The 71,106-nt window shown below is 46.0% G+C and overlaps 2 protein-coding genes across 2 annotated transcripts in view; one reads left to right on the top strand and one right to left on the bottom strand.

Moving 5' to 3' along the window:
- The first annotated feature begins 29,067 nt into the window (after positions 1-29,067).
- OTUD3 (OTU deubiquitinase 3) lies at positions 29,068-58,017 on the top strand. Its single transcript, XM_068969381.1, has 8 exons — positions 29,068-29,288; positions 37,430-37,578; positions 42,760-42,872; positions 48,938-49,060; positions 53,744-53,875; positions 54,555-54,651; positions 56,648-56,832; positions 57,704-58,017. Exons 1-8 carry the CDS (start codon positions 29,068-29,070, stop codon positions 57,875-57,877), a joined length of 1,194 nt encoding a protein of 397 aa, XP_068825482.1. The 3' UTR covers positions 57,878-58,017.
- Positions 58,018-68,758: 10,741 nt separating this feature from the next.
- PLA2G2E (phospholipase A2 group IIE) overlaps positions 68,759-71,106 on the bottom strand; it is a 3,280-nt gene continuing 932 nt past the window's right edge. Inside the window, exons 2-4 of the mRNA XM_068969433.1 lie at positions 70,992-71,106; positions 70,691-70,797; positions 68,759-68,901 (exon numbers count right to left, since the gene is read on the bottom strand). The exon at positions 70,992-71,106 is cut by the window's right edge and continues 24 nt beyond it. Coding sequence (XP_068825534.1) covers positions 68,759-68,901; positions 70,691-70,797; positions 70,992-71,106 — 365 coding nt within the window. The remainder of the gene's footprint in view (positions 68,902-70,690; positions 70,798-70,991) is intronic.

The raw sequence follows: 71,106 nt of genomic DNA, 5'->3' as shown, positions 1-71,106 counted from the left end.
TGGTGAATAAGGGGAATATTGTTTCATTTGCTGAAGCCTAGGAAGAAAGCTGATTCATAATCGGGTCCTTTGTGGGTCTTTCTGATGCCCTGTGAGACATGCGCTGGGTCCCATGATGGTCCACTCAGCCTTGAGCTCTTTCTGTCCTCTATCAGTACTCCTTGCCTGGCTGTTATCCCCATCAGTTCCAATCTTCTTAAAAAGGGCACACTTCTGTTTTTGCCTCAACAAGTGACTCCAATCTAACAGGCATAAAGAGCACCTCCCCTGTGTCAGGCATGCTGGTAGCATTCCCCAGTGGCACTTCATTTGGGAGGTATACCTGTGTCTGATTTTCAGAGGTGGGATCTAAGATTCAGAGAGGTCAAGAACTGTGTCCAAGGTCACACAACAGAAGTCAGAGAACGGGATTCATACCTTCCGTTTCCAGGTCTGAGTCTCTATTCTCTGCCTAACCCTATTTGGTTGCCTTACACAGTTCCCAGGCTCTCCATCCATTTCTAAGGAGAAAGTGAGATAAATGTTAAAAGGAAATCTATGTTGTATACCTGTGAATCCCAACTCGAGTATCAGTACCTACTCACGGGTAGGCTCAGGCAGTAAAGAATCTGCCTGTAATGAAGAAGACCTGGGTTCAGTCCCTGGTTTGGGGAGATTCCCTGGAGAAGGGAATGGCTACCCACTCCAGTATTCTTGCCTGGAGAATCCCATGAACAGAGGAGTCTGTCAGGCTGCAGCCCACGGCTTCAAAAAGAGCTGGACACAAATGAGTAAATAACATTCACAGCAGCAGAAACGCAGTTTTGACCTTGATCTTAGACATATCGTTATGACAGCAAGTTTAGCTCTTGCAGCTCTGTGTCCCAAAGTGAGCCCCATGGAATAGCTATTGCATAGGATTTTTTTGTAGATAGTGTTGGGGAAATCAGCTCACTCTATTAAATAAAAAGTTGAATCTCTATTTCTTACAATATGAAAAAAAGAAATCCTCCAGTGAACATAATACCTACTAGTAAAAGATAAAAACTATAAACTAATAGCAGAAAAGTACCATTGTTTATTTTTGGACACATTGGTATAGGTAGGGATTTCAAAAACAAGCTGAAGCACAAATTTTAGGAGGAAAAATGGACTTAGCTGTATATAAATTAGGCTTCCCTTGTGGGTCAGTGTAAAGAATCCATCTGCCAATGCAGGAGACATGAGCTTGATCCCTGGATCAGGAAGATCCCCTGGAGAAGGAGACGGCACCGGACTCCAGAATTCTTGCCTGGAAAATCCGATGGACAGAAGAGCCTGGTGGGCTACAGTCCATGGGATTTCAAGAGTCAGACACAACTTAGCGACTAAACATCATGTATAAGTTAACATGCTTTCTAAACAGAAGATACCATAAACAAAGCTAACAGGTGGATGAAGCAGAAAAAGGTATTTTCAGTCTTAAACCAACAAGGAACTATTATGTGGAGTCTAGGTTCTAGATCTGCACTGTTCAATATACCACTAATCACATATAGCTGTTAAGCACTTTATATGTAACTAATATGAACGGACGCGAGTTTGGATAAACTCCAGGAGCTGGTGATGGACAGGGAGGCCTGGCTGCAGTCCATGAGGTCGCAAAGAGTTGGACACGACTGAGTGACTGAACTGAACTGAACTGACTACGAATGAAGATGTGCTCTAACTGTAAAATACACACCAGATTTCAAAGATTGAGCATACACAAAGGAATGTAATGTGTCTCAACCATCCTCGTATTGATTACATGTTGGAATGATAGTATTTTAGACGGGGCTTCCATGGTGGCTCAGACGGTAAAGAATCTGCCCGCAATGTGGGACACCAGGGTTCAATCCCAGGGTTGGGAAGATCCCCTGGAGAATGGAAGAGCTACCCACCCCAGCATTCTGGCTTGGAGAATTCCATGGACAGAGGAGCCTGGCAGACTACAGTCCATATTTTAGATATATTATAATAAATATGGAGAAGGAAATGGCAACCCACTCCAGTACTCTTGCCTAGAAAATTCCATGGATGGAGTAATAAATTCCATGGATGGATGGCAATAATAAATATATTGCCCCAATTAATTTCATCTGCTTATTTTTATTTTTTAAATGTGGCTATTAGAAAAAATTTTAATTGCATCACACTATATTTCTATTGGACAGAGCTATTCTAGCATATATAAGAAACTCCTATATAGCTGGAGAAAAAAAGAGTGGAAATCCAAGAGAAAAATGGGTAGAAGGTATGAACAGGCAATTTACAATAGAAAACTCCTACGGCTAAAAGGTATGTGAAGAAATGTTCAACCTCACTAACAACCCAAGAAATACAAGTATAGGCATGAGAGAACTTGATACCTATCAAATCGGCAAAAGTCAAAAGTTAGATGGTTTTAAATGGGGATGACATGCGGAAAAGGGTTTTCATGAGTCGTTGGTGGGTGTGGAGGCTGGCAGAGCTGTTTCTGAATAACTAGTTGCCTGGGCTTTCCTGGCGGCTCAGATGGTAAAGAACCTGCCTGTAATGAGGAACACCCAGGTTAGATCCCTGGACTGGGATCCCCTGAAGGAGAGAACGGCAACCCTCTCCAGTATTCTTGCCTGGGAAAATCCATGGACAGAGGGCCCTGGCGGGCTACAGTCTGTGGGGCAGCCAAGAGTGGGACACGACTGAGCAACTAAGCACAGCTAGCTGCCTGGTGAAAGTGTTAGTGGACGTTCAAGGCAGAGATTGGGTTTAGGAGCATTGATACATGGCTCACGGAGAGTGTCCCTTCTGGGTGGTCAGTGTCTGCATTTTTTTTTTTTTTATTGCATAGTGACCAGGGGTTGAACCCAGGCCCTCAGCATCGAAGGTGTGAAGTCCTAACCACTGAACACCAAGGAATTCCCAGTGTCTGCATCTCAGTGATTGTTAAGTATTTTGAATATCACACATGTGTTTGACCCCCAGAGGAGGAAATGGCAACTCATTCCAGTATTCTTGCCTGGAGAATCCCATGGACAGAGGAGCCTGGAGGGCTACAGTCCATGGGGTTGCAAAGAGTCAGACATGACTTAGCTACTAAGCACACACATACTCTGTGAACTAGCTTTCTCACGCTTAATAATGCTCCTCAGAAACTCTCTCATGCACGTCTGTAAGATAACCAGAGAAATGCAAATAAATACTACATGATTGACTTGACACACAATAAATGTGCACACAGTGTGACCCAGTGATGCTTGTGAAATCAGGAGATGGAGGTCACCAAGGCGGCCCCCACCAGGGGACTGTTAGGTAAAACTTGGTTTATGCATTCAATGAAATACTACGTAAAATGCAGAACTAACGATCCAGATGTATACATGGCAACATGGGTAGATCTCAAGAAGAAAGTGTTAAGGAAACAAGTAGGAACAGAATGAGATTTATAAACATTTCCATTTGTGTGGATTTAACACATTAATAGGATACAGCTTCAAATTTACGTATATATCAAAATAAAACAAATGGAAGGTAAATTATATGGACTTCTTAAATAAAATCAACGTAGGTGCTTATAGTGGGAAGACTAGAAAAGGAAATAGAAGATGAAGGAGAAAAGAAAAAATAAACTTTGAAAGAAGAACTTTCATTAGTGTTGCCATATTTCACAAATAAAAATACAGAACATCCAGTTTAGGGACTTCCCTGGTGGCCTAGTGGCTGGGAATTTGCCTTCCAATGCAGGGGACGTGGGCTCGATCTCTGGTCAGAGAACTAAGATCCCACATGTTCCAGGGCAACTAAGCCCACATGTTGCAACTACTGAGCCCTCGGGCTCTGAAGCCTGCAAGCCACAATTAGAAAGACGCTGCAACTAGAGAAACCCCTGAACCGCAGTGAAAGGTCTCACGTGCCATGACTAAGACCTGATGCACCCAAATAAATAAATATTAAAAAAAGAGCATCCAGTTTAATTTGAATTTCAGACACATAATAATTTTCAGCGTAAGTATGTTTCAAATATGCCCAGTTAAAACTCAATTTCAGATAAAGAATAGAAAATATTTTAACATAAGCATATCTCCATAATTAAATATATGAATATGTCTATAGTGCTGACAGCGGTTAAATAGATGGCTAAATTCGAGCTCAACAGAACATTCCTCGATTTCATCTGTCAATTCTAGATTCAGGACATCAGAAGGGTCTCTCCTGTACCTGGCTGAACTGTCCCCGCAGTCATGAAAGTACGTTGATGAGATTAGAGCTCTTGGAATCGTGGTCTCTGCTTCCCACAGTGGAAACACTGGATGGGCCCTGGCGCTACCCATAACTTGCTGGTTGGATCACTGGATATCACGAGGCTATCTCTTTGGCAGAAAGCTGGTATGAGTCAAGGGTCTGTTGAGCCATTTACGACAATAAACACAGCTTTCCCGTGTTTAGCCCTTATGCTATGTTGATAGCCTGCCTTAAGACCTCCTGGGGACATTCAGGTCACCACTCCCCAGTCACATCTTACAGTAAAGAAAGAGGGACAGAAACAGACAGAGAGAAAACAAATGATGGATGATGTCATCGGCATTACTGCCAGCCCAACCTTGGTTCAAATCCTGGGCCTGACGTTTACCAGCCCTGTGATCTAAGGTAACGCACTTCTTAACCCTCAGTGATTCCATCTGTAAAATGGGAGGAAAAAAACAGGTTATCTCACAAGTTTGCTGTGAGGATTGAAATAATAGTGGAAGGAATGATCATAAGAAAACATATACAAAGAGCTTAGCACAACTGTTGGAAATACTTATGTTATCATGCGCAGAAAAAACCGTAGGAACTTCCCTGGTGATCCAGTTGTCAAGAATCTGCCTAACAGTGCAGGAAACATGGGTTCATTCCTGGTTGGGGAACTAACATCCCATATGCTGTGGGGCAACTAAGCACCACACTGCAACTGCTGAACCCATGCACAACTCGAGGGACTGTGCACTGCAACGAAAAATCCTGCATACCACGAGTCAGACCCGGCACGGCCAAATGAATATTAAATATCTTAAGAAAGAAAAAAATGGAAGGAAATTGGACATGTGCACAGTGGTTAAGTAAATTACTAGATGAGGAAGATCCTGAAAGATGCTAATCACATAATAGTCACTCAGAGAAATATAGGTATCATTTTCTATTAGTATTTCTTGGTGATGGTCTCATGAATGATGTTCATTTTTTCCTTTATACTCTTTGGTCTTTTCTCCCATATTTTATAAAGTGAAAGCATAATAATATTTGAGACAACAATTCCTTCTGGGGCACCCACCAGATCCTGGGACTGTGTTGGTTGCTTGGCATGAATTCAGAACAGACGAGGTCTTTGTGGAAAATTCAGGCCGAGACGACAGTTTGGTATTTTTCCTGCTTCGGTGTGTTGTGCTATCTGTAGACTAGATACCACGCATGGGATATGCAGTCGTCATGTATGGATGTGAGAGCGGGACCACAAAGGAGGCTGAGCACCAAAGAATTGATGCTTTTGAACTGTGGTGTTGGAGAAGAATCTTGAGAGTCCCTTGGACAGCAAGGAGATCAAACCAGTCGATCCTAAGGGAAATCAACTCTGAATACCATTAGAAGGACTGATGCTAAAGCTCCGCTACTTTGGCCACCTGCTGTGAAGAGCTGACTCCTTTGAAAAGACCCTGATGCTGGGAAAGATTGAAGGCAAAAGGAGAAGGGGGCATCAGAGGATGAGATGCTTAGATAGCATCACTGACTCAATGGACATGAATTTGAGCAAACTCAGGAGACAGTGGAGGACACGGGAGCCTGGCATGCCGCAATCCATGAGGTCACAAAGAGGTGGACATGACTTAGCGACTGAACCGTGGGATAAGCAACATAGCCCTCAAGGGCTCAGCACTTTCTTTCAGGCTTTTGGATCATCCTTCACCATCACATTCCCTCTTTCTGCTTCCCTCACCCTTTCTTCACTACTTTCCCATCATAAAGTACTAGAAAGGGCCATTAAAACTCGTCCACAGCGTCCATCAACTTTACAGATGGAGCATCGACCTGCGGTTTCTCTCTTCTCCCACCACGTTTTCCATTTGTTCTGTTCTGTTTTCTTGTCTTCCCCTGACACCCCATGCTGCTTCTCTCCTAGTTGTCCACAGTCTTGATGAACCGGCGGTGGTAGGAGAAGTTTCTGGTTGATGCTTTTTCTCCTGCTGGCCTGCCGTGTGCCCTGTGTCCTCAGGCTGCAGGGAACATTTATACCCCTCCATCGGTGCAGGTGTTTACTCCCTCTCTGTCAGTGTTCTTGACCTTTAAGAGACAGAGTTGGGTAATATTAAAATACTCTAGACTGGATGTTAAGAGTCTCTGAGTTCAAGTCCCCAAATACCAGTGATACCAGTTGTAATATAGTCTCGGCTTACTGTATCCCAGGCTCTGTACTGAGCCCTTTGGACAGCTTTTCTTGCTGATGCTGAGATACCCAGAAAGATGATTGATGAAAGACAGCTCCACAGGGTAGTGTATTCTAAAGAATGGATGAATGCTAGCAAGGCCAGTCAGCTGAATCCAGTGGTTTTAAAAATTTCTCAGGTGCTGAGAATCCCCTGATGACCCAGTAATTAGGATTTGGGGCTTTCGCTGCTGTGGCTTGGCTACAATACCTGTTTGGGGAACTGAGATCCTAGAAGTCCCATGATGCAGCCAAAAAAAAAAAAAAAAAAACTTAAAAAAAGAAAAATGGTTCAGTTGAATGTAAAGCATCTTTGGTTACAGTGGGCTTCCTAGGTGGTGCTGGTGGTAAAGAACCTGCCTGTCAATGCAGGAGATGCAGGGATGTGGGTTCAGCCCCTGGGTTGGGAAGATCCCCCAGAGGAGGGCATGGCAACCCACTCCAGTATTCTTGCCTGGAGAATCCCATGGACAGAGGAGCCTGGTGGGCTATGGTCTGTAGGGTAGCAAAGAGTTGGGCACAACTGAAGCAACTTGGCACACACACGCATGCACTTTGTGCTCTTTGTGGAACATTATAAAACTTATATAGCTGTATCTCTATCTCTATCTCTATCTCTATCTTTATCTTTATATACTTCCCTCAAAGAACAAATTAATACAACTAAGCTATATGATCACTTCATTAAAAAAAAAAAAAGAGAGAGAGTGGTTGAAACATGGCTTCCCTTGAGTTTTCTCTCTAACTTTAGACTGTGACTTCTTTATTTGAGTACTAATTTTTGATCACATCGGATCATAAACAAATACTATACTTATCGGGGGAGCCTTTATGGGTCAGATTCTCAGCAGATGAAAGTTTGGAGGGGAAAACATTTTTATGTGAGAAAAAATTAAAGTTGGCAAAATTTAGAACCCTCCTGGCCATGCTTACATTTTGAAAGAAGTTTCCCTTCTTTTTTACCCAAAAAGGACAGATTTAATTGTGGAATTTAAGCTAGTGGTGGTCCCAGTGGTTAAGAATCGCCTTCCAGTGCTGGGTACATGGGTTCAATCCCTGGTCAGGGAACTAAGATCCAATACGCTGAGGGGAACCTGCTCAGCCCAAGCACTCTAAAGCCAGCATACTGCAACTACAGAAGCCTGCGGGCCACCGTGAAGAACCACCGCAGCCAATTTAAAAAAAAAGTTAATTAATTAATTAAAAAAACACTAAGCTAGTGTAACATGTCAGTACAGAAGGTCTTCTCTGGAGGCACAAACTCCCTTCCAAAGTCATGCAGTTGAGGTGGCACTTACCTTGTCCTGGAGAAGCCTTTCTAGTGCGTGGGCCTCAGTGGCTAAACATTCTCCAAGCTTCTTGCTCAGATAAGGTGGGAATAGGCATCCTCAGGAGCCCCCCCTCATGGGACGTGACCTTTGTACCACTCTGAAGAAATGAGAACACAATAACAGTTGAAAGAGCCTGACCCAAGTGGCATTGGCCCCATCTGGGTGGTGGAACAGGCGTGTCCAGGTGTGTCCAGGTTGCCACTTGGACAAGCACACACCACCTGCTACTTTCAGGGACACCCTCTCCCCTTTCCAGTGCTGTTTGCTCTGGGTTTTTGCTTCCTCAGATAAGTGAGGGAGCCTGGGCCCCAGGGAAGCCGTCTGTCCCACTCTGTCTTTTAATATCTAGGAACACATCTGTACGTGGGGAGGGAAAGGCAATGGAAAATCACTGACTTCAGAGTGTTGGACCAAAGTCCTGCTGCTTCCTAACTAGATGGCTATGGCGAGGGTCTTAACCTCCCCAGGCCTCAGTTTTCCAATCTGAAAGTGAGGGTCATGATAGAATCCTCATTACAAGGTTATGTGAGAATTAAAGAAATAATACATGAAGGGGTTTTTAACACAGTGGGGAATGCTCAGTTAATAGTAACTTGGAGAGTCATTAATGCCCTGAAAATTCAAGATGCGGGATCACCCAATCCTTAGGGAGACTCATGGGCCTGGCGTGCATCTGTCTCCCATCACCCTCTTCCTGGCAGTCCAGTGTCTACTCTGCATATTTCTTAGAAGACAAGTGGCTTTCTCTCCACTGGGGTAAAGTCCCCCCACTGCTGTAGGGAATTTGGGGGTGAGAGGAATGGAATGGGCGTTGGATTCTGATCTCTGTGGATGACTCACCTGCTTTGGCTTGAAACCTGCCTTTGCAAAATGGGGACAATAAAACATTTTCCCATTCACTGCCCCGCCCATGTCTCCCAATTTATGAGGCTGGCAGAGCACTGATTAGCCTGTAAACTGTCCCGGTCTCCCTTGGAGAACAGCATCTAACAGAAGCGATGAGGATGGTTGCAGCTTAAGAACTGAAGGTTTGTTTTCAGAGCAACACTTCCTGTTCCCTGCAACTGAAGACTCTGTTCTGTACAGACTCGGGCAGGTATAGGTGGAAATAGCATGGCGCTCCATCTTGGAGAACCAAGAGTCCTTGGATTGACATTTGTGCCTGAATCTTTGTGGTAAGATAAGTGACTCTGAGACCCTTGACGACACAAAAGTTCTGTTTAAAACTTCCTGTTTAGGAGCACAGACTCTGGAGTGGACTCTCAGGTTTGAATCCTCACAGCTCAACTCTTGCTGCTTGTGTGGCTTTGGGCTAATTTATTAATATCTCTGTGCCTGAATTTCCTCATCTGTAAAACAGGAATAATGCTAGTCCTTAACTTACAGGATTGTTGTGAAAATTGAATGAGTTAAAAAATCTAGTTTTTAGAACAGAGTGCCTGACGTAGCAGGATCTTGATACATGTTAAGTTTCTATCCATCTGTATCTATCGGTCTATCCATCTATTCATCTATCTTTATCTAACTATCTTTTATCTATCAGTCTTCTGTTAATTGATATCGTTATCTAGACTGAGCAGTGCAATGTAGAAGACAGAATCTAGGGTTTGAAACAGATGTATCTCTTACCCCAATCCCGCCTGTACTATTTAAAACTTTTGTGATCTCTGAGTGCAACTATTCTTAAGTTTTTGTATCCAGTAATAGCTAGAAGCTGGAGATGTTACCTGAGTCCAAGCTTGCTCTACTCATCATGTGACAGGCCAATAAATCCAAGAGACAACACATTGAGGGAAGGCATACAACTTTATTTGGAAAGCTGGCCCCAAGAAGATGGCAGACTAATGTCTCAAAATAACCATCTTGTCTGGGTCTGGAAGCCAGGTTCTTTCATAGCACAGGGGTGAGAAACGGGAGGTGAGGAAGCAAAGTAAAAAGGCCATTAATCTTGCCAATACACCCTAGAATGGCAAGCTTCTGCGAGGGGTGGGGGTGTGTGTGTTAATTTCTTCCTTCCTGTAGCCATCCACAGGTGGACAGGGTCCTGAGCAAAGGAGCCTTAATATTCAGGCAGAGGGGTAGGGTTCCCCAAGGCAGGACATTATGTATAAACAGTGTCCTTTCAGCGAACAAGGCAACAGGAAGCAAAGGTTAATGCAAAAGAAACAGATCCAGAATGGAGTCAGTTCTCCCTTGTAACAGAGATACTTAGCTGAGCTGTATAACATGCAAAAACACCCTAAAAGTGTCAAATAGCTAACAAGATAGTGAGCAGTATTGGTTGAGATCTGAGAAAAGACAGGACCCAAAAAAGCTGAGCCCTACACGCAGGGTCACTTGGATTGTTCCACACATTTGCTGATATCAATAAGTAGCTCTCTCAGAGCTAGTGGAACTAAGGTAGAATTTTGAACCCCATCAAGGGTAAGGATCCTGGCAAACCATTCCCACTTTTAGCTGAGACTCAAAAGGGCTATACTCTAGGAGATGGGGCAAGATAGAAATAAGCAAGCTTTAGCTCAGACTGTGGCCAGCCTTTGAGCCATCAGGGTGGCCCTGATGGAAAATGCGTACAATAATACCAATATCATGCATTCTGTATAGGGTTGTAAAAATTAAATTTAGATAAAACATATACCAGGCCTTTAGTGATACAATAATGCTATATATTTGAGCTCTTTGAGCCTCTGTTTTCACATTAGTCCAGTGGGGAAAATCACTCCAGTAGAGCTGTTTTTAGTTTTGGCTGAGACGACGATACGTCATTGCTGAATTCCTACCCTGTGCCATTTGCTGCGCTAGGAGCATGATATTAATTACCTCGTTTTCAGGTGGATGGAAACATGAAACATATAGTTGTCTTCTTCCCTCTTAGATGTCTGAGAACCAAAAGCCTTGCAGGGGTCTCATCACAGACGTGTCCTGAAGGAGAAGGAGGAGGAGGAAGAGAGAAGAGACGTTTTAGATCTTGGGAGATGCTCTTGATCTACTGCTAATTCTGAGCTCAAGGAAGAAAGAGATTACTTGGTTGAGCAAGATTCCCTCCTCCTGTACCCCAAGAAATTTTAAAAAATTGACAACACAAGTCAGAAAGGGTCCCAGTATTTCTCACCCTATAGTCACTAACCTTTTAAGAAATAAGTATCTATTATAGTAAAATCCGTTTCCTTTGGGTAAGCTCAAGGGGGTTCAGTTCAGTTCAGTTCAGTTCAGTCGCTCAGTCGTGTCTGACTCTTTTCGACCCCATGAATCGCAGCACACCAGGCCTCCCTGTCCATCACCAACTCCTGGAGTTAGGGGGTCAAAAATCTCATGAGGCTGATTTCAGAGGATTCAAAGCCCTGTATTTATTTATTTAATTTTTATTTACTGGGGGTATAGTTGCTTTATAATGTTGTATTAGTTTCTGCTTTACAACAAAGACAATCAGCTTTACAACAAAGACAATCAGCTATATGGATCCATACATCTCCTCCCTGTCGAGTCTCCCTTCCTACTCTCCCACCCCTCCGGGCCATCCCGGAACACTGCTCTGGGCGCCCAGTGCTATACGGCAGGTTCAACTCACGCGGTGTGTGCATATCAATCCCAGTCTCCCGACTCACCCTACCCCCAGCCCCAAGTGCACACAGCCGCTCTCCACGTCTGTGTCTCTCTTCTTGTCTGGCAAATAGCTTCATCTGCACCATTTTTCTAGATTCCACATATATGCATTAATATACAATATTTGTTTTTCTCTCTCTGACTTACTTCACTCTGTATGACGGACTCTAGATCCATTCACTTCTCTATAAATGACTCAACTCGTTCCTTTTTATGGCAAACCGCTGTATTTAGTTATGGCCATCCAGCAAGCACTTTGAGTAGGCACTGCATGACATACTCATTCAATTTTCACAGCTCTTTTAAGGTTGTATTAGTTAGTGTTATAATACTGGATGCTATATAACAAATACAACCTAACATTTCAGAGGTTTAGCACAATCACCTTTAACAGTCCACTGCGGGTGTTCCTGCTCACTGGGTGCTATTCCTCTTTGCGGCGGCTCAGGGACCCTGGTCTGGAAGTGACACATTTCTCAGTGGTAAAAATTTGTCTTTGCATCTGGATACAAAAGGGGCTGGAAAACAGAGACCATGGTTGGGCAGTTCACACTATGGAAGAGGAAGCATGGGCTTTTGGTGGACAGCTAGTTATCTATTTGTAAATATCATCATCACCATCATCATCCCCATTTCTGGATGGGGAAACGGAGGCTCCTGTACTTAAATAACTTACCTAAGGTCCATAGCTGATAAGTGATAGAGCCTGGCCTTGGACCTGGGTAGTCCATTTTCAAATCCCATGTGCTTGCCATTGTAGCTGCTATGTCACAGTGATGAATAGCATGCAGTACCCATTGTGAAGAAAAAGAAAATATCAGACATGCTCTTGAAATTTTATTTTCACAAATAAAGCTTTTGGGACTTCCCTGACAATGCAGTGGTTAAGACTGCATTTCCACACCAGGGGGTGAGGGTTTGATCCATGATTGGGGAACTAAGATCCCGCATGCCCTGCAGCACTGCCAAAAAGCAAGAAGAAAGCTTTTGAAATGAGCTGAACAAGCACTTGAGAACAAGTGCCACACAGTCATCCAGAGCTCAAACGCCACCTTCTCGGAGAGGCCTTCCCCGCTCCCCTTACCTTCCAACACCTCTGCTCCCCCAGATACTGTCTCCTGTAAAACTGTGTATTTTCTCCATAGCACTCTCGTTATCTGAAATCAGGGACGTATTTGTTTCTTGTGGATGGACTATTTCCCCGATTAGAATAGAAGCTTCCTGTAAGCAGGGAGCTGGTCTGTCTTGCTCTCTTTGTACCCCAGCGCCCGTCATGGAGCCCGGCGCACAGGAAACCCTCCACAGATGTTTGTAAAATGGGCAGGTCTATCTGCGAGGTACAGACGCACTCACTTATTCGTTCTCACATTCCCACCATATATCAGTCATTCATTCATTCACTCATTCACCTTTTCTCAAATGCCTGGGCCTAATTTGAGGATTAGAATCTGATGCATAGAGCCTACTCGTTGGAAAAGACCTTGCTGTTGGGAAATATTGAAGGCAAAAGGAGGAGAAGGCAGCAGAGGATGAGATGGTTAGATATCATCGCTGACTCAGTTGACGTGAATTTTAACAAACTCCGGGAAGCAGTGGAGGATAGAGAAGCCTGGTGGGCTACAGTTCACGGAGTCACAAACAGTCAGACATGACTTATTGACTGAACAACAGCCACAATAATCTGAGGATAGAGAGATGGTAGTCCTTGGTCTACGGGTAACTTGTGAAACCTTGGAAGGCTTCCTGTAGGAGGTGATATTAGAGCTGGAAGGAATATTTAATTGTGAATCAGAGAAAGGGCTGTGTCATATTAGATACTTTTACATCTTCACTTGGTCTGTAACCAAATACACTGCTCCCCTGGGCTTTGTAAATTACCACTGTTCAGCACGGAGACCAGCCTGGCTACCACTTTATGATGGCAAAGCTCCTGAACCCCTTCTACAATATAAAGGATAGAAAATGGACTCACAATGGGGCAAGGTGGGCTTGTCCTTTCTGTGCCTCGTAGAGGGGACGGGGCAGGTTCTAGGTTGACAGCAAAGGGTGGGTAGCTTTCTTTAGCTTATAAATAAAAACGATCCAGTCATCCTTATGATGGCCTGCTGCTGCTGCTGCTAAGTTGCTTCAGTCGTGTCCGACTCTGTGCGACCCCACAGACAGCAGCCCACCTTATGATGGCCAGCCCACCTCAAATCCCTGACGTCACGGCAATGCCAATGTCACAGCTGTAAGCAGGTGTCCCTAAGGAGAGGTCTTGTTTAGTCACTTCAATCTGCGACTCCACGGATTATGGCGCACCAGGCTCCTCTGTCCACAGGATTTCCCAGGGATGAATACTGGAGCGGGTTGCCATTTCCTTCTCCAGGGGATCTTTCTTATTCAGGTATCAAAGCCATGTTTCTTGTGTCTTCTGCACTGGGATGCTGATTCTTTACCCCTGAGCCACCAGGGAAACCCAAGGACAGATACTCAATGCTTTTCTTAGAAATCCGGGTGGCTACTCTCCAATTTTCTTTTTGGGTAAATCAAGGCAGTGGATAAGACAGCTACTCATTATCTGATAAAATGAATATGGCTAGATAATGTCACAGGGGACACGCCTGCAGGAATCAAAGGGTCAGGGTCAGCTGCTGGAGAATGAACCATTTGACCTTTCCCAGTAAGAGGCTGCTCCATTGTGAGTTCTGAAGCTAGCAGGAAGCTTTAGAACAGGATAAGAGCAAGGAACCAGGTGTCCTAAAGACATGTTTTGGGGAATGTTTTTCTTATTACCGTTGTAATAAAGTTTCAATGTCTGAAACTCGGAAAGATATAATCATGCAGCAAGGCAAACAAAAGAAAAGTGAAAATCACCCCCATTTTCAAGAGCCCAGAGATAATCAGTTTAGCATTTTGGTATTTACTGTTTCATTCTTTGCGCACGTATATGTATGTGTGTCTTCTTTTATAAACAGAGATGGGATCTTTGCGTGTGCTTAGTCGCTCAGTCCTGTCCGACTCTTTGCAACCCCATGGACTGTGGCCCACCAGGCTCCTCCTTCTGCCCATGGGGATTCTCCAGGGAAGAATACTGGTGTGGGTTGCCATGCCCTCCTCCAGGGGATCTTCCCAACCCAGGGACTGAACCCAGATCTCCCGCATTGCAGGCAGATTCTTTACTGTCTGAGCTACCAGGGGAGCTTTCTCTCTTTGCAAACTGCCTTTTTCATGTAATAACACACTACATATACACCATCCCATTCCATTTCATTTGACTGGTCGTCTTTGATGAGACTCTTTGGAACGTCTACAGATACTCTGTGGTCTGACAACATTACAGTTCATTTGACAGATCTACTCTTGGTGGACATGTAGGTTGTTTATCATTTTTTTCCCATGATAACAAAGGCTGTAATGATTATTTTCGAAGCTCAGCATCCGGTCAAGTGGTGTGCATATTTTAAAAGCATAACTTGTTCTTTACCAGCAAAGTGAAGTCCTAGCGGCTCTAGCTGAACAAATTAAAATAAAGGCTAATTTAAATGAAGTGTGTGTCTGTATATAATGGTAAATACAAAGATTAAATGCTCATTTCTTTGAATAGATCTACTCCAGAGGGATCATTTTGACCCCGATTCCTTTTTCATCTAACTGGAAAAAAGGAGATGTTTGCCTGGGGAAGAGTAGGTAGGTGGAACCACCAGATTTTACCTCCTTTTGATATTGACTAGGGTTTTTGGCCTCCTTAATCAAGAGAAATTGACCAAAGGCGAGACAAGAAATTCAGGCAAGGCTTTATTGGGGCCCCTCCTGCAGCAGGGTGGACCGAGAACAGTTTCCCTTGCTGGCCCGCTCCCCAGGGAGGCGCAAGCTGGTTCCTTATGCGCGGCGTCCAGGGGTGGAGCCAGAGGCGGGGCTCGGGTGGTGTGCCCACCCCTTTGGTGACGTGTGTGCAGGGGGTGTGCTCAGCACCCTGCTGTTGTTCCCAGATTTTCAGGAGTGGCTGTTGGACTTTTTCGTCTCTTTGTTGTTTGAATTTGCCCCATCTGTGCCTGCACCTAGTTATTTTCAGTCGCTTATAGTTTCTTTCTATTTCGAGTTCCAGGTAGAGACGTTTGTCCAGGTGCAAAGCATTGCAGGACTGCAGCAAAAGGTCGAAGGCCCCAACAAGTCTCATTTTCAGGAGGCTTTTGCACCTGGAGATTTCACATAGGATTCTTAGGTGAGCTTGGGCACATTCTTTTTTTCTTTTTTTTTTTTTAAGATTCGCTGATACACACCCTTTCCCCCTTCCATCTTCTCTAAGAAGAGAAAGGGACGCAGACCAAAAGGCATCTTCCTGGGATGTCAGAGATGTACCTTCCTCAAGGGACAGACACGTTCTAGGAAAGGGTTGATGACAGCCGTTTCCAGGGCCAGCAGCTGGCAGCAGCTGGCATCATGAGATCTGGGTTTCTGTAACTGTGAGGAGTTTTCTTTCTCTCTCAGTGAGCAGGTCCAGCTTCAAGTGTCAGAAATAGTTTCTTGCCAAACCAGCCTGCCCATAAAAGCTGCTCCCTTTTATCGGATAATCAGTATCGATTAGGCAGTTTACATCCATCAGCTTGCAAAGTGGGCATCGGTATTTATTTTGCAGATGAAGAGACAGAAATTAAACGGTTAGCTAACTTACCCAGCATCACATGTTCAAGAAGTGGAAAGTTCAGGATTCTAACTCTACTCTGATTCCAGAGCCCCTAAACTTTTGTCTCTATGCCTCGTTGCTACTCTGGTTTATTGTCATCCTTGCGTTTTTCAGTTCATTTTACAGATAATATAAGCTCCTTGGAGTTAAGAAGACTTTAGCTACTAAAGGAATTGAGTTTTTTTTTTTTTTTTTGGTTGGTTGTGTTTGAAGGTTCCAGCAATGCCATTTCCTACCAATCATATATTTTAATTGTCAATAAAACTGGAGATAAATTCTCAGAGAATTCTGAGACATGTTGACATATTCTCAATGCCTTTATCTAAAAATGTGGGCTTTTGCTTGCCATGGTGAAAGGGACCCACCACCTTTCAGGAATGGCCTCAGGATCCTCTGGGAGCTTTTCCTGATGTTCCTGCTCTGCCCTTCGCTTCTGGATGACAGGTTCCAGCACCCTAAGTCTGGCACTAGAGATGTGACGTCACCATGAAATGTGCAGTCTTGATGTATACCTCTCCCAGACACGAGAGCCTTCTTATCACCAGTGCGCTCTGCCTTGGGTACCCAGCAGAGGAATCCAGGCTTAATTTTCTAGAACAGCGGTCCTTACTCATTCACTTCCTGCATTTGTCCATTCCGCTCAACACCCATTAATGGGGCCTCTAAGGCCACAGATGGTTAATACAGAGTTCCAGCATGGAAGAGCCCAGTCTAGTGGAGAGCAGCTGATAGCAACCCTGAATATTTAATAGCAAAAATTTGAGAATGAATCAACAAAAGTGACATGTATCAACATGGATAAAGTTAATAAAATATAATGTTCATACAGATAACAAATAGGCACATGAAAAGATGCTCACTATTGCTGTTAGAGAAATGCAAATCAGAACTATCAGGAGGTACCACCTCACACTGGTCAGAATGGCCATCATTAAAAAGTCTGCAAGTAACAAATGCTGGAGAGGGTGTGGAGAAAAGGGGCCTCTCCTACCCTGTTGGTGGGAGTATAAATTGGTGTAGCCAATACGGAAAACATTAGAGTAGTTCCTTAAAAAACTGAAAATAGAGCTGCCGTGTGACCCAACGAACCCATTCCTGAGCGTGTCTATGGTGAGAACTGTAATTTGAAAAGAAACATGCGCTGCAGTGTTCGGTGCAGCACTGTTTACAGCAGTGAAGACGTGGAGACGGCCTAGCGTCCACTGACAGACGGACGGGCACAGATGCGGTGTGTGTGCACACGGATGCATATAACGAAATGCTACTCAGCCAAAAAAGAACGAAATAGTGCTGTTTGCAGAACATGGATCAACCTAGAGTTTATCACACCGAGTTAAGTAAGTCAGAAAGAGAAAGCCAAATACCATACGATACCACTTATATGCGGAATCTAAAAATGGCACAAATGAACTTATTTACAAAACAGAAACAGACTCTCAACGCAGAAAAGAAGCTTACGGTTACCAAAAGGAGAAGGAGACGGGGAGGGATAAACTGGGAGTTTGGGATTGGCAGATACAAACTAACAGATAAATAGATACATATTATATAAAATATATTAAAGTACATATAAATCATTATATATAAACAAGGTCTTACTGCATAACACAGGAAACTATATTCAGCATCCTGTAATAAACCATAATAAAAAATAATGTGAAAAAGAATAAATATATGTATAACTGAATCACTTTGCTATACACTGGAAGCACCATGTTGTAAATCAACTACTTCAATAAAAATGATATATTGAAAGCATAACGTTCAGTAAGCAAGTCATAGAACAATGCATTCACTTTGGTATCATTTATGTAAAGTTAAAAATGCTAAACCATACTGCATATTGTGTAGTGACATAAACTTATGTATGATACACAACAAATTTATGAGTGTGGTTACCCCAAGGAACTGGGGAGGGAGCAGGTTTGGGGGAGCAGTGGGTGTGGGCTTCAGTTGTATGTGACATTTTATTTCCCAAAAGAGGAGGGTCAGGCACGTTAGTGTACATTCTTAATCCATGTTTGTAATCGTCAATATTTCATTTTAAAAGGCAGTTTTTAAAAATGCACACACATGCACATACAGTCTCATCTCAATTTTGTATTTAAAAACGCATTTTGTTCATCATAGAGAAAAGATGGGAGGAAATGTTAGGTTAAACCACATGAAACTTTTTTTTGCAGGTTATAAAATGGTCAATTGTCAGCGATTTCATATGAGTCAACCTAATACACTGAAACTGCAACAATCACTATCTCTGAGAGCGGGATTATGGATGAGTAAAAAAAATTCTTTAACGTCTTTTCAGGTTTTCTCCCATTATAGGTTATATTTTTCCTATCAGAAAAACTTCCCTGCGGATTGTCTGGAAAGAGAGAGAAAGATGTCTCTCTGCTGCCCCCTTGTGGGCTCTGCAGCACAGGGCTCCTCTGCCCAGCGCCTGCCAGCGAGTTAATCCGCGCCGCAGGGTGAGGTCCTGGCACAGGCGGGGATGAGGTGGCTTCAGGTGGTTTGCCAAGGTGTCTGATGATAACCATGGACACTGCGGGCAATTAGGATCATTGGCACAGGGACACCAAACAGAGAAATTGTTCTGGAGCTGTACAGATAAGTCCTGCAGCTCAAGGGCTTAGCAGAGTCATTTTGAAGGAGTATGAGCATCTCCTCCAGGAAAGGGGGCTCCCATTCCCACACCCGTCACCTTTCATCACCTTCAAGGGGCACTGATAAAATGGAGAAGTCAAGTGAGGGGCGCGTGGAAATAAAAACTTTTCTCTGTTAAAATTCTTTATTTTTAGAATATCACTTTATTATTAAGGGAATGTTCTTTTCAAAGAAATTGGGACAATTTGGTCTACATTATAATAGTGAAATACTGTTTAAGAGTCAGTATTACTTCCTCTAAAATTTTTTTAATTTTATATCAGAGTACAGCTGATTAACGGGCTTCCCTGGTGACTCAGACGGTAAAGAGTGCGGGAAACCCGGGTTCGATGCCTGGGTTGGGAAGATCCCCTGGAGAAAGGGATGGCAACCCACTTCAGTATTCGTGCCTGGAGGATTCCATGGACGGAGGAGCCTGGTGGGATACAGTCCATGGGGTCGCAAAGAGTCGGACATGACTGAGTGACTGACATACACATAGCCAGTTAACAATGTGATAGTTTCAGGCGGACAGCAAAGGCATTCAGTCATACGTATACATGTATCCGTTCTCAACCCAATTCCCCTCCCATTCAGGCTGAAAAACCTGTGCCCTTTAATCCCCTCAAGGGCCAGGCAAAATATTCTGTTTAGTTGCCAGAAAAATTAACAATGTAGGATACTGAACTATTTACTTTACATGTAAATGTAATTTGGTATTGCAGCCACGAAATTAAAAGACGCTTATTCCTTGGAAGGAAAGTTATGACCGAACTAGACAGCATATTAAAAAGCAGAGACATTACTTTGTCAACAAACGTCTGTCTGGTCAAGGCTATGGTTTTTCCAGTAGTCATGTATGGATGTGAGAGCTGGACTGTGAAGAAAGCTGAGCACCAAAGAATTGATGCTTTTGAACTGTGGTGTTGGAGAAGATGCTTGAGAGTCCCTTGGACTGCAAGGAGATCCAACCAGTCCACCCTAAAGGAGATCAGTCCTGGGTGTTCACTGGAAGGACTGATGCTGAAGCTGAAACTCCAATACTTTGGCCACCTGATGCGAAGAGCTGACTCATTGGAAAAGACCCTGATGCTGGGAAAGATTGAGGGCAGGAGGAGAAGGGGACGACAGAGGGTGCGATGGTTGATGGCATCACCGACTCAATGGACATAGGTTTGGGTGTACTCCGGCAGTTGGTGATGGACAGGGAGGCCTGGTGTGTTGCGGTTTATGGGGTGACAAAGAGTTGGACACGACTGAGCGATTGAACTGAACTGAATATATTTGTATATAAAAATTTATATATATAATTTATATATGTATTTATATATTTATATCAGTTTTATAGCCATTTAAGGGAAAGTGGAGAGAGTCAGCAGTGGTGAGGTGGAAAAAAAGGAGAAGTAAGGGAGAGAGGAGGCAGGAAGCTAATATTTAATTGATCGGGAACTTTCTTAGGGTTGTGATATTACCATCTCAGACAAACTCAGAGAAGGAGCCAGCGCTGCCTTCATTTCTGGGATGAGGAAACCGCAGCTTGGGAAGATGACGGAAAGCAGGGCTGGTCACACAGGAGGCTGGCAGCAGACATGGGATCGGGACTTAATTCAGCCTGACCACTCCGAAAGTCTTTTCTTTTTCCTCTACCCTGTGCTGAGGGAGTGAGACAAAGGAGGCGCTGGAGATTCAGAGAAAGATGACGAGAGAGGAAAACAGGAAGGACCGGAGGCACCCAAGGGGAGCAGCCAGCACCAAGAACAGGGGCCACAATGGAAAAGAGGCAGAGGGGTGACAAGGCTTCACGCATGTGTGCACACATGCACACCACCACCACCACCACCAGGCACAGAGGACGCCCCAAAGAGACAGAGAGCAAAAAAGAAAAAACATTAATTGGACTGTATCATGCAGGCTCTTGGTTGTGACGTGTGGGATCCAGTTCCCTGACCAGAGATCGAACCCAGGCCCCCTGCATTGGGAGCGCAGAGTCTTAGCCATGAGACTGTTGATGCTGCTGCTAAGTCGCTTCAGTCGTGTCCGACTCTGCGCAACCCATAGACAGCAGCCCGCCAGGCTCCCGTGTCCCTGGGATTCTCCAGGCAAGAACACTGGAGTGGGACGGTTAGGGACGTTCTAAGACTTTTGCTGAATAACATTCTTCCCTGTGGCCTGCTAAGAGACGGAACAGAAGGCAGTCAAACCGTGCTGCATTGCGACATCAAGCACAAAGGATGAAATGAAAGACCTGGCCTTGGTGCTCTCTTCCCTGAACTTGTCCTCTGAGACTCTGCCAACCAGCCAACTGCACAGAGCAGCCACCTTGCCCAGGTGAACATGCAGAGTGGTTCCGGGGGGTGGGGCGAAGGGACGTTCTTTATCTTGGGTATTCGATGTCTACATATCCGCTGCATGCCCATCAAATGGAATGACGTGTCATTACATTTAATACTAAAAAAAATCTGTTAGTTTGGACATGGCTGAGTTGACACTTGATTTTGCTTAGAAAGCCATGTCCTGGGACTTCCGTGGTGGTCCTGTGGTCAAGACTCTGCCCTTCCTACACAAGGGGCATGGCTTCTATCCCTGGTTGGGGAAGTAAGATGCTGCACGCTATTGAGAGGCCAAAAATTAAAAACAAACAAACAAAAAAGCCAGGTCCTCACAGGAAGAGCAAATTAACAATACAATGAGATTGATCTGAGGGTGGTACAATGGGAAAGGCAAGAAAGCAAGATGCTGAGAATGCTTAAAAGACTTAGGGAAACGCAATATGCTTATCACCAATTCATCTTACCTGATAGAGCAGGTCCCCCAAAACTCTACTGAACTTCAGTGTGAAGGAAAGAATATTAGTTCAGTAAAAACAATTTTGTTATATACAAAATATACATCCATATTGCACTCATTAAAAAAATAACCTATCAAGATAAGTACACTACCACTCTTTCCTCCCTCCTCATTCCTGTCAATGTGGTCTTTATCTTTCCAGACCTTTTGTTCACATATTTAAGAATAGCCAGCATGGACTTCCCTGGCGGTGCAGTGGTTAAGAATCCTCCTGAAATGCAGGGACATGGGTTCCATCCCTGGTCGAGGAGCTAAGATCCCACACATGTCATGCGGCGACTAAGCCTGTGCGCCTCCCTCCCGAGCCCATGCTCTCGGGGCTGCGTGCAGTACCTACTGAAGCCTGTGTTCAGGCTTCTAGAGTAACTACGCTCGGGCCCACGTTCCCCATGAAGAGAAGCTACCACCATGAGAAGCAACGAGGGACAGCCCAAGGACAGCAGTAAAGACCCAGCAGAGCCCAGAGTAAATAAATGTAAATAAATAAAATAAAGAAAGAACAGCCTCTGTATCTGGGAGTTTCCCACCCATGAATTCAGCCAACGGTGGATCCAAGGCTGGTTGAATCTGCGAGTGGGGAGTCCGCGGTTACACGGGAAGGACCGCGTTACAGTCACGTGATATGATGGAGTCGAGCGCCTGTGGGTTTGGCGCCACGAGGGTCCTGGAGCTGTCTTCCCCATGTTCTGAGGAGTGACGTACGCACGTAGAGTAGAAACCATTTAGTTCTTCTGCTTCGTTGTTTTCTGCAAAGATTAGTGGAATGGATTGCTTTGCCACATGCCTTTTCATTCTACCAACACTCAGGAAAGCCACCCATGTGAGCTCATCTAGACCTACCTCATTTTCCCTTCGCCGGTCTTTTACATGGTTGCCTAGTATTTCACAAATGACTGCTTCATAGCTGCAGAAGCTCTTTGCCTACTGATGGGTTTTACTCTATTTCTGATTACTTTCTTTTACTCACTGCTATGCCACCTCCTAGTGCTCGTGTGCGAGATTTGTTTTAGAACAGTTAACGAGACGGGATATTTCTAAGTCACCAGGCATTTAAATGTTACCCAAAGACTGCCCAAATTGCCCTCCCAGTGGCCAGACTAGTTTACCTCCCAAGAGTAGTGTGTGAGATTTCTCATTTCCCCATACTCTCAGTGTATATTCTTGCAAGTCTTAAAACTGCATTTCTTCACTAAATTTCTACTTTCTTGTTGTTAAGTCATTAAGTCATGTCTGACTCTCTGTGACCCCATGGAGTGCAGCACACCAGGCTTCCCTGCCCTTCGCCATCTCATGGAGTTTGCTCAAACTCATGTCCATCGAGTCAGTGATGCCATCCAACCATCTCATCCTGCCGGCGCCTTCTCCTCTTGCCCTCAATCTTTCCTGGCATCAGGGGCTTTTCCTATGAGTCAGCTCTTCGCATCAGGTGACCAAAGTATTGGCGCTTCAGCTTCAGCATCAGTCCTTCCAGTGAATATTCAGGGTTGATTTCCTTTAGGACTGACTAGTCACACTAAAAATTTTTTTACAATTAATTTTATTTCGCTGTGCTGGGTCTTAGTTGTAGCACATGGGTTCTTCAATCTTCCTTGTGGCATGAGGGATATTTTCAGTTGCAGGATATGGGATCTAGTTCCCTGACCAGGGATCAAACCTGGGGCCCCTGCATTGAGAGGATGGAGGCTTAGCCACAGGACCACCAGGGAAGTCCCTAGTCACACTTAAAAAAAAAAAAACTAATTTGGACCAAATGCCAGTCAATGAGGTTCAATGATTCTTTTAATTAATTCTGGAGAAGCTAGAATTAGAACACTCATTTTAATTCACTAGTCCTCCCTTCTTTGGCCTTTAGATATAATTGATAAGCAGTATTGACTTTCACTCAAAGGGAGACATTGTTAAACACAGGCCTGTGATGACAGAGGAAAGACAAGCTCGTTCAAAATTCTAGCCATGGCCTGATAGGTCAAGGGCTTATGCAAGAAAAGATTTTACAAGAAGGGCTGTAATAGGGAAGAACTAACCTGACTGCATATTAGATCTGCTTTTTACTTTAACCTTTGATTCAATTGCTTTTGCTTCCAGTTAAGAATATTGACTATAGCCTGAAATACACAAGACAGCCCATTCTCAAGGCTCTGATGTTTAAGGGTATAACACTTTTCTACTCGTAGAGAGAAAAAAAGTCGCAGAACAGAGAATAAGATTTGTCATATTGATGGTTTACAGGAATATTGTGACCTGACCTGTGTGGATAGCCGCAAAAACAAAGGATTTCTACACTAAGAAGTCTGGAAAAACCAACTAAGACCCTCTCTCACCTTGTCTTTGAAAATGGCTTGCTGAAACCCTTCTTAGGAGTTTGGAGTTTTACGGGCTCAAATCACCCATCTCCTTGGGGCTTCCCAGGTGGCACTAGCGGCAAAGAACCTGCCTACCAAAGCAGGAGAGGCAAGAGACACTGGGAAGATCCCCTGGAATAGGAAGTGGCAATCTGCTCCAGCATTCTTGCCTGGACAATTCTGGGGACAGAAGACCCTGGTGGGCTCTAGTCCATGGAGGTGCAGAGAGCGGGACACGACAGAGTGAGTGTACACGCGCGCGCACACACACTCGCATCTCCCTGCACGGCCCTCAATAAAGCTTTCTCTGCTCCAGACTCTGATGCCTTGGTTTGTTTGGCCTCACGATGCATCGGGCGCAGGAACCTGTGCTCGATGCGCAAGCCTTTGCAACTGCCAGTATTTCCATAGGTTCTGCCTTCCCGCGTGTTTGGTGGAACTCTTCTTTTGTGGAAATTCTTCTTTCCTGGTTTCTGAGGTTTGCAGTGTCACTCTTTGCCTTGAGCCCAGGAGTTTTCCACAAACAGAGGGGCGATTCAAACAGCTTAACTATGCTGGTACCTACTGCTGACCTGGGGGTTTACATTTTTATGTCATTTTTACAACGCTTCCTCCCATTCTAACGTTATCTTAGTCATTTTGCAGAATAGAAAGCTGAGGTTCAGAAGTTAAATAACTCATCTAAAATGAAACCAGGATAGAAACCCAGGCCTACCAGGCCCTAAATCTTTATGCTGCATTTTAATGCAGAGAAAGTGCAGATAGTAGCCATATCTGACAACAGATACTGTAGAAAGCCTGTATCGACAACAATTATGGGCGGGGTAAGGGAGTTAATAATGAAAGAAATTCAGGTGTTTTGTAGAGGGCTCTCCATAGTTCAAGAAAAAGTTATATGTGTGGTATAACACCGTGGTTAAGAGCATATACTCTGGAGCTAGGTGGCCTGGCTTCAAATCCTATCTCTGCCACTTCCTGGCTGTGTGACTTTGGGCAAGTTACTCGACCTCTCTGTGCCTCAGTTTTCTCACCTACAAGGTGGGGATTAAAAATAACACACGTTTCAGTAGGTCAGACAGAGAAAGATAAATATCATATGATATCACTTACACGTGGAATCTAAAAAAAGGGTACGAATGAATTTCTCTACAAAACAGAAATAGCGTTACAGATGGAGAAAACACATTTATAGTTATCAGGGAGTGAGGCAGGAGAGGGATAGACTGGAAGACTGCGGTTGGCACATACGCACTACAAAATATAAAGCGGACAACATAAGGACGGACGGCATAGCACATGGAACTCTACTCCACACTACTGCCCTATACGGGCAAAGAACCTAAGAAAGAGTGCACATACATATATGGGTAACAGACTCACTGTGCTGTGTACCTGAAGCTAACACAACATCGTAAATCAGCTGTCAGTTCAGTTCACTTCAGTCGCTCAGTCCTGTTCTGACCCTATGAAACCCCATGGACTGTAGCCCGCCAGCCTGCTCTCTCCATGGGGATTCTCCAGGCAAGAATACTGGAGTGGGTTGCCATGCCCTCCTCCAGATGAGGAATACTCAGTCGGTTCAGTCTAGTCGCTCAGTTGTGTCTGACTCTTTGCGACCTTAGGGACTGCAGCACACCAGGCTTTACTGTCCATCACCAACTCTTGGAACTTCCTCAGACTCATGTCCATCGAGTCGCTGATGCCATCCGACCATCTCATCCTCTGTCGTCCCCTACTCTTCCTGCCTGCAGTCTTGCCCAGCATCGGGGTCTTTTCCAGTGAGTCAGTTCTTCGCATCAGGTGGCCAAAGTATTGCTTTTTCAGCTTCAGCATCAGACCTTCCAATGAATATTGGTGTATGTACTGCTTTCCCAATTTGGAACCAGTCTGTTGTTCCACGTCCGGTTCTAACTGTTGCTTCTTGTCCTGCAGATTTCTCAGGAGGCAGGTCAGGCGGTCTGGTATTCCCATCTCTTGATGAATCTTCCCCAGTTTGCTGTGATCCACACAGTCAAAGACTTTAGTGTAATCAATGAAGCAGAAGTAGATGTTTTTCTGGAATTCTTTTGCTTTTTCTGTGATTCAGCGGATGTTGGCAATTGGATCTCTGGTTCCTCTGCTTTTCCTAAATCCAGCTTGAACATCTGGGAGTTCTTGGTTCATGTCCTGTTGAAGCCTAGCTTGGAGAATTTTGAGCATTAGTTTGCTAGTGTGTGAAATTAGCTATACTCCAATAAAAATTTTTTACAAAGTCCAGTTTCAAAAAACCCCCCACAAATTTCACTGGGTTGTTGCAATGATTAAATAAGGTAGTATTCGGAAAGCAATAGAATAATGCCTTATATATGGTAAACACTATAAAAGTTTATCATTACTATCATTATGATTGTACGTGGTCTTCACTGGTACTCCCATTTTATAGGTAAGGAAAAGGTTAAGCAACTCACCCACGATCATGGAGTGAGTCAGTGATAGACTTGGACCACAATCTGGGTCTCTACCATCCTGTCCAGGGGTTTCCAACTCCTAGCACTGCCTCCCAACTTAACTAAATGTAAGCAGAGGGGTTGCTGCAGGCCTTGGAACGTCTGTTGCAATTAAAGACAGGGCCAGGCATAATTCACATTCTCTCTGAGAATAAAAGGGGGATCCGTAGAGGAGGAATTTCAGGAACTTCAGAGAAGCATGTGAAACATTCCGCAACATTTCAGTCCCACTCTGTTTCACGAGCTTTTTCCAGCACGTGAATCCGTCTTCCCAGGCTATACCACTCCTCTTTCTCTCCATCCCAGGCTCAGCATCACATCACCACCACCTGTCTTTGCGCAGCCACAGGAACTTTCTGCCTGGCATCCTACCTTCAACACATTCTCCTAACTAAAGCCACAGATGTATTTTAAAGGTAAGCCCGCTCATGTCAGTTCTGGATGAAGATGCTTCAGCGTCTCCCCACGGCTCTAAGGACTTGGACTAAACCCTTTCCTCTAGCCTGCAAGACTGGGCTCAGAACGGACCCTTCCTTTCATTTGCTATCTCATAACTCAAGTTCTGGGCTCCTTGGTCAAACTGAACTTCCCTCAGTTCCTCAAAATAGAGCTCTGGTGTTGGACACACAATCCTCTCTCTTTTAACTGTCTTAGTCTGGCCAAGTCCTACTGATCCTCTGAGCTTCAGCTCAGAATGCAGCTCTTCTGGGAAAACTTTTTGCATTTTTCACTCCACTTTTTGCACTCTTGATAACATATGTCATGCAGCATGGAAACTGCTGTATCCTTGCCTATATATCTCACTGGAATCTGGGCTCCTGGAGGACAACAGCCGTGCCTCTTTGATTCATTGCTATACCTGCATCTAACACAAGAGCTGAAGATAAATATGCCAGTTGAAACTGAGGAAACGGAGGCTATTCCCAAAGGGGAACTTGTAGGTAGAGTGCAAAAATAAAATGATTAAGGCCAGAAACTTTAGGAACATTTCCAGAAGTGGTGAAAGAGGCTGTTTGGAGGGTCAAGAGGCAGGCAACACCTGTGGGAAGAGAGAGCGTTAAGTAAGAGAGCTCGGAACGACGCAGAAGAGGGGATCTGCAGAGGAGAGTGCTAAGAAAGAGAGCCCTGAACGAGGCAGAAGAGCGGTTCTGCAGGGGAGAGAGAGTGTTAAGAAAGAGGGCCCAGAATGAGGCAGAAGAGAGGTTCTGCAGGGGAGAGGCAATTACTGATAGAGCTAGCTTTTAGGGGAGCTTGGAAAATCCCATGGATGGAGGAGCCTGGTAGGCTGTAGTCCATGGTGTTGCTAAGAGTTGGACATGACTGAGCGACTTCACTTTCACTTTTCACTTTCATGCATTGGAGAAGGAAATGGCAACCCACTCCAGTGTTCTTGCCTGGAGAATCCCAGGGACGGGGGAGCCTGGTGGGCTGCTGTCTATGGGGTTGCACAGAATCGGACACGACTGAAGTGACTTAGCAGCAGCAGCAGCAGCAGATGTGGATTAGGGTTACCCAGCTATTTTGGTTTGCCTGGTGCTGTCCCCGTTTTAAAATCGAAAGTCCTGTGTCCAGTGAAAACCCTTGGTTCAGGCAAACCTAGGTTGGTGGTGTTAAGGTGGAATCCAGATTATTAGAGGAGCTAGTGGTTCTGGACAAAGGCTACTTCTCTCTGAGTTATGAGAGAAGGCAGAGAAGGAGAGAAGGGCAGGATTAAATCAAGGGTGTGGGCTGAGCCATCAGGCTTCCCTGGTGGCTCAGATAGCAAAGAGTTCAGTCGCTCAGTCGTGTCCAACTCTTTGGGACCCCATGGACTGCAGCATGCCAGGCCTCCCTGTCCATCACCAAATCCCAGAGTTTACGCAAACTCATGTCCATTGAGTCGGTGATGCCATCCAACCATCTCATCCTCTGTCGTCCCCTTCTCCTCCCTCCTTCGATCTTTCCCAGCATCAGGGTCTTTTCAAATGAGTCAGTTTTTCCCATCAGGTGGCCAAAGTATTGGAGTTCAGCTTCAACATCAGCCCTTTCAATGAACACCCAGGACTGATCTCCTTTAGGATGGACTGGTTGGATCTCCTTGCAGTCCAAGGGACTCTCAAGAGTCTTCTTCAACACCACAGCTCAAAAGTATCAATTTTTCGGCATTCAGCTTTAAGATAGTAAAGAATCTGCCTGCAATGTGGGAGACCCAGGTTCCCTCTCTGGGTTGGGAAGATCCCCCTGGAGAAAGGAATGGCAACCCACTCCAGTACTCTTGCCTGGAGAATCCCACGGACGGAGGAGCCGGGTAGACTACAGTCCATGAAGTCGCAAAGAGTCGGACACGGCTGAGCAACTCCTCATCGGCTTTGGAACCTTTCCCTGTTCTGTTCTCTCCGGTCCTAGCGGCGCCGCAGTTGGGAGGACCGCTCACCGCTAGGGGGAGGAGCGGCGCAAACGACACGGCTGCCCCTCTAGCTCTCCCCGACGAGCTCTCTATGGCGCTCGTCAGCCAGGCCCGGCCGAGGGGGGCGGGGTCCCGCCACGTGACCGAGGCGCCTCTCCCCCCCGCCCCCCCGCCGCCCGCCCTCAGGCCGGCGCAGGCGCGGTGGTCGCGTCGCCGTCGCCGGGCTCCGTAGCCCGCGCCGCTTCGCCTCCTTCGGCCCCTGAGGCGGCCGCCCGGGCGGTCCTGCGGCTCTTCCTCCTGCGGCTGCGGGCCGCGGGGGCCGAGGCCATGTCCCGGAAGCAGGCCGCCAAGGGCCGGCCGGGCAGCGGCAGCCGCAAAGCCGAGGCCGAGCGCAAGCGGGACGAGCGGGCGGCGCGCCGGGCCCTGGCCAAGGAGCGGCGGAACCGGCCGGAGTCCGGCGGCGGCGGGGGCTGCGAGGAGGAGTTCGTCAGCTTCGCCAACCAGCTGCAGGCCCTGGGGCTGAAGCTGCGGGAGGTGCCGGGGGACGGGTGAGGCGCGCCCGCGAGCGCGGGGGCGGGGGCGGCGCCGCGGTTCGCGCCGGGGCTTGGCGACCGTCTCCGTGCGCCGGCGGAGCGGGGCGACCGCGAGCCCGCCGGCGCCCCCTCTCGGGACGCGCGCGGCCTCCCCGGTGGCCCTCGTCCTGGCGAACTGTAGGGGGTCCCGACAGAAGGTCTCCCTGAGATCGGTGCCCGGGAAGCACCTCCTCCCCGGGCAAAAGTAAGGTGACTCAAGCCGAGACCTGAGGGCATGAGACGGAGCCAGTCGGCCCCCCCCCCCCCCCCCCGCAAAACAAGGTGACTTTAATCCAAGACCTGAGGGAATGAGATGGAGCCGGACCCCCCCCCCCCAAAAAAAGGTGACTTTAAGCCAAGACCTGAGGGGATGAGATGGAGCCAGCCACCCCCCCAAAAAAAGGTGACTTTAAGCCAAGACCTGAGGGAATGAGATGGAGCCGGCCCCCCCCAAAAGGTGACTTTAATCCAAGACCTGAGGGAATGAGATGGAGCCGGACCCCCCCCCCCAAAAAAAAAGGTGACTTTAAGCCAAGACCTGAAGGGATGAGATGGAGCCAGCCACCCCCCCAAAAAAAGGTGACTTTAAGCCAAGACCTGAGGGGATGAGATGGAGCCGGCCCCCCCCCCCGCGAAAAAGATGACTTTAAGCCAAGACCTGAGGGAATGAGATGGAGCCGGCCCCCCCCAAAAGGTGACTTTAATCCAAGACCTGAGGGAATGAGATGGAGCCGGCCCCCCCCCCCCCGCGAAAAAAAGGTGACTTTAAGCCAAGACCTGAGGGAATGAGATGGAGCCGCCCCCCCCAAAAAAAAGATGACTTTAAGCCAAGACCTGAGGGAATGAGATGGAGCCAGTCACCTCCCCGCCCCCCCCCCCCCAAAAAAAAAGGTGACTTTAAGCCAAGACCTGAGGAAATGAGAAGGAGCCAGTCAGTCAGAGAGCAGGGCCGTATGAAGAGCAGTCAGGCGCAAGGAGGTGTAAGCCCCACTTGACAGGATGCTTGGACTCCTTTGATCCCTTACTGTTGGGTATTGCCCTCCTGCCACACTCGGGAAGTTAGGCCTGCGAGGGCCTGTCGTTTGCTAAGTTGAAGGCAGTTTCTCTTTAATTCTTCCTTGCATGGACTTGAGTTTCTCTTCTGTAAGCAGTGGCGCTTACCTAGCATTGCTTGGGGGGTTTAGACAGGAATCTAAGCCCAGCTTTGTAGGTCCAGCTTTTTGAAAGAACACGGGGTAAACACTTGGGATAGTAGGAGGGAGAGAGTGGATGATGGGAAGGAAAAATGACCCCAGGAAGAGGGATATGGATCCAGGAGTGTGGAGGAAAGAATAAAAAGGGTAGGGAGAGGCGAGGAGATCAGTTAGCATCCCCATTGTGGGGGTAGGTAAAAGGGAGTCTGGTTGCAAGATTGTGGCACTTTGGAAGAGGCAGTATTAATAACAGCCTGGCTATTGTTTCTTCCTTCATTTGGGGGCTCAGCTAGGCAAAGAGGCAAGAATAAGATGAAGCTGAAGAACATACAGAATTGCCTTAGCCTTAACTGTGGAAGAGGGGCAAGAAAATGTTGTTTGGTTTCCATTATGTTGCACCTTATTAATCAAGACTGTTTATGACCTGGCCTTAATTTACCTTTCCCAGTTTTCCTACATATGTGCAGTGTTTTAGGCAGATTGGATTTAGAGCTTGATTGCAATTTGTTCGCCACCACCTAACACAGTGCCTGGTACATTAAAGGCATTCAGTGCATTTTTGTTGAATAAATGATGATAAGAATATCATAGAGGAAGGCTACCTAGGCCCTTAGCAGGGCCCCTCAAAGAGGTGTTTTCTTAGTGGAGTCGCTACAGTTCAAAGGTTGCTTTGCTGGGTCTTGCTTTTAGCCTAATAGTTGATTTTTTGTCAAATATAGTTTATTAAATATTCTGGGCATTAGCCACTCATAAGCACAAGACATTGGTTTATAAACCGAAGTATCAGTTGAATTTGGTGGGTCTGAGCTGGTGTCTGATTCTTCCTTGCAAATGATTGGATTGCTTCTGTCTGCTATACTGGGGTTGGTATTCCCACTGTCAGTGTGTCCAGGAAACTGACATACTCAACAGAAGGTTGCTTATGCACAGGGAGCTGTGAAATCTTGAGCGAGTTTTCATAATGCCGTGGGAAACTTTGGGAGTGCTACTTCTGCTCCCCGGCCCCTGAAGAGAGCGTATTTCTTTAGTTAATTCGGGAAACATTGGTTGAGGAAGGTGCTGGGAATACATTGCCTAGTAAGAAAGAAACAGGACAGCAGGTCTCAAACATTCTGGTCTTAGGATCCCTTTACCCTCTTGAAAATGAATGAGGGCTCCAAAGAGCTTTGGCTTATGTGGATTATGGTTATCAGTGTTTACTATATGAGGAAGTAAAGTAAAGTAAAAACATGGTATGCAAACACATTATGTTAGCTTTCAGAGTGAGAACAGATACCGTATATCAAGTAGCCTCTAGAAAACTCCATTGTACACTTGTGAGAGAATTAGCGTGAAAAGGATGACTAGCATTAGTTTCGGAGTCAGAACTCTGAAAAGGTCTCAGAGACACCCTCCCTTCCCAAACTGGGTCATACTCTAAGAATGAATGGTATAAATACTTAAAATACAAGTTGATAGATTCTTTACAGTGACTATAGCATGCTATTGAGAAGGAAGCAGCCAACACTCCCTGAAGTGGCCAGGGAAACTGCGTTCATTCAGCACATGTTCATCGAAACCTACTCTGTGCTAGGTGCCTCTCAGAGAAGGTCATTCTCAGACTGGGCCATGAAGGGCCAATAAAAATATGCTAAGAGAGCATTCTGGACTGAGGAGTAATATGTGTAAAGGCACAGGAGCACTTTATTTTTGAGAGATCTGCAAATTGTTGAGTCTGACAAGGCCGGAGGCCAGCTTGACTGCAGTGCTTATGTCGCTCCCTTCTGACGTCCCTGTTCTTTGGACAGTGTTAGGTCACATGGTAATGGTAATTCCTACTCGGTGGGCTCCATGAAACGAACCCCTTTCTGTTCACAAGTTCTTCCCATGGGTGCCATGCAGTGGGCTGTTTAGTCCTCTTTAGTATTGTGTCTCTTTTGGATATGGTGAAGACAGGCTTTATCACTGTGCAGTGGATGGTGCTTCCTGTTTGTTACGGGTTAGTAGATATCAATGGATTATTTTGTTTGTTGATATTTCTTGAGTACTCTTGGTGAAATATGAAGTTAGGTAATGAAAAAATAATCAAGTCTCCACTCTTCTGACTTTCCATTCTGGTCTGATAAGAATATTGAATAGCCTGAGATAGCATCTCGCTATATAAATGTATTCATTGTTGGCAGTGTGGCATTTGTAGCATGCTAGAGCCTTTGGGTGCTTGGGAATAAACCAGCTGGTATTCTGTAACGTAGCCTTTATGTGAGCTGGATCAGTGTAGCATGGGTTAATCAGGGAGCCGCTTATAGGGTGTTGTAATGCTTCATGGGCCACCTTCATATTTATTGTGTTGTCTGGAGAGTGAAAAGTGAAAGTGAAGTCGCTCAAGTCGTGTTCGACTCTTTGCGACCCATGAACTGTAGCCCACCAAGCTCCTTCATCCATGGGATTCTCCAGGCAAGAATACTGGAGTGGGTTGCCATTTCCTTCTCCAGGGGATGGACCCACATAAATTGGATTCAGTTTCAAAACAGGAAATATTTTAACCTTGATGTGGTCCTTAAAAACATGATTGAATGTAGCATGAATAGACTCTCTAATTGGATTAGGCAGTACAATATTAACATTTCTCTGAACTCTATCTGGTTGTGTCTTCCTAAATGTAGCCTCAAATTACAGGACTAACTAGTAGTGTTCTAATATTAAAGCATTGAAGAATCATTAATTTTAGCTACTTATTTCTGTCTCAGACAAGTTGTTTTTTTTTAAAGTTTTACCTTGTTTTTATAATTGTAGGATTTTAATGACAGAAGGGTATCTACAATATCCGTTAGTTCCTGCATCACGTGTGTAGCAGCCTCATCTTTTGGGTCTTGCTCAGTGGTTTTCCACCTTGGTGGCACAGTAGAATCACCTGGGGAGCTTTGGAAAAAAAATACAGTGAATGGGCTCTGCCCCAGATCAGCTGCACCAGAACCTTGGGCTGTGGGGCTTGGTTGTGAATAATTGAAAAAAAAAAAAAAGTCCGCATGGATTCTAAAGTGCAGTTTTGTTGAGTACTGCTGATTTAGAGTCTAGATCCTAGTGTTGCTCAAACTTTACCATAAAACAGAATCACCTGGAGGGCTAATTAAATCCTTAGTGAGACTAGATTGCTGGGTCCCAACCCCAGAGAGTTTGACTCAGCAGGCCTGGGGCGGAGGGCTCAGAATTTTCATTTTGAACAAGTTCTCAGGTGATGCTCAAGTTGCTAGTCAGAGATCACACTTTTGAGGGTCAGTGATTGAGCCCATCGCTGCCTGATCAAAGTCAGAACCACATGTATAATTTGAAAATTTTTCAGTAGCCATATTAAAAACGTAAAATGAAACAGATGAAATTAATTTTAGTGTATACGGCAAGCCACTGTATCTAAAATGTCATTTCAGCATATAGTCAATGAAACAAATTTTAATAAGATACTTTACATTAAAAAAATACGGTTCAAAATCCAGTATTCAACACATGAATTTGGATTAACCACATTTCAAGTGGTTAGTAATCACCTGTGGATAGTGGCAACCATATTGTATAGCACATAGGTGGACAGTTCCTGAGGCTTGACAATAGAAATGTACAGAATCCTTAGTCTGTGCAGTCTGTCTGTGTAAAACTAACACAAAGTTGCCTTTTGTTTGTCCTTGTCTCTGTAGCTTCCTTGTTTTGGTTTTAGTTTTATTGTACAAGGATAATATCCCTTTCACCATAACAGTTGGAGGCAGCGTTCATGTCCCCTGGAGCCTTCTTCAGGCTGAAGGTCACCAGGTTTAAAGCCACATCACCTCACTTGAACATACCTTAAAATGTACTGATCAGAATTACATCTAGTACTCTAGCAGTGGTCTGACCTCAAAAGTGAAAGTCACTCAGTCGTGTCCAACTTTTTGCAACCTCATAGACTATAAAGTCCATGAAATTCTTCAGGCCGGAATACTGGAGTGGGTAGCCATTCCCTTTTCCAAGGGATCTTTCCAAACCAGGGATTGAACCCAGGTCTCCCGCATTGCAGGCAGATTCTTTACCAGCTGAGCCACCATGGAAGCCCAAGAATACTGGAGTGGGTAGCCTATCCCTTCTCCAGCGGATCTTCCTGCCCCGGGAATTGGACCAGGGTTTCCTGCATTGGAGGTGGATTCTTTACCAGCTGAGCTACAAGGGAACAAAACCTGACCCGCTGCCCATTTTTCTGCGTATTGTCCTATTACTGCCCCCTGTTTGTGTTTTAAGTCGCTTCAGTCATGTCCAACTCTTCGACCCTATAGACGGTAGCCCACCAGGCTCCTCTGTCCTTGGGATTCTCCAGGCAAGAACACTGGAGTGGGCTGCCATTGCCTCCTCCAGGGGCTCTTCCCAACCTGGGGAAGGAACCCAGGCCTCTTCTGTCTCCTGCATTGGCAGGCGGGTTCTTTGCCACTAGCGCCACTTGGGAAGCCCAACTGCACTCTAAGAGCCCGTCAATTATTTTCATGTCTGTGTTGCAGTATTGTCTCATGCTAAATTATTGAGCACCCAAAGCCCTTGGGTGCTACTTATGTGATTGATGACTTTTGTATGTGCATCTGTGGGGATAGTGGCGTGGCTCTGCAGTGGGGAGGACAGCGGCTGGACATGTTTTTGGCCGTCACAGCTGGCAGGGAGAGCAGTGGCAGTGCTGCTACCGGCCTCTAGTCGGCCGAGGCCAGAGGTGCTGCTGAACACCATCCCGTGCGTGGGACAGAGGATTGTCCAGAGTATCAGCAGTGTGAGGGTGGAGAGGCGCTGCTCTAGCGTAGTAGGTGAGGTGTGGGCCCAGAAAGCGGCGGGGGGGGGGAGGGCGGGTTTCCTCGAGGCCCTCGGGCACTGGCCGCACTGTTCTCAAGAGGATGGTGAGCGCTCTTCCTGGGCTCCCTGAGGGAACCCAGGTCATTTGCAGTGTTGTTCACATTTCCTGTGTCATTGCCTTATAACTGTTAGAAAAGGAAGTGATTCATCTATCTTGATTTTTCATTTTGACTATTTTTAGTGAGCTCGAGGAAGTTTTTTTTAAATATAGAAAAGTATATTTAACATTTTAAGTAAGTTTGACACATACTCCTAACTACCCAGGGATAACTTCACTAACATTGTGGTGCCTGGCATTGAATCCTGGATGCACCACCTACTGATTTTGTGACCTTGGGCACTTTACCATAGGGGATAGTAACTGTGTCTGTCTCATAGAGTTAACTGTAAGGACTAAATGCTTTTAATACGAATAAAGTGTTTGGAACAGCCCCTGGCACGTTGTCAGAGCTGCTTAAGTGACGCTTTCAGTGCTTTTTCTTTGCATACGTTTGTGTGTGTTTCTGCATCTGTGTACACAGTGTGCAGGTGAAGGTGGTGGAGCTAGTGCAGTGTACACCGTTTCATGCCTACTTTTTTGACTTGTGTGTGGAATATCTGCCTCTGTTACTGAAAGTTCTTAGAAAACATGTTACTTTCTGTAGAATACCATGAATTTTGAGATATCAAATGTAAAATAACTCCGTATGTAATTTTTTGCCAAATCGTACCTCTTAAACGGAATTTAGGAGTAAACTAGTGGTAGCAGTTGGTAAAGGTTTAAGAAAAGTTTGAGAGAGAAGCTTAAAATTGAGAACATGTTATCCATTGGCTTCCTTTTTTCCCCCCGTGGTTGAAAAAAGACCACCATTGTTAGATTTTAGCAACAGACCCCTCATTCTCGTGTATAGAACTGTTATGTTCTAGTTCCTTCTAGAATGTTGCCCTAGATAGATGCAGAGTTCCTTGGATTCTTTTGTTTATAGAATCTGTTGCCTTTTAAGTCTCCCTTCTTACCTGCCAAAAAAAGAAAAGTATAAATCCTTATACGTTTGAAGAGATTCCTGCCTCTCCAACTTTGTGTCGAAAACTCACTTTTCTAAGTTGAAAATAAAAAAACCTCTGTCACCAAACACTTAGGTCTAAAGTCCTTTGAGAAGTGATGAGTTTATATTTTGGAATTAGAATGTCATAGATTTTCATTTGGAAGAGTGAACAGTCTGATGTGAAAGTGGGCAACTGTCTGGCTTCAGAAGGGCTCTTTCCTTAGTTTTGAGGATGCCAGCTTGTGTTTCAGTCTCTGGGCTCTGTGTTTGTGATGTAGTTTGGAATTTTAGAAGCCGTTAAGGGGTGTGAAAGTAAACTCTTAAGATTTATTACCAGCATTTTAATTTTAGGAAGAAAACAAAAGGAAAGCTAGGAGAATTTTCATCTGGCAGAAGTAGAAACATCACTGTGGCTCCTTGAGTGAGAGGAGAGGCACCGGGAGGGAGAGTGAGCTGTGAGCTGCACCTGTGGGCGGCCCCAGTGCTTTCCTTCCCACGCCTTTCTCCACTGTGTCCTCAGGACTCAAAACAGGATGGGAAGTTTGATTGCTTCTATCGGGAGCTTGACAAATTGCTGTGTTTGTGATACTTGTTAGGTGAATGATTAGTTAGCTGTGCAGCCATAGTGGAAGGGCTTTCAGAAAAGAGATAGTAGATACGATTTACCATTTTGGAAGGAGATCTGGGCATCATAGAGAGCCCTTAGATGTGGAGTGGCCGTGGTGTCTGGGCCCTGTCTTCAGGTGGTTAGTAAATCACCAACTCCACTTGTTGAGGCAGTGGAGGCTGAGAGAAGTTCAGTATCTTTCCTGAGTCAGCCAGCTCGTAAATGGGGAGTAGGATTCTTGTTTGTTGCCTCTCAAAAAGGGAAGGTGGTTGAATATCTTCCCTGGTGCTCTCCTGCCCCTGGTATCTGGGAAGAATCCTGGACAGTCACAGAGCTGAAGCTTTATCTCTTCTCTGTGTGAAAGATTACCTTGGATGGCCTGCCGTGAAGCATCATTGTTTTAGATGAACTAAGTTCATTTTTAAAAGGTCTTGACCAGCATTTTTGTTTTGATAGCAACTGCCTATTCAGAGCTCTTGGTGATCAGTTGGAAGGACACTCACGAAATCATCTCAAGCACCGACAGGAGACAGTGGACTACATGATAAAGCAGCGAGATGATTTTGAACCCTTTGTGGAAGATGACATTCCTTTTGAGAAACATGGTAGGTTCACCGTGGGACACTGGATCCTCCAGGAGTGATGCATTGGGTAATCCATTAGCATCCCCGACCCTCCCAGCTAGGGGTTTGATTACGTAAATTATGACTTTTTTTATTCAAAAAATATTTGTTTGTCTGTTCTGTAACAGGCAGCATGTCAGGCTGTTAAGAATCAGTACGTTTAGACGTAGGTGCCATTAGTAAAAATGATGATAATTAACTTGAAAAGTGACTTTTTATTTGGGGTGGAGGGGAAGGGAGAAGGGGGGAAGCAGGTTATAAAACAGTGTGTTTAGATTGATTATATTTTTTAAAAAGTTTTATTTTTGGCTGTGCCTTGTCTTCATTGCTGCACACGGGCTTTCTCTGGTTTCAGTGAGGGGGCTACTCTTCACTGCAGCACGTGGCTTTCTCACTGCAGGGCCTTCTCTTGTGGAGCGTGGGCTCTGGACGCACAGGCTTCAGTGGCCGCAGCATGCAGGCTTGGTAGCTGCGGCTTGAGGGCTTTGGAGTGCAGGCTTAGTAGTTGTGGTGCACGGACTTAGTTGCCCCGCATTATGTGGGATCTTCCCAGAATAGGGATTGAACCTCTGTCCCCTGCATTGGCAGGTGGATTCCCATCTACTGCGCCACTCGCGCAGTCCAAGACTGACCCTATTTTTAAAAGGTGTCTTTATACAAAACAAATTAGGAAAGGTCTGTCGTTGTTGTCTGACTCTTTGCGACCCCATGGACTGCAGCATGCCAGGCTTCCCTGTCTTTCACTACCTCCTAGAACTTACTCAACCTCATGTCCATTGAGCCGATGTTGCCCTCCAACCATCTCATCCCCTGTCGTCCCCTTCTCCCACTTTCAGTCTTTGCCAGCATCAGGGTCTTTTCTAGTGAGTTGGCTCTTCGTATCAGGTGGCCAAAATATTGGAGCTTCAGCATCAGTCCTTCCAATGAATATTCAGGGTTGATTTCCTTTAGGTTTGACTGGTTTGATTTTGTAGTCCAAGGGACTCTCAAGAGTCTTCTCCAGCATCACGGTTTGAAAGCCTCAATTCTTTGGTGCTCAGCCTTCTTTATGGTCCCCCTCTCACATCCATACATGACTACTGGAAAAACCATAGCTTTGACTATAAGGACCTTTGTCGGCAAAGGGATGTCTTTGCTTTTTAATACGCTGTCTACATTTGTCATAGTGTTTCTTCTAGGAAGCAAGTGTCTTTGAATTTCATGGCTCCAGTTTCATGGCTTAATTTCATGGCTGCAGTCACCACCTGCAGTGATTTTGGAGCCCAGGAAAATACAATCTGTCACTGTTTCCCCTTTCCTACCCTTCTATTTGCCTCAAAATAATGGGACCGGTTGCCATGATCTTAGTTGTTTGAATGTTGAGTTTTAAGCCAGGTTTTTCACTCTCCTCTTTCACCCTCATCAAGAGGTTCTTTAGTTCCTCTTTGCTTTCTGCCATTAGAGTGATATCATCTGCAAGTCTGGAAAGGTGCTCACAGTTTATGGTTGTTCAGTTCAGTTCAGTTGCTCAGTCGTGTCCGACTCTTTGCGACCCCCTGAATCGCAGCATGCCAGGCCTCCCTGTCCATCACCGACTCCCGGAGTTCTCTCAGACTCGTGTCCATCGAGTTAGTGATGCCATCCAGCCATCGGTTGTTAGTTATGGTTTATAACTCTTGGCTCCAGTTATTTTTCAGAAACCACTCTCTGTCTTTCAAAAACTTCTATTAAGGGGAGATAATAGGACCTAATTTCTAGTGAGTTTTGGTAAAGAGTAAACTAGATTATGCAATTAAAATAAGTTCTTAGTGCCAGCCATCTGGGGATCCTGGGACTATTGAGTATTTAAATTATCTTCTATAGATTTTCTGATTTTTAAGTGATCATGAATTACTTTTATAATCAGAAAAATCAATAAGGTCATTTTAATTTCTCACCCAAACCCAAACACAATCTGATTTCTTTGAGGCAAGTCAGAAATTTAAATTAGTACTTTAATAGGCTCAAATCTAGTAAGAAAATACTTATGAGTTTTAAGCTTTGATTCTGACAATTATTTACTGAGACTGCTGTGCTAGGTGCTAATATATTTATGTTTTCATCGCAGGGCTCAGTCTTATCTGTCTCAGGAAAGAGAATCATTCTGTGTTTTGGAGCGCTGACTCTGGGAACCAGTCAGGAGTGGGTGGGGGGAGAGACTGTGAAGGGGCTGCATATTGGTGAAGGGATGAGCACGTTTCCACCAGGGCTGTTCTGGGGATGATGAGTGAGTCCAGACCAGCCCCCAGTTTGGTAGTGTAATTGACAGGCCTCACTGGAGGTGGCGGGGGCCGGGGCCGGTGTTGGTAGAGACAAAGATGATTTTGAAGTTGTGCTTGAGGAATGGCTAGTGTAGCTGTGCTTTAATAAAGTAAAAGGCAGCAGAAGGAACACATTGAGCAGGGAGCTTTTCCCATTCATCACTGGGAAAGCACTCATTCATTAGGCACAAGCAGCAAGAGAGACACAGCAGTGAGACTCCACTGAGTCGTTTATTCTAGTCACTGAGTTCTCATGGTCCTCTTCCTGGATCATTTTTTGTCCGGTAGGAACCAGTTAATTAGATGGTCACCAGTTTATAGATTAAATATGGATATATGGAGCGAGTTTTGTTGTTTAATGATATATAAAATGAGTTGAGTCATTGATTCAATAAATGTTTTATGTGAAGAGAATCTTTGGTTTGTGAGCAGGAATTCTGCTTTGACCCTCTTCAGAGAAGACCACGTGGTAGGTTTAGGGGTGTGGCAGGACCTTAGATGTGCAGGTGCTGGGTCACGGTTTGAGTGTCCCAGTGGGTAGTGGCTCTGATTGCCACAGCAGACAGAAATGACACCTGGAATTGTGCACGTTCTCCTTGTGTGTCACTGGAAGCTTAGACGTGTTACATTTCCTGCTCTTACAGTTATGTTTTTAATGTCTCCCTCGTTATACTGTGAGATCCTTGAGGGCAGGGACTGTGTCTCTTCCCCACTGTGGCAATGGCTGGCACATAGCCGACACTAATATTTGTTGATAGAATAGTTGAGCGCTCACTTGACTTTTCAGGACCTGGTTATCCTTGCCTCTGACTGTGTCTTTTCTTTGGTCTATGGCTTTGGAGAATCAGCATCATCTTTTCCCTAGCTAAACAGATACCCGCCAGAAGCCTGAATGTCCTCAGTGCCTTCTCATACTACTTACTTGTGAAGTCTTGTCACTTTTCCTCCAATGTATTTTTCCCCATTTCTACCGCCTCAGAGAAACAGGCCTCTTTGACCGTTTGTCTAGATTTCTCCAGTACTTTGGATTGGTCTTATTGCCTCCTGACCCCTTCACTTTGCTTTCCATGTGGAAGCCAGAGAGGTGATCTAAACATATATCAGATAGGTCTTCCCCTGTCTAACACTTGTAGGCAGCTCCGCATTGACCTCAAGAACGTTCCAACTCTTTAGCCTTTACGATCTGTGATTTTCTTGTTTGCCTGGCTTCTTGCTATTTCCCAGTATATTTTCTTGCTCCCCCGCCCTGCCATCTCAGCATTCTAAGTTCCTGCCAATACTGTGCAGTCCGTAAACTCACCGTGTTCTGTTTCTTGCTTCTGCTTGGAACATCATCCATTCCTCTTCTGTTTGTCTTTTACCTGCCCTTTGGGAAGCACTGTAGTTGTCTCAGCTGAGAAGCTTATCTGGTACACCTCCCCTCCCCTCCCCTCCCCTCCCCATTGTTCAGACTGGCTTATGTTCCCCACCTGGAGTTAGCCAAGCTGCAAGGTTTGAAGACACAGTCTTACTTAAGACTCCCCTGACTTCTGACACGAGCTGCAAATTTGTGGTTTCTCAGAACCATTCTCAGGTTTGATAATTTGCTAGAAGGACTCACAGAGCTCATTGAAGTCTGTTATACTCACAGTTACATAGTGTATTACAAGGAAAAGATCCAGGTCAAGTTAGCCAAAGGGTAGAATCGTTGGAGAAAACTCTTGAGAGTCCCTTGGACTGCAAGGAGATCCAACCAGTCCATCCTAAAGGAGATCAGTCCTGGGTGTTCTTTGAAAGGACTGATGTTGAAGCTGAAACTCCAAACTTTGGCCACCTGATGTGAAGAGCTGACTCATTTGAAAAGACCCTGATAACTGGGAAAGATTAAGGGCAGGAGGAGAAGGGGACAACAGGGGATGAAATGGTTGGATGGCATCACCGACTCAATGGACACTGGTTTGGGTGGACTCTGGGAGTTGGTGATGGACAGGGAGGCCTGGCGTACTACGATTCATGGGGTCGGGAAGAGTCGGACATGACTGAGTGACTGCACTGAGAATCTTGGAAGGTTATACAATGGTAAAATATCGGAAGGTTACACAAAACACGGTATTGTCAACCAGGGAACCTCACCCAAACATCAGTGTCCAGAATTTTTATTAGGGTGTCATCATGTAGATGTTATTGATTGATGGCTTAAGTGGTTGAAGTCATTCTCTAGTCCCTGAGGTCTTTCTAGGGTCACTTGACCAGAGAGGTCCACCGAAAGTCACCTCATGCATAAACTTAGCATAAACAGTTAGATGTGGCTGAGGGGCCCACTGTGAATAATAGAGACACCCCTGTCACTTGGGAAATGCCAGGGTCTTAGAGGTTCTCTCCCAGGAGCCAGGGGCAAAGGTCAGACTTCTCTCTGTGTAAGGCCAGATGGTTTACTACGTGTTTCTTTCCTGAAGCGCCTGCATATCAGCAGTGTCTGTTTTCTTGTTGTTTGTCCCCCACTGGTTGTAAACTCCTTGAGGGCAAATTGTGACAGGCTGTATAATGGAGTGGCCAAGAGCCAAGATCTTGGAGTCAGGATGCCTGGGATAAAACTGAGCTCTGCTGTGTACTGACTTGTGACCTAGGACACAGTTACAAACTGCCCTCTGCTTTAGTTTCCTCATCTATAAGATGGTGTGTGTGATAATACCTCTTTCACTTCTTTCAGATGGCTGTTTTGAGGGTTAAAAGTGATTTATGAGATAGACTTAGAGAACGAACTATGGACATGTACAGACTGCTAGACTCTGACAAAGCTATTGGACTTTTCCAGGCATATACCCTGATTTCTCATTTTTGGAACTAAATAAATACCAAAGCGTTATAAAGACTTTGTTTTTCTTTTCTATTTCCTTCTGTACAGTGGCCAGTTTGGCAAAGCCTGGAACATTTGCTGGCAATGATGCAATTGTAGCGTTTGCAAGAAATCATCAGTTGAATGTGGTGATTCATCAACTTAATGCCCCTTTGTGGCAGGTAGGTCATCTGCTGAGGAATTTATGTGAAGCCTTTATTTAAAAATTATCTTTGGGGATATCCTAAGATAATGGGGCTTGACTGATGATATTGAACTATGCAGGGTAGCTTGGACTGTGAACCTCACCAAGCTTGTGGTGGCTTGACATTAAACCCTGCATTACAAATGGAGTCTGAAGTATAATTCAGAGACTTAAAATGCCAGAAATATTACTCAACAGTTAGTTAATTGGGTGATTTGGGGCCGAGAGCCTAATGTGGAAATAGCATAGAAAATTTTGTAAAAATCTCTGAATGAGAATTCAGAGGATTTGCATACAGATTCTAGTTTGAATATACCTGTTCCATGTGTATATTTTTGTGTTTTAGATGGAGAGAAACAAAGACCAAATTAACTATAATAAACTGTTGCTAAAAAAGAACTTTTGAACAACAAAATTTCATGGCCTAGGGCGTCAAGCTCTATGTCTGTGCTCTCCCCAGCTAGCCATAGCATTCTGATGGTGTTTCTACAGCAAGTAAGACTTCTCAAGTGTTCAGTTTGTGCTGGGGGATGGCAGAGCATGATGTTGAGCCGCTTAGGCCTCCCTTCCCCTCCTCATACCCCTTTGCCCTTGCCGTTGGTATTCTAAGTTACCATTGCTGTTCTAAATTAACCCGATCTCCCAAACAGTCCATCACACCAAACATTCTGGAGCGTGGAAGGTCAAAGGTCAGGATGAAAATGTACACAGACCACCCCTTGCTTGCCCTCCTTGCACTTTTCATCCTGTGGCTCAGCTCTTGGAGACTGGTCAGGTGGTTCCTATCAGACCTCCTCCTCCCCCTTCTCTTCTGCTTCACCATTTCTAGCTTTTTTTACATTAGAAAGTAAAACATAATGATTATAGAACAATTTGAAAATTTAGAAAAGCCCATAAAGGCAAATAAAAATCACCCAGTCACACTTCCTAGAGATAATTGTTGTTAACATTTTAGTGTGTATCTGTTATTCACACACACTCTTCAATATAAAAACATTTGTATGTAACTGCGAAGAGACATATCATGGTGTCACATTTTAAGAACTGGTTCAGTGGTAAAGAATATGCCTGCAACATGGGGGCTACAGGAGACTCTGGTTCTATCCCTCGGTCGCGAAGATCCCTTGGAGGAGGAAATGGCAGCGCACTTCAGTACTCTTACCTGGGAAATCCCATGGACAGAGGAGCCTGACGGTTACAGTCCATGGAGTTGGAAAGAGTCAGATACGCCTGAGTGACTGAGGATGCACACACACATAGATAGATACATCATACATATATACCTACACACACTACATATCCCTATATATCATATTATTACACAGGTAACAGTGACCTTTTTTCCTTCATTGTTTTCCTGTGAAAAGTGAAAGTTTTAGTTGCTCAGTCATGGCCGACTCTTTGGGACCCCATGGACTATAGCCCGTCAGGCTCCTCTGTCCAAGGGATTCTCCAGGCAAGAATAGTGGAGTGGGTTGCCATTTCCTTCTCCAAGGGTACTTCCCAACCCAGGGATCAAACCTGTGTCTCCTGCATTGCAGGCAAATTCTTTTTTGTCTGAGCCACCAGGGAACCCCATTTTCCTGTACCACCTGCATATATATATATGCCTTTGTAAATTGCTTATTCCTTTGCTTAGCTGTTGCTCTTTAAAAATAAAGTTAATTATAGAGATATAACTTACATATATCAAAATTCACCCTTCTCTGGTATATAGTTTGTTTTTTGGACATAGTCATGTGAATGTTACACTACCTCAGTTCAGTTCAGTTCAGTCGCTCAGTCGTGTCCGACTCTTTGCGACCCCATGAACCGCAGCACACCAGGCCTCCCTGTTGATTACCAACGCCCGGAGTTCACCCAAACTCATGTCCATTGAGTTGGTGATGCCACCCAATCATCTAATCCTCTTGTGATCCCTTTCTCCTCCCACCTTCAATCTTTCCCAGCATCAGGGTCTTTTCAAATGAGTCAGCTCTTCACATCAGGTGGCCAAAGTATTGGAGTTTCAGCTTCAACATCAGTCCTTCCAATGAACACCCAGGACTGATCTCCTTTAGGATGGACTGGTTGGATCTCCTTGCAGTCCATGGGACTCTCACGCGTCTTCTCCAACACCATAGTTCAAAAGCATCATTCTTTGGTGCTCAGCTTTCTTCACAGTCCAACTCTCACATCCATACATGACTACTGGAAAAACCATAGCCTTGACTAGACGGACCTTTGTCAACAAAGTAACAGCTCTGCTTTTGAATATGCTATCTAGGTTGGTCGTAACTTTCCTTCCAAGGACTAAGCGTCTTTTAATTTCATGGCTGCAATCACCATCTGCAGTGATTCTGGAGCCCCCAAAAATAAAGTCTGACAGTGTTTCCCTATCTATTTGCCATGAAGTGTTGGGACCAGATGCCATGATCTTAGTTTTCTGAATGTTGAGCTTTAAGCCAACTTTGTCACTGTCCTCTTTCACTTTCATCAAGAGGCTTTTTAGTTGCTCTTCACTTTCTGCCATAAGGGTGGTGTCATCTGCATATCTGAGGTTATTGATATTTCTCCCAACAATCTTGATTCCAGCTTGTGCTTCTTCCAGCCCAGCGTTTCTCATGATGTACTCTGCATAGAAGTTAAATAAGCACAGTGACAATATACAGCCTTGACGTACTCCTTTTCCTATTTGGAACCAGTCTGTTGTTCCATGTCCAGTTTTAACTGTTGCGTCCTGACCTGCATATAGGTTTCTCAAGAGGCAGGTCAGGTGGTCTGGTATTCCCATCTCTTGCAGAATTTTCCACAGTTTATTGTGATCCACACAGTCAAAGGCTTTGGCATAGTCAGTAAAGCAGAAATAGATGTTTTTCTGGAACTATTGCTTTTTCGATGATCCAGCAGATGTTGGCAGTTTGATCTCTGGTTCCTCTGCCTTTTCTAAAACCAACTTGAACATCTGGAAATTCACAGTTCATATATTGCTGAAACCTGGTTTGGAGAATTTTGAGCATTACTTTACTAGTGTGTGAGATGAGTGCAGTTGTGCGGTAGTTTGAGCATTTTTTGGCATTGCCTTTCTTTGGGATTGGAATGAAAACTGACCTTTTCCAGTCCTGTGGCCACTGCTGAGTTTTGCAAATTTGCTGGCATATTGAGTGCAGCACTTTCATAGCGTCATCTTTTAGGATTTGAAATAGCTCCACTGGAATTCTATCACCTCCACTAGCTTTGTTCATAGTGATGCTTCCTAAGGCCCACTTGACTTCGCATTCCAGGATGTCTGCTACCTACATATAGAATATACCACTACTTATATATTGAATATTCCCACTGCCCCATGAAGTTGCCTCATGCCTCTTTGTAGTCACTGGTCCCTCCTCTTCTTCCCCAGATTCTTATAACCACTAATCTCATTTGTCTCTTGTAGTTTTGCCTCTGGGTTTTCCCTGGTAGCTCAGCTAGTAAAGAATCTGCCTGTAATTCAGGAGACCCTGGTTTGATTCCTGGGTCTGGAAGATCCCCTGGAGAAGGGGTAGGCTACCCACTCCAGTGTTCTTGGGCTTCCCCGGTGGCTTGGACAGTAAAGAATCCACCTGCAATGCGGGAGTCCTGGGTTCGATCCCTGGGTTGGGAAGATCTGCTGGAGGAGGGAATGGCAGCCCACTCCAGTATTCTTGTCTGGAGAATCCCCAGGAGAAAGGAACCTGGCGGGCTAACGTCCATGGTGTGGCAGAGCTGGACACGACTGAGCAACTAAGCACAGCACGGCACAGTTTTGCCTTTTCAGAATGCCCTATAAGCAGAAATACATCACTGTTTGTGTCTGGCCTAGTGTCCTTCTGACAGTCGCACTACAACAGGGTAAAGTAGCTACTGCCTGACAGGTGAGGACTCTCACTTCCCAGGGACCCGGCGAGCCGGAGGGGACGGGATCTGCGCGTGCTGCTTGCTCCCTGGGGCGGTGTTGTCGCGCGCCCTCCCAGGAGAGCCATCGTGTTTACTGAGGCGCGCTCTTCCTCCAGATGCCTTTGAGTGAGGAAGACTGGTTACCTTCTTCATTGTCCCAGTTTTTTGTCCTTAAATCTTTACTGCTTAGCAGAAGTCATCAAAATCATTTGAATATACAGCATAACGATCCTATTCTTGAAGGAGTATACTCTGTGCCGACTTAGTAGCTACAGCTTGCCTATTGCTCCATCAGTAGCTTTTTTAAAGTTTCTTAATTTTCTAGGTAGTTGTGGAAGATATTCTTCATAGTTAGACTTTTTTTTCTCTTAAATCCATGTATTTCTATAGTATTCCCTGTTATGAATTGCTTAATAGTCAAAGTATGTGTTTTCAAAATAAATACATTTTCTGTTACTGGAACTATCCCCTAGGTTTCCCCTATCACCCCATACCCCTGTGAAGCATCTTATAAAATTGAGAGTTAAAACTGAATTGGTTGCTACTCTCATGAGTAGGCAGCTTCCCTGGTGGCCCAGAGGGTAAAGCGTCTGCCTGCAATGCGGGAGACGGGGGTTCGATTCCTGCATCAGGAAGATCCCCTGGAGAAGGAAATGGCACCCCACTCCAGTACTCTTGCCTGGAAAATCCCATAGACTGAGAAGCCTGGTAGGCTACAGTCCATGGGGTGGCAAAGAGTTGGACATGACTGAGTGACTTCACTTCATAAAGTCATGAGTAGGAGCTCTTATTATATCAATAATGAGGAGGTTTATACTCAGCCTACTTTTTCTTTTTTTTGGCTGCAGATAGAATATATGCTTCTGTAAACAGTATAGACACGTGTAAGGTAGAAAATGAAAGTCCTCTGTGATCTTCCGCACCTTGAGCAGCACAGTTAACAATTTGGTGACTGGTGCTCAAGTTATTTTTTCCTCTGGATAATACATAGTGTGTTGTTATTATTTAAATTTGTAAGTGCTGTAGGGATGATGTCACTCACAGATTCTGTTGGCCAATTTCCTTTCCAGTAGTCTTCCCGGGGGATGAGCAGTGCTCTCTATTTTGTATGTGTCAAAACCAGACTCTCTGCACTTTGAGACCTAGATGCTCTACCTGGAGAAAACTTCTGTGATTCTGACTCCTAGACCTCTGTGGTTCCTGTTTGTTCCATGGTTTTGCTCTGTTTTTAGACCACAGATACTATTTAGTAATAATGTCTTAACTGCCTATGACTTTTCACAAAGATAAGGAGGTGCTGATATTTGGGGGATTTAACAGACAGTCTCAGCTTTCTGTCCTCACTCAGGACAGAGTGAGGATTACTGTGGAGTTTCTGTGGAGGTGGTGGTCTGGGGGAAGTGCCCAGGCTCCATCGCTTGGCGTGTGTTTCGCATGACTCCTGGGAGTGCTGTTCCGGCCGGGTTGTGCTCCAGGGGCACGGTCACACAGCACTCTGTGAGCAGTACCTCTGGGGTGTGCAGTGCAGTAGTGCTGCTCGACTGTACGTAGTTTTGTTTTGAAATTGATCCAGATGGGACGTTTGTGTGTTTCTCAGTATGTGTTTGGTGAAAAATCCTGTTTTTGTTTTAAAGACAGGGTGGATTTTCTGTGAAGCCTAAGTATCAGGTCCTTCAATTTTATGGCCCCCTTTCAAGGTCTTGGGAAGGGTGATAGCAGTTTTATGTTTGTAATTTTTTATTTTTTTTTCCCTCAAAGAGACCCCCAGTTGTCTGAGATGCAAGGCTCACACATCTGCATCTGCCTTTGGGCCTTCCTTCTTGGAAGGAACCTGAGCATTTGAGGGGCTGAGGGGTCCTGACGCTCCTGAAACTTACACTTAACTTTGTGGTGAATTTGCCCCTGGTGTTTGAACATGCCTTTTCAAATGGCTTTATTTCCATTTAGTTGCATATTAAGTACATGCAGTCATACACGCATGAGTGGGAGAAAGATAATTCAGAACTGGCTTAGGATGCATCACAGTGATGCTCCCAGGTGCTGTTGCAGAGAGCCTGTGGACTGGGCGTCCTGGGAGCCAGGTGGCCTTGCTCTTCCAACGTGGACACTGCAGATCCTCGCTGGCATCTCCTCTCCCTCTGCCTGCAGATCCGAGGAACAGACAAAAGCAACGGGCGGGAGCTGCACATCGCGTACCGACACGGCGAGCACTATGACAGCGTGCGCAGGATCAACGACGACTCAGAGGCGCCCGCACGCCTGCGGACGGAGGTGGGTGGGGCCGGCGCCCTCTGCTCCCAGCTCCGCAGGGACCCGGTCGGGGCTCTGCCCTGGAGCCAGAAGCCAGTCAGGTTTCCATAGAAAGTTGCCTCTAAGAATCTGTGGGCTTGGTTTTTATTTTTAAACTTTGTTCATTTGGGTGAAGGCAGCGGATAAAATTGTCATTCTTCTGCTTTCCCTCACAGTGATGGCTGTGATTGCATGAATATAATTTATATAAACATTTAAAGTAACTTCCATGTTTTGAAATTGATTCATGCTTCATATCTAAAATTTGGAAACTATAGAAAAAGTAAAGAAGAAAATAAAACATAACACAGAATCAACATTTTGTTACTGTTTTCGTATTTGTATAGCTTTGTCCTATTATCTCGTGTCTTTCCTCACATGATTAGACACTTTCTTTGTAATTTAAAAAAGTAAAGTGAAAGTCACTCTGTCACCCTTGTTCACCTCTGGTAAACTGGATGCACCCACTGTTATTAGTCTGTCATAAAACTACCTAGAGATGTTTACGCATCAAGCATTGTGTGGGTTTGTGCGTGTAGTCTAGCTTTGCTGGAATGCACTCTCCTCATCTGCAGTTGTAGCATCCTCTGCATAGCATTCTGCACTGCAACAATGGAACATATCTCAAGAGTTTAATTCATAGCAGGACATAAGAAACTTCCTACATCTTTTTAAACGGCTCCATAGTTATTTAGTGTGTGGATGCATTATAATGTGCTTAAATAGGCCCTTCGATGGACTTTTAAATGACTTTCAAACTTTGTTTTTACAAGCAACATACAGTGCCTTACATGCATGTCTTTTCACACATGCGCGGGTGTATTTGTGGAATAAGTTCCTGGAAGAGTCTTGCCGCATCGGGCTGTGTGCATCTGTAACTTGGTAGGTGTCGCCAGGTTGTTCTCTGTAGCCGTCTTGCCAGTTCACACTCCTGCTTGCAATGTGTCTCTTCTGTACCTTTGCCAGCGCAGTGTGTTATCAAGTTTTTAAATCTGTGTCACTTAGGGAAAAGAATCTTAACATAATTTTAATTTCTACGTTTCTTATTAATGAGCTTATATATCTTTTCTTGTGTTTAAAACCAGTTTGTACTTTGTTGTGTGTGAACTGTATGCATGTTCTTCATTTTTTTTCTGTTCAGTCTTCTTAATGATTTTTGGGAAATCCTTTATGTACTAGGGAAATTAGCCTCTATTTGTGGTATGAGTTGCAAAATTTTTTCAGTCTGTTATCTGTCTTTTTATTCTTTCTCATATTGTCTTTCCTATGAAAGAATTTTAGATTTTTATGTGGTTAAATTTATCTCATTTTCAAGACATCAGGTAAATGTCTTCTGGGTTTTGGGTCATAATTAGGAAGCTCTTTCCCATTCTGAGTTTAAAAGAATTCTCGCATAGTTTATTTTAGTACTTCTGTATGTTCATTTTTTAAAAGAAAATTAGGTCATGTCTCTATTTGGTACTTAAATTGATATACAGATGTGAGTGTATGGATTCAACTATATTTTTCCTTGTTGTTACTTACTTGAACCCAAACTGTTTATTTTTATAATTATACATCTTTTTCTCATTGATTTAGCTTGCTGCTTTTTTCATATACTAAATTCCCGTATGTAGTTGGGTCTATTTCTAGACATTGATTCTAGTCCACTGTTTTTTTCTGTTCAGATGTTCATGTGTTCATTGTTTTAATTAAGAAAGTATAGTTTAAAAAATCTAGTAGAATTTTTCACCCATCATTACTTTCTTTTTTTATGGTTGCCTGTATATTTTTGCTTTTTTGTTTTATATATGAATGTTAGAATAAGTTTGTGTAGCTAAAAAGTCCTGGTAATATTTCCTTTTATTGTAATCTCATTAAATTAATAAGCAAAAATTGACATCTGTATGATGTTGAATCTTGCTAGCCAGGAACCTGCTAATCTTTTTGTTTGTTTAATTAACTGTTTTCGGTCATCTGCAGGAGCGTTTTTTCGTATAGTTCTATCCCATTGTTTGCTGACTTTATTCTTAGATGTTTTGTGTTTTCTGTTCCTTTTGTAAGGAAAGGGTCTTTTTTTCCCTTTACATTTGTATGTATGAAATTTGATCACAAAATTATGTTATGTATATACTCAGCTATCCTACCGAGTTTTCTTTCTTTTTAATTGAGGTAAAGTTCACATAATGTAAAATTCACCATTTTCAAGTGTACGATTCAGTGGCACTGAATACACCCGCAAAGCTGAGTAAACACTTCCTCCATCCAGTTCCAAATAATTTTCAACACCCTGAAAGAAAGCCTGGTGCCCATTAAGCAGTTACTGCCCATTCCTTTTCAGCCCCAGCCCCAACCAGTCTACTTTCTGTCTCTCTGGATTTACTTTTTCTGGACTTTTTTTATAAAGGGAATCACACACTGTGTGGCTTTTCATGTCTGGCTTTCCTTAGCGTGATGTTTTTAGGTTCATCCACGTTGTAGCACATACCATTTCTTAGTTCCTTTGCAGGGTCGAGCAGTACTCCATTTTACTGATACACCGCATTTTGTTTATCCTTTCATTTGGTGGGCCTTTGAATTGTTTCTATTCTTTGGCTGTTGTGAATAGTGCTGCTGTGATTATTTGGGTGTAGTATTTGTTTGAGTACCTGTTCTCAACGTTTTGGGTGTACAGTTGACCTGTGAGCAAGGGCTCAGGGGTACCAGTGATGCACAGCGGAAACTCTGCGTGTAACTTACAGTCCACTGGCAGATCTGAGCTTCTGTATCTGCAGTTCTGCGTCCTTAGGTTTGGCCAGTCATGAATCATGTAGTGCCACGGCATTACTCCCGGGAGCGTCTGTGTCAGTGGGCCTGCGCAGTCCCGGTCTGTCAGCTGTGTATGGGAGGTGCTGGGTCCTGTGGTGGCTCTGACTTTAGCTTTTTGAGAAACTACGGCACTGTTTTCCACAGTGTGTAGCTGTTTGGTTTCATGTTCCCACTAGCGGTGTATGGAGGACTTCACTTTCTCTCCATCCTCACCAGCACTTGTTATTTTTCCTTCTTTCTTTTTAAAATCACAGCCAAGCTACAAGATGTGAATGGCATCTTGTAGTTTTGATTTTCATTCCATAATGATTAGTGATGTTTAGCATCTTTTCATGTGCTCATTTGCCATTTGTTTATCTTAGAAGAGATGTCTGTTCAAGTCCTTTGCACGTGTTTTAATTGGACTTTTTGTGATTTGGTTGTTGAGTTCTAAAAAGCTCTTTATTCTGGACACTAGATTCTTATATGACTTTCCAGAATTATTCTTGTTTGAAGTAGTTTTTTTTTTTGTTTTCTCTCTCTTTTAAAGGTGTAGAATTATCTGCAAATAGTGATAACTTTTCTTCCTTTCCAGTTTTGTACTTCTAATTTTTCTTTATTGGGGAGCTAATTGCATTGGTGTTCTCCAAGACATTGTTAAATAATCATGGTGGTAGTGAAAACCCTTGTTGTGTTCCTTACTTGAGTGGGAATGAAGCTCTGTTCTGTAGGTAATTTAACTACACCCTCACTCAGAAACCTGTAGGTGTTTCCAGTTATTCACCACCCTTCATGGCAGTGGAATGAGCACTTTTACATAAATTCTTTCTATCTGTGACATCATTTCCTTTGGATAAATTTCAAAGAATCTTGATACACATAGCCAAACTGTTAGGGTAAAATTTTAGAATAGGTTTTGCTTTTTATTACACGTTCTATGGAATATACTGCACGTTGCTGGCTTCCACTTGCCCTTTTATAGACAGAAAGCAAAAGTGTCCTTGCTTATGTTCCACTCGCTGCATTAATAATAGCAAGCAGAGGGAGAAAGTGATTGGAAGCCATGGACGGATGACTTTAGCTTTTCTGAAATGGGCTTACGTCATACAGTCCTGTGGATACCAAGTGAGCAGCTCTTGGTGGCTTTAGAATTGGGCCTACAGGCTCCCCTGAGTGTGGTGGTAGCATGGGAAGTTTCCGGAGTCATGCTCATCTGTGATGATCTGGTCTGGACGGGAGCTCCAGCACGCCACGGCTTGCTGGTGAACAGACAGGGCCTCGGGAATCAGGTGAGAGTCAGGCGTGTGTCTCTTCAAGGTGAGCTGTCCTGCTGGAAGAGCTCTTTGGGTGCTCCTGTAGAAGGCTGATTCTGTTACTAGGCTCACAGCTCTGGAATCCAGCTGAGACAGGTGTGTGCTGCCCGAGTTAGCACTCATTGCCAAAATGTTGGTCTCTAATGCCATACTGAACAGTTTATCCCATATCCTGGGCCTTCTTTTAAAAAAACAGATTTATTTGTGCAGGTCTTTGCTGTGGCACGTGGGATGTTTGATCTTCACCGCGCCTTGCAGGATCTTCAGCTGTGGCTGTGAACTCTTGAACTGTGGCATCTGGGATCTAGTTCTCTGACCAGGGGTCAGACCTGGGCCTGCTGCACTTAGAGTGCGGGGTCTTAGCCACAGGACCAATAAGGAAGTCCCTGGGCCTTTCTTCTTAAATACTTCAAGCTGTGGCCTGGAATCTCTGTGTGAATGAAATTTAGCTGTTCCTTTAAGATTGTTTCTGAATGTTTTTTCATATATCTGAATGTTTTGAGATGATGGAGTGTTTTCCTGTATTCAGGATTCTGAAGATAGTGTGCCAGAGTTCCATGATTATCACTCTTTCTGTGTCCTTCAGTTTCAGATGCTTCATCAAGATGAATCAGATAAGAGGGAGAAGAGCAAGGCAAAGGGAGTCGACTTGGAAGATGACCTGCGAGACGAAGTAGAAGATGCTGTCCAGAAAGTTTGCAACGCAACTGGGTGTTCCGTTAGTATTTGTCGTGTGGTAACCGTGCTTTAGCAGCGGTCCCTGACCTTTTTGGCACCAGGAAGTGGTTTCGTGGAAGACAGTTTTTCCACAGATCCAAGGGACCTGGGGGATGGTGGTTTTGGGATGATTCAAGTTCATTACATTTATTGTGCACTTTATTTCTAATCTAACACCACCGCCAATCTGATAGGAGGGACTGGTCCGTGGCCTGGAGGTTGGGGATCCCAGGTTTATAGACAGGCATTGTTGAAAACCCGTCTGTACAGGTTTAACTTTTTGAGAAACTGCCACACTATTATGGCCTCACTCTAGCATGCCAACACCCGCTGAGCCAAAGCAGGCCCATGATATTTGTAGTTTGATTTAGTTATGTAGTGTAACTTACTGAGAGCTGTTTATTCATTTCTCTCTTATTTTCTCCACTTTACCCAGTATTGTTCAAAATCCTAAGAAAGTGTGTGGATTTATTATTTTCTGACTAGTGCAGTTTTGTATGAATTCCTTTATTAAACAATTATTTCAGGTGTTCACCTTACTGAGAATATTAAGACATTTTCTAGATGGAAAGTCTTGAAACCTTGCCTCAGTTACATTGTTTTGTGTATCAAATTGTTGATGTAGAGATGGACAGGAAAGTATACCCAGATTCTGATGTGTTCCTTTGTTTCTTTCATAGGATTTTAATTTGATAGTTCAGAACCTGGAAGCTGAAAATTATAATATTGAATCTGCGATAATTGCCATGCTGCAGATGAACCAGGGGAGAAGAAATAGTAAGTCTGTGATTGATAATCTTAAGCTTTCAAGATGATTATGTTGGTGATTTTTCAAATATTTAATATTTTTATTAATAATTGGAGAATAATTGCCTTATAATGTTGTGTTGGTTTCTGCTGCACAACAGCATGACTAAACTGTAAGTATGCATATATCCTTCCCTTGTGAGGCCTCTCCTCCGCTGCCCCACCCCTCTAGGTCATAGGTCATCACAGGCCACCAGGCCGAGCTCGCTGTGCTGTGCAGCAGCTTCCCACTAGCCGTCTCTTTACACAGCTAGTGTGTATATATCAGTGTCACTCTCTGTTTGCCCCACCGCCCTTCCACAAGTCGATTCTCTGTGTCTGTGTCTCGATTCCTGCCCTGTAAGTAGGTCATCAGTGCCATTTTTCTAGATTCCATGCATGTGCATTAATAGATGGTATCGAGTTTTCATCTTTAATCAACTGGCAGGGAGTTAACTATATTGTCATTTACTCATTTAGCAGTTGCTTACTGAGCACCTTGTGTTTGCAGGTGGGTTTTACTGGGTGCCAGCTCTGCATCAGGGAGCGTGTAGTCTGGGGGTGGAGGGGCATGGTGGAGGCAGGTGAGTAGATTGGCGTAATCATATGTGATGAAGTTGGGGTACAGGGTGCTAGGGGGTGCATGGGAAGGCCACTTAGCCAGTTTTGGAGGAGTGGACAGTGTCAGGGAAGACCTATCCTTTTAGAAAGAAGATTCCATTATAATGCCAAAATGATAAACTGAAATGGAGAGAAAAATTACTTCTCTAGTGGAAATATTTACATTACTAGCATCAGTCAACTGGTGATAATTCACAATTTTTCTTTGCTTAGTTCAGTTCAGTTCAGTCACTCAGTCGTGTCCAACTCTTTGTGACCCCATGAATCGCAGCACTCCAGGCCTCCCTGTCCATCACCAACTCCCAGAGTTCACTCAAATTCACTTTGTCCGTCGAGTCGGTGATGCCATCCAGCCATCTCATCCTCTGTCGTCCCCTTCTCCTCCTGCCCCCAATCCCTCCCAACATCAGAGTCTTTTCCAATGAGTCAGCTCTTTGCATGAGGTGGCCAAAGTACTGGAGTTTCAGCTTTAGCATCATTCTTTCCAAAGAACACCTAAGGCTGATCTCCTTTAGGATGGACTGGTTGGATCTCCTTGCAGTCCAAGGGACTCTCAAGAGTCTTCTCCAACACCACAGTTCAGAAGCATCAATTCTTTGGCGCTCAGCTTTCTTCACAGTCCAACTCTCGCATCCATACATGATCTTAAACTGAGTTTTAATTCTGTGATTCAGAGGAAGGAAAAAAAATGTTAATATCTGTTTTTGCAAGTTATTTATTTTGAATGATTTCAGTACTCATTGCCAGACTTTTTATGCCAGGTGCTGTTCCTGGCATTATATTAATGGTTTTCTGATTGGGTATTTTATTATCTTCCTTACATGTATGTTGTACCCTCTTAGAAAGCTGATCCATGTGATTTTAAAGCTGCGCTATAGAGAGTCTGTGCTATTCTGTATGGAATATACTTGACAGGTGGCTAAGTGAGACTGAGGAACTAAATTTAAAATTTTATTTAATTTTATTTTTAATTTAAACAGCCACATGTGGCTAGTAGCCACTGTATTGGAGAGCACAGTTTTAGAGCTTATTTCCTTTCTGTTTTAGGGGTACAAATGAAAGATTTCCCCCTAAAAATTAATGTTAAAAAGTGGCTTAAACTGATGAATCAAAGCACTCAGCTGGTAGGAAGCTGATGAGAGGACTGGTCAACGGGTTATTTTAAAATTTATCTTCCAAATTTTACCAGTAATTTTTTTCCTTATGTTCCCCACTGTATTGACTTGATACTGGAATTTTGCCTCAAGGAAACTTGCTCTCTGAATGACAGTGATATAGGGAGCCAGGTACTTTGAGTCTTTTAACACTTGTCACAGTGTGTAACTATCTTAGGTTTTCAGTTTAACAAACCGTCTTTCTTTGAAAGATGCAGAGGAGAACCTTGAGTCCAGTGGTGGAGTGCTGACGCAGTGTGGTCCTTTATGGGAAGAGGGTGGCAGTGGCACCAGAATCTTCGGAAATCAGGGTGTAAATGAAGGCAGGACTGAGAACAGTAAGGCGCGGGCCAGCCCTACTGAGGAAAACAAAGCAAATAAAAACCAGCTCCCAAAGGTAGGCATGATGGGGTTGCCAGGGTAAATGGGGAGGGAGTGAGTGAGTGAAGTCGGGGCTCTGTAATTTGGCAGCAGTGGCGGGAACTTGGAGCTCGTGTTCGTATGTGATTTTATTTTGATTTTATAAAGTGGTTATTGTAGGAAATATGGGGAGTCATGGGAGTATATGATGAGGTGGAATGAAGACCCCACTTGTCCCGTTTGGACTTTGCAGTGACCCTTGGAAGGAAGTATACTCAGTCCCTGCTCTGTACACACAGATCGGCTCCTCCTCCTGCCTGATGTCAGAGCGTGTGGGTGGCTTTCTTGGCTGATCGTGTGACTGCGTCCCATTTGTTGTAAATGGCATCACCTTCAGTGAACACCTTGTGTATAAATCTTTGTCTTTTGCATTATTTGCTTGGCTAGAGTCCCAGAAGGAGAATTAACAGGGTAAAGGGCATGGGTATGTGGATCTTTTTAAGATCTTCTGGAAAGTTGTAAGATGCTTCCGAGAAAGGTTGTGCTTCTCCCTTCCCAGCCCAACTCTCACAAGCAATATATGACACCATGACTTTTACTGAATTTGGAACTTCTTGTTAAGATTTTTACCAGGAAGTTCTGAGCTCAGAATGTAACGTAATGTAAAAAGTCACAGGCAGAGGGTGAGATGCAGTAAGCTTGTAAGAATTCTGTTAGGATTCCCTGGGGCATTATGCACAGAAAGGCATCCTGTGGCATTTTTGAGCATTATCTCCAGCTGGCCTAGGGTTCATGTTTCTTTAGGTTATTTTGAATTACTTTATGAGGAGGATGGAATTGACTTTATTTGCTAGCCTAGCACGGGGATATACATTTGTACTGACTCACACGGCAGTCTCCTTTCTCAGGTCACAAACAAACAGAGGCGAGAACAGCAGCGACTGGAGAAGAAGAAACGACAGGAGGAGAGGCACCGGCACAAAGCCCTGGAGAGCAGGAGCCACAGGGACAGCAGCAGGAGCGACGCGGACGCGAGCGCCCAGGTCACCTTGGTGAAGACCTTCGCGGCTCTCAGCATCTGAGTCTGGCCTCCTGGGAGCTGCGAGCAGCGAATGGGAAGTGCAGGGCTGTGTGCCAGGCTTCCCAGTGAGGCCGTCCTTTACAGAACAGAACCCAACCCACAGAGTCACTCACTGAGTTAGTCCTTCGGCTGCCTCTTTTTTGTTCAGAGTTTTGTCCAGTGATGTGTTTTATTTAATGAAAGTGCAGTGAAGCCGTTCATGTTCTGTGTTTAAAATACCGAGTTTGAGGGGTGGATAGTTAGGTAAAAAACAAACAAAAACCTTTTAAGTGTCGTTTTATTTGCCCTGAGAATTTAGAGTTTGGTGACCCTGGGATCTTTCCTTAACACTTGGGGTGAGTTTTGCTATAATTGCGGATGAGATAGTTTAGATTAATTGCTAGACATTCAGAGGACAAGTTTCCTTTGTTTCTGTTTCATTTTCAAACAGACATTAATATGCAGGATAGTTTATAAATGATCTCCAAGCTCAGGTACATGTTTAGAATTAACTTTCTTCTACTCCAGGTTAATCAGAGAATAATTCAGGAATTGTTTTTCCAAAGAAATGTGATAGGGAGGTTGTGGCCTGTAGTCAGGGTGGCAATTAAACAACCACATTTCTCTTTCTGATCATGGTGTTCAGATGGGATTGCAGGTACTGCTGGTTCATTTGTACTCAAGCCATATGATAAATAGGCCTGACTGTTAATTAGGCCTGGGCCTTGCTGGAAAATTGGTAGTGTTGCTGAGTGTTTGATGCTTGTTTCTTGAGGGCAAGAAGGTGTTGCATGACTGCTTATGATTCAGGTCTGGGATTCTGAAAGCATGCAGTCCAGAATCTGTAGTTGTGAAGGGAAAGATCACAAGAGTCTGAGGTTTTGCACAGGAGGAGTCTGAAGAGTTCTTTTGTTGTGTATGGAGAGAGTGGAAGACTTGCTAAGGTTTTTCATGTTCACATTTTAAGTGAGTGTCTTTCTTGCCATTCTAGATTTAGAGAGATTCCTTCAGAGGAAAAGTATCTTGAGCTGTGGCTTAATTTGTTAGTATTGTGAAAGTGAAATCCCATAAAATGCTGCACTTTGTTCTTTCTAGTTAAGCCCTGTTTGGGATTTTGCTCTTGGAAAAACTCTCCAGCACCCTCTAGAAGTCGTCAGGGACTCAGGTTAGACCAGCTGGGCCGAGAAAGCACTGTGGCTGAGGCCCTGCAGTGGCTGCACAGTGCTGAAATAGTCAGGTTTGGGCAGTGGGAGGCATCATTCCTTACACTGAGTTAGATGGATGTGAACTTTAAAATTAACCCTTGAAGTGGCCAATCTTGGACCGTTTTTGCCTTTTGAGGACCTAATATTGGAAGAAATAATATATGCTGAACTGAAAGGTGAACTACTGGTTTTCTCCTCCATCTCAGATTTCAAAATTACAAGAGTTCCAAGGCAAAAAGAAAACAATAAGAAGGTTTTGACATGTGTAGACACAGCATTGTGTGGGCTGCCTTTGGATTCAGTGGGTTGTCTTTATCAGCAGGTGGTTTGCTTTCTTCGGTTTTGATTATGTATTTTAATTCTCTGTTTGTTGGCTTTGGTAACTTTTCGTGCTTGGAGCCTCAGTAGCCTCTTGGAGGTGCCCCCAGAACATGCTGGTATAGTACATCAACGAAGCAGGTTTAGAAACGGCATAGCATTTTTTCTTTGCATGCCGCAGGGTCCTGAGTTAGAGCTTCTGGCGCTCAGTATGAGAAGGTGAGCTGTCTCTGTTGCCTCGCTGTCTCCAAGGGAGCGCGGGCCAATGCTTCAGGCTCTGTTCTCCTGGCTTTCCGCTGTGGCCGAGCATCTGAGTGAGCACTGTTTCTTGAATGTTTGTACTGTGAGGATTCAGGAGACCAGATCCTCTCACACGATTAAGCAGTTAGGAGTCTGAAATAGCTGAGGGAGACCCATGGTCAGGAGTGGTAGGATTGCTTTAGTTCACATGGTTAAAGAACGTGGCCTTGGGCTCTGTTGGGTTTTAGAAGTTGCTAAAGAGTTACTATAGAATATTGGGTGCATTTATTTATGAATTACATAATTCTGAGAATGGGCTTCACCTTTTCTTGGGTAAAGTAACTGGTTTTAAAAACTAATCTAGTGGCTTCAGTAATTTTCTTTTATTACTATTTCACAGTTTTTCAGTTATAATTGGTCTGTGTTCAGTATGTTAATTATTAGGGATGGGGTACATGTATCCAGCTTTAGTGATATCTTCTAGCTAAGGGTTTAAATTTAAACTTCACTGCCTCCGTCCCACCAAAGTATGAGGTATGAGTATGGAATCCATGTGTTAGTTGGTTCCGTGAGAGGCTCTGGAGAACCATGTTATTGGCAGCCAAGTGGGGGCCTGGCGTGTTGATTGGTCCTGGCCGCCTGGTTGGTGGTGGTTACCTGGTGCCGTTGCTCAGGGCACTGCATAGTAAGGAGTGAAGCGTTCTTAGCCTCGGTGGCTGTTAGATGTTTGTTCTGTGGGATTATCTCGGTAGCTTTGGTCAGGAGAAAGGGGATGGAGTGGTGGTCCATAGCTGCTTACTTGTCTTAGAAGCTGTACATAAAAGTTGTATGAATTTTTTTTAAAGGTCAAAATAAGAAATAAAATTTTAGTGGCAATAGCTTTGTACTCGAGAGGTAGATGTATTAGAACAGCATAGAGCCACAACTTCTAAATTAGCACAGTTGCCACCAGGAGGTGTTAGAAGTTGTGTGTGTATAATTGATTTTTCAGTAATAGCATATGCTTTTAGGAGTGAAGTCTGGCTGAAGAATTGTGGCAGAAAGGAGTCTCAAGGGTCGAGCTTGTCTGTGGTTTCCCCTCTAAGCTCTGAACACAGTTCCACACCCCGTGTGATGCCGAGGGCTGGTGAAGTGGGAGCTCTGCTGCGGGGCAGCTGGGGCCGGGCTCCGAGGGGGTGGTTTCTGACGCGCCGCCGCCTCGCCCAGGGAGCTCTGCTGGCAGGAGATGCTGACGGGGGAGCCGCGCCTGTGTTCCGTAGGTGGGGATCAGGCGGACTTGGCGCGAGGCCGTGCTCGCCTCGTAGGAGTCCCTGTCGTCAGTGTGCAATTTCTCTCTTTCTGAGAAACTCTCAGACCGCCTGGGTTTTACCGGGTCCACGTGGAACGCTGTCAGTTTACCTCTGAGACGTTCAGCCCAGAACGCGCAGTCGGTTGACGGAAACTCGGCTTCCTCGTCAGGGCTGACTCACTCAGCCTGGCCAGAAGGGCCGGTGTGGGCAGCGTGACGGTGGAGCTTGGTTTCGGTGCCGTGGCCGTGGGCCTCTGACTCCGCTTGGGGTAGACGCGTAGCTCTTCACCTTTTTACCTCAAGGCTCTGTCTCTCTGTGGCAAACCTTTAGACTCAGAGTCTGATGCAGTTTGTTTATTTTTGTTTGTTTTGATGTTTTCATTGTTCACTGTTTTGTTCATCTCAGCTTTCAGAACAGGTGTTCCTCAAACTCTGGGGCCTTCTGACAGTTGTTCTGAGGTGATTTGATAATGGCACTTTCTACAAGGTGTGTCTTTCTGACTCTAAAGCAAATTGTATGTTTCGTTAAGTTGAAGATCTCGATTTTAAATGATAGCCAATCTTCTGCTGTCACCTACGAGAGGGGACGGACAGTTGGTTTGCAGCAGAGACACTGACACCAGTCACAAAGTGTGTGCCCAGTACTGAACTCAGAAGGTGCCCCAGAGCCCGGCCCTGGGCAGGATTGGGGCCCTGTCCACTGCCTGGCCCCGTGTGTCCAGGATAACGTGCCCTGTGAAAACCTCAGGCTCTTACCGTTTCCTCGGAGGGATTACTTTCTAGAGTCCTGCTCTCGTAGTGCAGACTGCTTTGTAACTCGATTAAAGTGTTCAGCATCCTTGCGAAGTTACTCAAGAAGGAGCTGATACCAGTGAAGAATAATTTCTGTGAAAGCATGAACGGGTGTGTGGTGACCTTGCTGTAAGCAGGGCGTCCCCCGGTCCAGAACCGCTGGTGCTCACTGTGCCGCAGCGCTGGGCGGTCACGACCGCTGGGTGAAAGCTCGGCGGCCCACCCTCCCCCTCCCAGCTCGGCATCCACCGGGGCACCGCTGCCGGTCGTCTGTGACGGGGTTTGCATGTGGCCCCAGACCTCAGCCTGCGTGCCGACCCCTCGGCCGCAGCGGAGGAGTGCGGCTGTGGTCTCCTCCCATGGTTCATCTTCTGGGGGGAACGGCGCTCGGCCTCCCGGGAGCGACCCTTCCAGTGTCCACCAGCAGCGAGCTCCGTGAGGAGGAGGGAGGGGCTGGGAGCCTAACGGCAGACCTCTGTGTTCCCCGTGCCAATGGGGAGGCGCTGGTGGGCGTTAGTCCCTTGACGAGGGAGGGCAGGTGGGTCTGTGGAGAATACTGGAGCCCCTGTGGCTCAGCCACCTTCTCTTTTTCTCCTGATTGCACTATACTTGCTCTCGCTGCAGTCCAGAGATACCCAAGACCTCCGTGGGGTCATGACCCAGAGACTAAGCAAGTCTCGCCTTATCCATGGAGCTTGACAAGGAGAAATGTGACCATTGTCTGGCGTCCGTAGTTCATTTCTCCATTCTGTCCTCGCATTGTGTTACTCTGAACCGTTCTGTTTTTTATTTACCAAAGTACTGTACTTGGCTATTTGCAGTGTTTCCAAAACCAAGTGTTTTCTTTTGTTGTGTCTTTAACCTTCAATACTTGGTGCAATAGAAGCTGCAGAGATGTGCCACTTTATCTATGAACTGGAGTTTTGTACACCAATAAATTCTAGTTTAAAGAGAGTTTTGAGTCGTCTTTGTCACTGTCTGACCGCTGTTTGATGGCACGAGATGGAGAGCCTGCCGGTCCTTCTCAGAGACTTTGCAGGAAACTGGGCCTGTTCTGCCCAGGGACAGTCGTTTGGGGTCTCACTGAGCTCCAGCAGCTGATTGCAGCTTCTGTCCAGGTGAGTGTGGCCGCGCACCCGGGGAGCCTCCTCCACTTTCTGCCTGGTGTCTTAAGAACATCTCTCATAGTTAGCAGTTGTTTAAATACAGAGCAGCTGTCTTTTGGTACCCCTGAGGGTTTCTCTAGAGCTCTGGGGCTTGGTTTGACCCCATTCCAGGAGGGATCGCCTTCCCGCAGACACACGTGGGCAGCAGTGACTGCACAGGTTACCTGGAAGAGGTGCTCGGGACGGGGAGGGGCAGATGGCCACAGAGCGCCAGAGGGACGGGCCCTGGGCGAGACCGTCAGGGCCAGTCCCGAGGCCAAGGCTGCGGCCGTGCGGCCAGTGGTTTTTGCCTCTGGGTTCCCGCCTGATCTTGTCCTGTGTGCTCATCCAGCAGCCTGTGGATGGGCCCCATGGTACTTTGACACCGAAAGGGCTCTGCTGCCACCCTGGGTGGGTGAAGACCGCAGCAGCTGGTGAGCCGTCCCTTCCCTCTCGGTCACTGTCTTCCCTGTGTGATGTTTGCCTCGTCCATGACCCGGGGACCTTGGGGTACACAGATGCTATCCAGTTCCTGAGCCCGCGAGGCCCAGACGCCGGATGCTGCTCACCCAACTGAGAATCTCTCAAAGATCTGCTAGGACCGGAGTGCTGCCCCAGTGTAGGGTTCTGCCCCCCCAACCCTGGGCGGAGAACGTCCATGGCCTCCTTGGCGTTGTCCTGTGGTTCGCTGGGGGCCGGGGGCCGCCTGCTGGGCTGCATGGTGGTCCTGGGGCTTCCTGCCTGGGTCTTGGTGACCTGTGAGGTCGGGTGAGTCTGCAAGGGCGGAAGTGTCCTCAGGCCTCAGAGGGGACAATTAAAGGGATACGGTTTGCTGTTTGTGTTTTCCTCCAGGCTATTGCTTACTCCGCGTGAGTGACAGTGTATGGTGTCAAAGGCTGAGATGCCATAAGGGGAAAGTGGCTGTTTCCCTGTCCCCTCTTGGCAACTGGTCATGGTTGTCTAGAGGAAAGCAGGGTTGAAAAACCCAGCATTGAAGTTACCTGTTCCCCAGATAGGCAGAAAGTGTGTGTCAACCTTGAGATACAGCCACAATTTGTCATAAATGCTCTGCTCCAGTATGGGTTTAGCTAGACTGCTGGACAGAGCGGGCACTCAGACCGCAGTGTTGCAGTGATTTAGAACTTTGTACATTAAATAGGATTGAGACCAATCCTGCTGATTCATGGATTCTGGTTTGGCAGCAGAAAAACTTTTCTGTCTTGGCGAAACTTGTCTGAAATTCCCTATGTAGAGGGACTTAGATGTATCAAGATATTCAGTTTTTGTTCAATTTATTCACCAATCCAAACATCCAGGAATTTATCGTTTACTGAACCTGTGCTGTGTTGGAATCTTTATTTCTGGGCATTGAATCAGACATGGACCTTGACCTAAAAACCTTTTAGCCCAGCAGTGAAAGTGGACACAACTATGACCCAAGAGAAGACAGGCCATAACAGGAGGTACTGATAGGAAAAGGCTGCGAGTTCAGAAGGGATGGGAGGAAGTGTTGTTTAGATGAGGGATGAAAAGGGAAATAGGAGGTGTAAATGGGGAGTGAGGTTTTTGAGATCGAAGGGCCAGCATCATAAAACCCTTCGAGTGGGAGAGTGGGATGTCCCATGAGTTTGGGACAGAGTTTACTAAGGAGGGACAATTCATTTGGAGACAGACTGGGGACTCCTTTCTTCAAATGCTTGTCACATGTCTTTTGCTACCAGAAAACTATTGCTGCGCTTGCTGAATGAATTCCAAACATCAGGCATTCCCAGTGCCTCCTGACCACATGCAATCGGTGTTCCAAGTCCGCCTCCGTGTGTGTTTTTGACCTTGGCACACATCATAGGTAGCGGCCCTCCAGGAAAAGACTGCGCACCACCTCTTGAGCCAATTTTGCCTCACTGCCTCTGTAGGACATACATTCAGGGCACAAAAGGTTAATGATTTCTAAACACATGTCCACTGAAGATAAATGAGCACTCAAGAGTAGTGAGCCAAGGGGCTGTTCAAATAAATTAGTACAGTGTTTATCATGTGTATGACGCCACTTCTGTAAAATTACCGTGATCATGTATCTGTGGATTCAGTTGAACAGATACTTAGCATCCGTCGTGTGATGGATTAAATAGGGGAGAAAAAAATGCGAAGTGACCTAGCACAGATGGAGCTCTCTGAGGCTCCAGGCACTTTGGATAAGTTGTCTCATTTAAACCTTAAGACCACCCGGTGAGGTTGATGGTCCCGTCCCCGTCTTACACAGGAGGGAATAAATGATGGGTCCAAGATCACAGATTTGAATTCAGGGCAGTCTGCCCACACCATGGAGGAACCCAAATTGAGAGCCCAAATAACTGGGGTGAGTATCCCTAGGAAAGGTAAGAACACATTGCTTGGTCCTTCAGAGGAGGGCAAGACCTCCTCCAAGTGGAAAAAGATGGGAGAGGCAGCACTTGAGATGTGCCTCCAAGCACGTGGATGTGAGCGTGGCGATAAGGAGTCTGTGAAGAGGGAGCCTTCTAGGTTGAAGGGAGCTATTGCGGAGCTGCAGAGGGAGGTGGGCCTGTTCTGGCAGTGGTGAGGAGCATAGAGAAATACATGTGGCTGGATAAAGCTCCTGAAACCAATCTTGAATGCCAGGGGTTGGTGGACAATGGGGAGCCATAGATGGTTCAGGGCGGAAGAGTGATGTGATAGAAATCAAACTGGGAAATGAAGCTGGGGTTGGTGGACTGGATGGGAAATGAAGGGCTGAGGAACTTTTGGTTCTGAGAGCCTGATTTTGGCTCCACTGCAACACTCGCCAGTGGAGTGACTGGTGGTGTCTGTCTGGAGGTTGGCCACGGCAGGCTTGTCTCTGCCTCCTGCATTCAGTGCGGGGCCAGGGGCATAGTTTGTATGAAAGTGTATTGAGGGAGAGAATGAGATTTAATACAGTATTCAGTTCTCCAGAGACTACAAGGAACCCTAAGGAAGCAGACAAATGTCCATGAAGTCATAATTGGACCCTTAACTCGGAAATTCCAATGTGATTTGATTTCTAACCACTTATTCAGCAAGTTATTTGATTGAACACTTGGTTCATAGCTTATGCTAGGGGCTCCCTTATGGAAGAAAGTGAAGAGGAACTAAAAAGCCTCTTGATGAAACTGAAAGAGGAGAGTGGAAAAAGTTGGCTTAAAGCTCAACATTCAGAAAACTAAGATCATGGCATCTGGTCCCATCACTTCATGGCAAATAGATGGGGAAACAGTGGAAACAGTGTCAGACTTTATTTTTTTGGGCTCCAAAATCACTGCAGATGGTGATTGCAGCCATGAAATTAAAAGACGCTTACTCCTTGGAAGGAAAGTTATGACCAACCTAGACAGCATATTCAAAAGCAGAGACATTACTTTGCCAACAAAGGTCCATCTAGTCAAAGCTATGGTTTTTCCAGTGGTCATGTATGGATGTGAGAGTTGGACTGTGAAGAAAGCTGAGCACTGAAGAACTGATTCTTTTGAACTGTGGTGTTGGAGAAGACTCTTGAGAGCCCCTTGGACTGCAAGGAGATCCAACCAGTCCGTTCTGAAGAAGATCAGTCCTGGGATTTCTTTGGAAGGAATGATGCTAAAGCTGAAACTCCAGTCCTTTGGCTACCTCAAGCGAAGAGTTGACTCACTGGGAAAGACTGATGCTGGGAGGGATTGGGGGCAGGAGGAGAAGGGGACGACAGAGGGTGAGATGGCTGGATGGCATCACCGACTCAATGGACGTGAGTTTGAGTGAACTCCGGGAGTTGGGGATGGACAGTCAGGCCTGGCCTGCTGCAATTCACGGGATCGCAAAGAGTCGGACACGACTGAGCGACTGAACTGAACTGAACTGATGAACCACCGGGGGGTCTTGTTAACCAGCAGGTCTGGGATCAGGTCCACGATTCTGCATTTCTAATAAGCTTCCTGAGCGGTGAGGTCTTGAATGACACACTGCTGCTAACTGGCAAAGCAGAGGGCTCTACCTGGAACCTCCAACAACATCAAGTTCAGGGTTCTGCTTTCCTCTTTTCAGTCCTTCCTACGAAGTCTACAGCTGGAAATCAAGGGTATGGGCTATAGAGGCACACGAACAGGATTCAGATGGAATCATCGACTCGTTCACCAAATAGTTATTGATTCCTGGGAAAACGGGCTGCGCCGAGGCTTGTTCTCCAGTTCTAATTTCCACCCCGTCAGATGGTTAAACAACTGTGACGTCACCGGGGCCTCCTCCCAGCGATACGTCCCGCCCAGAGCACTGCCCGAGTCAGATCCTTCATCCTGCGCTCGTGTGTGCAGTGGCACCGTCATTCTGAGATGTCTTTAAGGGCTTATTATTTCTCAGCTTGTTTATTACTGAAAATATGGGAGGACTGATTTCACTAGCCCTGAAGCACACTTTGCTCTCCCTGACAAAGGGAAATCCAGGTTTGAACCAAATTTGTTTCCTCCCGGCAGCCTGAACAAAATGGACACCAGAGGGCGCCTCAGGACCACGCTGGCTAACAAACGCGGTCCTCTCTTCCCCAGCCGCCCGCGTTGCACTTGAAGACCTCATCTCCTGGTGATTTTTCACACAGGATTTGAGTCAGTCACAGCAGCAAAGCACAGACATCTGCTCCTCTCTTGTTTGGCCAGCTCAGAACTTCTTCACCTTTTAAAATTTATGATGATCATCCTTTCGATGGCATCAGGCTCTTTCCTGCCCTCAAAGCCCTGGGTGTTGCACACACGCCAAGAAATGGAGAGGGAGTGAACGTTTATTCCCTGTCCGCCGTGAGCTTTGCCTGTGCAGTGCACTTTTACATGCTTTATCTCATTGAGTAGGCTTATCCCAACCCTGGAAGATTTTATCAGCATCTTACAGACAGTGGAGTATCATGTCTATATTTAGCAGTAGAATCTGCTGAAGTTTATTTCTTCCAGGGAGGCTGCATTCCAATTTGATGGGAATCCTTTGGTGCATTGAATTGGCTCCAAAGTCAGCCTCAGGATGCCAGATGTAGGATGTAGAAATCTTTCCTCTTCCCCTCCCCGTATCTGGAGCCGGGCCTGGCATGGGTATCCTCACAGCTGACCTTCCCTGGGCACTCTGGGTTGTTCATGCTGACAAGCAGAGGGGCAGAGGGGCAGTGACTGATACCGACTCATGAAGAAGGCCCACTGGCTTGGGAGTGAGGACACCCCTCCAGGTAGAACCTTCCCTCTCTGACCTCTGGGGTGCCCCTCTGCCAAGGGAGGGCTTTGAATAAGCTAGTTTGAGAGCCTCTTTTCCCTCTAAGCCAGAATTCTAATGGGAGGGATTTGGAGCCTGATGACATGGTGGGGACAATATTTTTAGGCTTGTATTTTGCGTGCTTTTCACATTACGCCATATGGCCAGAAATATTTCTGCTAGAGACTGCCATTATTATCTTGGATAAGACAGTAACACGTTAGAAAAAAAGAGAATCACAGAAACTCACTGTAATGGAAAACTCAAAGGACAGAGTGTTGGAACTGCCTGCAGGGGCCACCCGAGCCAGACCCATGCTGTGTCCCTCAGGAAACACCGGCACCAATGAAGCCGGAGACTGGTGAAACCCTAGGACAGAATCTGAGGGCCAGTGTTAGGATCCTGGGCAAACATTATCCACATGTTCAGAAGAGGGGACTGAGATCCCAGGGGATGGGTTGTAGAATCTTCTGGGTGTTCCAGGGGCCCCTCTGCCCCCGGTTTGGCTCTTTTTGAGGGCACTGTGGCCAGGAAGGCCAGGGATGGTCCAGGGCTGAGTCTGGGGCCTCTCAGGGAAGGATGGACTTACGGGAAAGGAGTTTTCTGGTGGGGAGAGCCTTTGGTGCTAACCCTCCCGAGGCCTGGGGGCCCTGGCAGGCCTCAGTGGGAGGCAGACCGCACTCTTAGCAGGGTGGGGTGGGCCCGGTGCACAGCTTGTTGGGGTAATGGGCGTATTTGCGGTCGTAGGTGCCCAGGTTGCGGCGAAAGCAGAGCGCAGCCTTCTTGTCACACTCGCAGGTCCGTCGCTGGCAGCTGGTTCTGCCGGCTGGATGGGACGTGGGCAGTCAGGGCCCGGGAACTTTGGGCCCGCCACTCCCAGCCACGTGCAGGGGAGTGCGCTGGGGTCCACATTCTCCACCTGGAAGCCCACACTCCCCGGGGGGGTGCTCCAGGGTTGGGTGAGGGAACGGGCAGGGTGCTGAGGCCCTTCTGGGGCCAGGGACGCTAGAAGCCTGGAGATTTATCTTTGCCGTTCCTTCGTTTCCCAAACCCACTCCACTGCCCTAAGCCCCTTCCTCACGGGGAGACCACCTGTCCCAGCCCCGGGACGGCTGTGTTTCTGGGCGACCCTTCTCCCACGTAATGGACTGCATATGGTACCGGCAGCCGTGAACCAGAGGAAAACTGCTGAACGGCAGCAGCCCGATCCCAGGTGACCTGGGCGTGCCCAGAGGGCCTGGAGCTGGGGCCTGCGCCTGCCGCCCTCAGTGGGGATGGAGCCCGCTTTCCCAGCATGTATCTCAGGGCGCCCCCTCCACGCGCGCCCACACCCAGCCTGGGGAGTGGCATGGACATCAGCTCTGTGGGCTCCAGGGGCCCCAAAGCCTCCTCTTGCCTCTACCACCTCTGTCTGCCCTCAGGGGCTCTGGTGCCTTTTTGTCCCCACGAAGACGTCCCCCAGCTCAGACATGTCCAGCTTCCTCAGGGTCTCTCGCGAAGGTCAGCCTCATTTCCCATCCAGGTTCTCCTCTCACCTGCTCTTTCAGCAGAACTCAGATTTGGCAGGGGCTCAACAGCTATGTCAGCTCCCAGGAGCTGGGCTAAGCTGGCAAGTGCGAGGTTAGGTCTCCCTTTTACAGACGAAGAAATAGGAGCTTTTGAGGGGCTCTATCGCTTGCCCAGAGCCACACGGCGGGAGGGGGCTCCCCGAACCTGTGTCCCATTCACCTGACCCCTCCCTTCACTCACCCTCTCAGTGCTGTCCCTAACAGGTGGCTTCCCAGCCTTGCATGAGCTCCCTGTGACTGGGAGCTCATTACCTACCAAAGCCGCTTTGCTTTGGACGGCGGTGGGAACAGCAAACTGGGAGCCCCGCCTGCCTCCCGCAGCTCTGCTTCTGGTCCCGCCCCGCCCCCAGGACAGACCCCAGAGATCTGAGTCCTCGCTGGCCCTCCCAGCCCCCTGTGCTGTGTGCCCCCAGCTCCGGGCCTGCCCTCTGCCTTCCAGGCTCCTCCTGGCTTTGCGGCAGGAAGAATGAGGTTTGGTTCTCCGATGTGAGTTCCCTCCATGGGACTGGGCTGCGCGGAGCCCTTGACACTCTGATTCGGGTCCAGCTGTTTCCCCAGGCCAGGGAGCAGAGGAGAAGGCTAACTGGTCCAAGTGGGCATGGGGTCTGGCAAGGAGGCGCCCTGGTGCGGTGGGTCAGCCTTTGGGAGTGGGGTCTGTGGCCCCGCGTCCGAGCTCCAGCCTCTGGGCCTGGGGACCTGTCCCAAGCGGCTGCCCAGGCCCTGGGGAGGGCTGTCTGGGTGCAGCTTCTCTGGGTGGGGCTCAGTGCTGGCCCTTTGCTCCTCTCCTCAGAGGCTGAAGCTGGGGGGGGGGTGCCTCTGAATGGGGGGGTTGTTCCTGGGGTCCCAGAGCAGGAGCTGACGGGTCCCGGGCTCTCCAGACCGGGTGCCATGGGAGCAGGGACACGCCTCTCCCCAGCGCTGTGATGATGGAAGACCCGCCTCTCCCTCCCAGGTGACCAGGCTCAAGGGTCTCCGTCAGGAGAGGGGTTCCTCGCTGATCCCTTCCCTCTCCAGGGGCCTGGGGGACCCCCAGGTCCGCTCACTCACCGCAGAAGATGCTGTGCCTGGTGGCGGAGAAGAGGTACCTTTCCATTTTGGGTTCGCAGCCAAGCTTCTCCAGGCGCCCGTAGCAGCAGTCGTGGGCGTGGCAGCACCTGTGAAGATCGAGGTTGGCCTGAAGGGGCCAGCTGGGCTGGACGGGGGGCCGCTTGGGGGGGCTCAGGGCCCAAAGGGGCTCGCAAGTGTGGTGGTCACGCCTCAGCTTCCTAGGTACCCCCAGCTCCCCGCAGGATGCTCCCCCTGGCGCCTCCACCCTCCAGGCAGGACCCCAGCTGGGCCGCCTGCTCACCAGTCTGTCTCGTCCACCGGCCAGTGGGCGCCGCCGACCCCGCAGTAGCAGCCGTAGTCATTGTACTGCAGCGCGGGCTTCCCCGTCATCCTCTCGATCATCACCCCGAACTGGA

Source organism: Capricornis sumatraensis, chromosome 3 (assembly GCF_032405125.1).
Source record: "Capricornis sumatraensis isolate serow.1 chromosome 3, serow.2, whole genome shotgun sequence".
In the NCBI taxonomy this organism is placed as follows: domain Eukaryota; kingdom Metazoa; phylum Chordata; class Mammalia; order Artiodactyla; family Bovidae; genus Capricornis; species Capricornis sumatraensis.
Note: the sequence above shows the minus strand (reverse complement) of the source record. Positions and strands in the feature narration are given on the sequence as shown.

Excerpts from the sequence above, each read along its gene's own strand:
- OTUD3 (XM_068969381.1), top strand. The coding sequence starts at position 29,068 with ATGTCCCGGAAGCAGGCCGCCAAGGGCCGGCCGGGCAGCGGCAGCCGC. Across the intron at positions 49,061-53,743 it reads CCGCACGCCTGCGGACGGAG|TTTCAGATGCTTCATCAAGA; the intron begins GTGGGTGGGGCC and ends TGTGTCCTTCAG. Across the intron at positions 56,833-57,703 it reads ATAAAAACCAGCTCCCAAAG|GTCACAAACAAACAGAGGCG; the intron begins GTAGGCATGATG and ends CTCCTTTCTCAG.